Here is a 72,089-nt window from a genome sequence, read left to right as displayed (position 1 = left end):
CGTTGAACGCTACCAGGTGGGTGACTGCTTTCGGATCTCGATCAAAGCATATGTATGGTTGTTACCATATTCTGCCACCATGCTACCCTAATATGCCGCCACTAGCCATTATGAAAGGTGGTTGTGTGCGTGTTTTGGTGCGTTTGTGTGAATTTCTGTAGTGAATGGGTGTTGTGTGTGGGTTGTTTAGCTGGAAATCGCGAGAAAGGCCACCACCACCGTGAGGTGGTGGCCGCCACCATATACGACCGTCGGCCACCACAAGGGTGGTTGTGTGTGTATGTTTATCTTATTGTGTGTGTGTTATTTAGGATTTTGCATTGTAAATTGTAATCAGTGTCAGAATAATAAAAAGAAAACTCTTAACCACCACCGTGAGGTGGTGGCTGCCGCCTTCTGCCACCACCAGCCACCGTGTTGGGTGGCGGTGTGTTCTTGCTTGTGTTTAGATTTCGTTTGGGATGCTTAGACAAAAATGGACTAGAACCATAACCACCATCGTGAGGTTGTGGTCGTCGTCGCGAGCCGCCGTGAGCCGCCATTAACCACCACTACCCGAGGTGGTAGTGGGTGGTGCCCGACTTATGAAACCCTAGTGGGCCTAATGAAACCCTAATTGATCTAAAGACTTAGCTTTTTGGCCTATTGGGTTTTGATTGGGTTGGAAACCCTAATTAGGGTTTAGAAAACCCTAATTTTGGATGTATGGATTATAGATTGTCGGGACTCACATTTTGGATGACCGGATTGGGATTATGTATTAAGCCTGACCATACTACATGATTAACCTAGTAGATTGATGGACTTAATGAATCAAGTCCTTAATGGGTTAAGTAAGAAACACTTAACCTTAATCGTCATTTTATGTGAAAACCCAAATTTCACCTGGGCTTTGAGTTGGGCCTTTCTATTGGGCTTTGGTGGTTGGGATATTGATGGGCCATCCAAGAACAATCATATGGATTAAGGATTTATGGATAGGATTTAGGGTAAGGCCCATGTGATGGTTTGGGCCCAATTTGGAAAATTAGGCCATAGATGGGCCATAGCTAGGCCTTGGGGATTATGAGAGGTTGGACCATTGGAATGCCAAATGTTTGGACTGGACTAAATGGTTGGGCCTTAGGGTAAGACCATGTAGAGGTTTGGGCCCAATTTTCCAAATTGGGCCATATGTTGGACCTTGATTCATAATTGACTTTTGGACCTTTAGATTGGGAGTTGGGCTTGAATCAAGCTAAGTTAGGGGTAGAGTAGTCTTTTATCCCAAGCATGGACTTATGGATATGTGTTGGAACCCAATGATTAATTGGGTATTGTTTTAATGTTGACGGTTCGAGAATCTGTTATCCAACAGCCAGGTTTTGTCTGCGAGACTCCAGCAGTGCGAGGTGATTTACCTTCTAGTATAAGTGGGGCTAAGGCCACAATGCCGACCCACTAGTAGGAGATATTTGTTAGATGATTGTCTTTGTGATAATTGTCTGGTTTGCCACTATCTTATATGCTTTATATGCTAAGATGCTTTGTTATATATGTTAGTAGTAGTAGGGGTGAAATACTCCCCAGATACCGGTTGAAAGATACGGAAGGGGTAGTCAGAACCCATGCATGCCTAGCAATACGTTATGTTATGTTATTATTGTTGGAATAGTGTCTAAGCCCGTAACTATATTTGGTATGTGTTTGAACCGGTTGTGCATGGTCCTTTTGGGTTGCCTTCTCCAAAGCAACTTGACAAGGTAATTTCAGGAGAAAAAGAGAATATTATGATTTATTAATATTTTATAAGAATAATATATTAAAGGAGAAATCATATTTATTTAATTAATATTGGTCATAAATTAATTAGGAATTAATTTGGTGACCAAAAGAGATTAATTGAATAAAGGGGGTATAAACTGTCAAATGTATGATAGTTGAGTTTTGGGTTAAGGAAACCTAATGGACTTAATGGAGAACGAAATTATGATGGGTATCTATCATATTTTCGTCCAAGGCCTTATTCTAGAAGGTTCCTTTGGCTGCTTGGTGGCTAAGCTGTCCATTAGGGTTTAAACTGAAACCCTAGTAACCTGTAAGTATAAATAAGACCCCTAGGGCTTTGAAATTGGCAACCACTTGATTCTAAGAGAACCCTAGGCTGATTTCTAGCTTCTCTCACCCTCTCTCATATTGCCTTCTTGCTTGTGGGGTTTGTGAACCATTAGCGGAGTTGCATTTGTGACTCTAAGCTCAAGATCAAGAAGACTACAAGGATTCAAGCTACTTGGAAGAGGTAAACCACTTAGATCTATTTTTCTTTATGGTAATTTCGAATTATATATGTTAGATCTAGGTTTGTAAGTCTTGGAATCAAAGCATGTACAATAGAGAAACCTAGATCCAAGCATTAGGGTTTGTATAAGCACATAGGAATGTTTCTTATGCATAAAACCCATTAGTGGTATCAGAGCCTTGATTGGTTTCAATTGTATGTGATGCTTAACTGTTTTGGTTGCTGAAAATCGAGTTCTTTGCCTCTGCCCGACACAACTCGGCGAGTCAATATCTGGACTCGGCGAGTTGGCCCTACTCGGCGAGTCCAGGTCTGACTCGGCGAGTTTGTGCGTTAGACAGAGGGTATTTCGAGATTTAGTTGCTGTTTTGACTTGGATTTAATGCTTAAATTGTTTTATGAAGTTAAAATCCAAATTTTATCTTAATTAAGTGATTATCCTTGCCAAAACAATAGATAATTTCAAATCTTTTAAATATTGGTTGTTTATATGATAAATATGGATTATTTAAAGTTATTTTGTAATTATCTAATGACTAAAATAAGATTAGGTCAAATATAGATAATTATGAAATTAATTGTTTAATTTGAATTATTTGTTATTTGATCCCTTGTGTTTTGAAAAGTTCAATACTTGCCCTCAAGTTTTGAAACTTGAATTTGTGATTAAAAGTTTAATTTTGAGTAATTTAAATTTCAAACCCTTAGAATTTTACAAGTTTAAAATTCAACCCTATACTATTATATATAATTACAAGTTTAATTAATATATGTATAACTTAAAATGCTAGTCTTACCGTTAGTAGGCCTAATTCACGAAGTCAGTCTATAAGGTGGGTATAAGGTTGCTGCCTATAAAATGGCGCTTAATGGGTGTACACTCACACCCACCGCTTGCTTGACTAGTGGAGGGTCGGTAGCCGAACGGGTAGGATAGGGCAACCCTATCCTCATTAAAAGTATAATGTTAGATACAAAGTAACTACACATATTTCCAAATTCCCAAGCTTAGTTACTTTAGGGTAAAATGTGAAAATGATGCTAATCCATGGAATTAGACTTCGTACCCTTGTCAAACGTTGATGGAGCGCGTGTGGTTAACCGGCACATCAATTTGGGGATGACATTGGTAGCGAAGGGTGACTCGATGTTTGTCATAGATCAATGGAGCGTATGTGGTTTACCGGCACATTGATTGGGTGATAGAGACATTAAGTGCAACATGTTGATTCGCTTGGTTATTCACAAATTTGTTTGCGATCCTCGGTATCCGAGTCGCAAATTTGAAATGCATATCGAGATTCAAACATGCCATTGAAAAGTTCAATGAATCTCAAAGATCTAGGAGTTTTCAATACATTTAAAACCTAAATTGCCTTTTCATTTTTCATGGTGAGAATTAGTGAATCGTCATTCACTTACCTTCAAATTATTTACTTTTAGAGTACGACATCCCTTTCTAAGTTGTAAATAATGTTGTTGGATCCTAGCCCTAATTTCTCATTTGGGTGTTTAATTAGGGATTCATTTCTAATCAAACTTTGTTCCTTTCTTTTTCAGATGTCTGCAAACAACAACAACAACAACGCTTCCGGGACATTCTCGTTGATGAACCTATGTCAGAAAGTGACATTTGATGGTTCAAACTTCAATGAGTGGATGAGGTATATTCGAATGATCACACGCTATAAGGACAAAGAATATGTCCTCGATGAAAAGCTCGAAAAGATCATCCCGGATGTTGCTACTCCTGAAGAACAGGCCGCCTTTGAGGCCCGCGAGCGTGATGCCACGAAAGTTCACTGCATCATGTTGGCCACCATGAACCTCGAACTCCAAAAGTCCTATGAGGACATGTATCCGTATGAAATGCATCAGGATTTGCTGGAAAGGTATCACCAGAGCGTGAGGCAAGAGCGCTATGAGATCATTACTAACATGATCACTGCTAAGATGGGGAGTGGAGAATCCCTAACCTCTCATTTGCATAAAATGCAGAGGTATGTTGATCATCTTCTCAAACTTAATGTTAAGTTTGATGAGGATTTGGCTATCGACATAATCCTCCACTCCTTGCCCTCCTGCTACAATCAGTTTAGGATGACCTACCACATGAACAAAGAGGAGGTCTCCTTCAGCAAGCTCCAAGGACTCTTGAGGACTGCTGAGAGCAACCTCAAAGACAAATCGGTTGCACCGTCCCCTGCTGTGGACGCTCCTGTAATGGAAATAGGTCAAGGAAAGGGTAAAAAGAGGAAGGCTCCATGTAAGAGCCACCATAAGGGAAAGCCCCGAGATGGTTCGTCCTCAAGTGGGACCAAAGCTGGCCCTGCTAAACCCTCTTCCGATCCCAAAGAAGCAGAGTGCATCTATTGCCATCAAAAGGGCCACTGGAAGCGAAGCTGCCCACAATATCTGCAAGACATAAGAGATAGGAAGATTAAGCCCACCTTTGCATGTATGTATTCTATTACTTCATGGGTTCTTGATACAGGGTGTGGTTACCACATTTGTTCTGATATGCAGGGCCTAAAAAGAAGTAGGGAGGTGGAACATGGAAAGATGAACCTGATTATGGGAAACAGAAGATCGTCGCCTATGACCAAAGTCGGTGTTTATTCTTTGGTGTTGAGTAATGGGTTAGGGATAGATTTAGACAATTGCTGTTATTCGCCAGATATGGCAAGAAACATTATTTCATTTCATGGGTTGTTTAGACAAGGTTTTAGATATTCTTTTGATAATAATAATGGTTCTATTAACGTTTATTTGAATGGTGTCTTTTATTTCAATGCATTACCTTGTAATGGGATTTATGAATCTGTGATGATTGTTGATAATTTAGGAAATAATGTTTTGAATATTGATTCGTCTACTAGTCTAGACAAAGCATGCCTGTGGCATTGTCGCCTTGGCCATGTCAACAAGAAACGCATAGCCCAACTCCAAAAGGATGTTGGAGTCATTCGACCTTAGGGACGATGACACGTGTGAATCTTGTTTACTTGGGAAGATGACCAAGTCACCCTTTACTGGCACTTGTGAAAGGGGTGAGGGTTTATTGGATCTCATACACACCGATGTGTGTGGGCCCTTTAGATCCACCACAAGGGATGCTTGCCGCTTCTACGTGACTTTTACAGATGACTATAGCAGATATGGATATATCTACTTAATCAAGCAAAATTCGGAAACCTTTGAAAAGTTCAAAGAGTTTAAGAATGAAGTGGAGAATCAGCTGGGCAGGAAAATTAAGATGCTTCGGTCAGACCGAGGAGGAGAGTATCTAAGTCTTGAGTTTTACGACTATCTAAAAGAATGCGGAATCGTTTCGCAATTGACGCCTCCGAGGACGCCGCAACTGAATGGTGTGGCTGAGAGACGTAATCGGACCTTGTTGGACATGGTTCGTTCTATGATGAGTCGGACCTCGTTACCAATAGCTTTCTGGGGGTATGCCTTAGAGACTGCCGCCCATATCCTTAACTTAGTTCCCACCAAAAAGGTTTCCTAGACTCCTCATGAGATGTGGACAGGGAAGGCTCCCTCGTTGGCACATATCAAGGTTTGGGGTTGCGAGGCTTTCGCAAGACGAGAGACTCACGACAAGCTAGAACCTCATAGTGAGAAGTGTTATTTCATCGGCTATCCGCAGAAGTCTTTTGGCTACCTTTTCTATAGACCGAGTGACAATGTTGTTTTCGTTGCTAGAAGAGGAGTATTCCGAGAAAGGGAATTGATAAGCCAAGAAGACAGTGGGAGGCAAATTGAACTTGAAGAGATTCAAGATCAAAACGATGAAGGAACCTTTGACACTGGCACTCAACTTGAGGAGGAAACTCCTGTTGAACCTGTTGACGAGTCCTTACCTCTTCAACGTTCCACTAGGGCTAGTGTTCCACCCCAGTTTTATGGTTTTCATATTACTACTAAAGGGGATACATTTATTAGTGATAGTACACTAGTAAATTTGGATGAACCTAGCAGCTATAAGGAAGCCATGGCAGGCCCGGAGTCTACGAAATGGAAAGAGGCGATGGATAGCGAGATTCAGCATGTACGACAACCAAGTTTGGAATTTGGTTGATAATGTACCGGGTCGTAAGACAGTCGGGTGCAAGTGGATCTTCAAGAAGAAGACGGACATGGATGGGAAAGTGCATACTTATAAAGCGCGATTGGTTGCGAAGGGCTTTACTCAAACTCCCAGAGTTGACTATGATGAGAACTTCTCACCAGTTGCGAAGATAAAGTCTATTAGGGTGATGCTTGCAATAGTTGCATTTCATGATTATGAAATATGGCAGATGGACGTGAAAACCGCTTTCCTTAATGGAAAGTTGGCTGAGGATGTTTACAAGAATCAGCCAGAGGGTTTTGTCGATGCGAAGCATCCAAATAGAGTATGCAAGCTTGAGAAATCCATTTATGGATTGAAATAAGCGTCTCGCAGATGGAATCTTTGTTTTGACGAAAAGGTAAAAGAGTTTGGCTTTCTGCGAAGCGAAGATGAAACTTGTGTGTATGTCAAAGCCAGTGGGAGTATAGTGAGCTTCCTCGTATTGTATGTCGACGACATACTGCTCATAGGAAACGATGTCCCAACCTTGCAGGAGGTCAAGTCCTGGCTTGGGAAATGTTTCGCTATGAAGGACCTCGGAGAGGCTGCTTATATTCTGGGAATAAGAATAGTAAGAAACTGGGAAAAGAGACTGATAGGACTAAGTCAGGATACATACTTGGATAAGCTACTAAAGCGTTTTAGTATGGAAAATTCCAAGAAAGGGGAGTTGCCAATCCAAAGCAATACCAAGCTGAGTAAGACTCAGAGCCCGAGTACAGAGACAGAGATAGTTGATATGAGTCGAGTACCTTACGCTTCCGCAGTAGGCTCTATCATGTACGCTATGACTTGTACTCGCCCTGATGTGGCCTTCGCTTTGAGCATGGTCATCAGATATCAGGGGAACCCTGGTAGAGCCCATTAGATTGCAGTTAAGAATATTCTTAAGTACCTGCGAAGGACGAAGGAATGGTTTCTAGTCCTCGGTGGGAGTGATGACTTAAGGGTACGAGGGTATAGTGACGCTAGTTTTCAGACGGATCGGGATAATTTTCGATCGTAGTCAGGCTGGGTCTTTACCCTAAATGGAGGAGCAGTGACTTGGAAAAGTTCCAAGCAGGAAACCGTAGCTGATTCAACGTGCGAATCAGAGTACATTGCGGCGAGCGAAGCGTTAAAGGAGGCTATATGGTTGAAGAACTTCATTGGAGACCTTAGAGTTATGCCATCCATAAAGGAGCCGATGGAAATTTTCTGTGATAATGAAGGAGCGGTTGCCTTGACCAAGGAACCGAGAGATCATGGTAGATCTCGACATATCGACAGAAAATACCATTTTATCAGACATCGGGTAGAAGAGGGACTCCTTGTTGTGAAGAGGGTATCATCAGAAGAAAACCCAGCAGATCCCCTTACGAAGGGACTGATGTGACATCCCCAAAATCTCGGCCAGAAAAGACCGATTTTCATTTATGCTTTTAAATATTTTCAAAGTAAATCCTTTTGATTTGAAAGAGTTGCGGAATTTGTTCCCAAAAACAAAACATGATAAAACATTGTTTACCGAAGCATTTCATAAAAGAAATGTATTTTCATTATAATCAAAACTCGGGGTGTCATGCTCCGATACAGACCAATAAGCATAAACGAATACATTACAAGTCATATAACAAATATAAACATATGCAGACTTGTAAACAAAACAACTTGATGGTTCATCCATCTCATGCCCTTCCGCCACTACCGGTAATACAATTTAAAACTGAGTGGGTCAGGCTTGGGAGCCTGGTGAGCATATAGGGTTTTCAACCCACAATAAATATCATATTTAATTTTCACCAACCAACAATAACCCAATTACCCATTCCCGTTATTCTCACTTTAATGTCCCTAAAACAACTAACATAAGGGACCTAGTCTAAGAATATTTCATCGGGGCGACAACACATGCTTCGGGGGTACCTCAGCAATATAAGTCAAATAAGGCAACCATGAGGGGGATGGAGTACAGCGAATGAACACCCAAGTTCATTAACACCTACAGGTGGCGAACCTGCTAATGTTTCCACAAGACTGTCTAGAATAGCCAGTGGTCGTCATCTAAACTCCGCTAGATGACTCAATCAAACAACAACGAGGCCTCTCATCTGTTTATTACACACCAACTATCTACCCATGTTCTACCCAACATATTAGTAGATAAAAATATACATTTGTATACATAGTTTAAAGAAAACCTGCATAGCATACTTTAATCAACACATATATCACATAACAGATGAGGCACACACACACATAACACATATCTCATAAAGAAATAAGCAGATCTATAAGATAGAAGAGAGTGAATACACATTCACACATAACACAACCAAATATATACACATAGCACGTATTTTTATATAAAATACTTCGTATTATTGTATTAGAAGAAAATAACTACACACTCACTTGATCAGAAGATGATCGGACATCACTACGGCTTATAGAAGTAGTATTCCAAAGCAGATCTGGAAGATCTCCTCGAAAATCGAACTTCTCGCGGGCAGAGCTTCGACTCGGGAACCGCACTTCTCGGGATCTTCGGGATCTCGGGACTTGCCTCGGGGCTAGAGTATGATACCGGGACTTCGGGATAGCTTCGGGGGTTTTTGCGCAGAGCTTCGACACGAAAATGAGAGGAAATTGGCAAAAGAACCCGGAACCCTCGCATCCTATTTATAGGAGGCTGGAAGCCTCAATTACGCGGGCGTACAACAGTACGCAGCGCATACTGCTTCAAGTTCGTAAGCGCATGCGTCATCCGAAGCCACTTGCTGCGATGTCGACACCCTCGGAGTACACGGGGCGTACTCGAGTACGTGGCGCGTACCTCGGATCAGATCAATGACTCCTTTGGATAATGTTTCCGAATTTCCAATTAAATTTAAATACAAAATATTAAATAAACTTCGGAAATTCATATCTTCCTCATACGAACTCCGTTTTCGACGTTCTTTATATCCACGCGAAGGTGAGACTATGCTCTACAACTTTCGTTTAGACTCCATCGGCTAATTTTGACTTTATTTTTATTAATTATTTTTAATAGGCCGGGACAGAAACTTTCGTTATAAATTCATAACTTCTTCGTTTGACGTCCGTTCTCGCCTAACTTTTTCTCGTTTCGATACCAACAATGAGATCTTCGATTCTCATTTAGATTGCTTCGGCTAAAAACCGCTCGATCTCAAATCGAGTATTTCAGGCTGTATACCGCTAAGCCGGAACTTCGATAAATCATAACTTCCTCATACGAAGTCAGATTTGGGCGTTCTATATATATTCGGAAACCTCGTTTCAATTACTACAACATTAACCAAAGATATTAAGTTTATTTTACACTTAAATTTTGACGCTTATTTTTATTCTTAATTAATCAAACCACATAATTAAGCAATTAAGCACAAAACACATAATACTCAAATAATACATTATTATTATTTCAAAACGGGTTACAAAGGTTAACCTAGACTATTACATTGCTAAAAGTGGCAAGCCCGGAAACACAGGCGTTACAACTGAGTAGGGTCAAACATTTGCAGCACGCTAGGAGCATTGGGCTGAAGGATGATATAAGTTTGGATTAGATTGGAAACGTGTAATAGATAGTTTGTACTTGACATTTGATGAGTAAATAAGATTGTGTTATTTATGAGTAAAGCTACTATCTTGTATTGGTTATTTATCTATTGTTTCAATTTTGCATGTTTTGACTTCCTGACTGATAGGTTTATTCAAACAGCCCACAGTCAGTCATATTTTGGAAGTAGATATGAATGAAGACTGTCATGAATTGTTTGTAGATTGTCTAAAAGGTTTTGGGCATAGCAAAGGTTTGCTGCAAAGTTCATGAGTGCTTATGAATATGATTTGAGCATTGGAATAAACCCGAGTTTTGCTGTATCAATTCGTGGTGTTTTACCTTAAGTGATCGCAAAGTGATAACATCATATAGTCTTAAAACTTAGAGATATGGTTGTTGTTTGCTGGTTGGTTATGCATTGATAATGTGTAAACGCATCAGTAACTTGATGTTATAAAATGCATTATTGTGTGTGATTTAATTAGTGAATAATGGATGCATATGAGTCGAAGTTGATTTGTTCCTTTTATTCTATAAGAATAAAAGTGATATCTTGGCCACTTGATGATTTGGTTTGACTTATGTGTCGGGCCCGGTCAGAATGAAGTTGATGTGTTCAACTAAATTCTATGTCAAAACAAATCGGAAAATCAAGGAACAAATGCTGGACAATAGGCATTGTCAGCGTGATATCCAAAACAGAGGATTATACGATCTCTTATCTAAAGGACAAGTTGGTCAGAGTTGACAGCAGAGTATAAGAGCTACGATTGCTAATCGGATTCTGAAGTCATATGTGAAATATAGTTACTAGACTTATCCAAGTGGGAGACTGTTGGAATAGTGTCTAACCCGTAACTATATTTGGTATGTGCTTGACCCGGTTGTGCATGGTCCTTTTGGGTTGCCTTCTCCAAAGCAACTTGACAAGGTAATTTAAGGAGAAAGAGAGAATATTATGATTTATTAATATATTATAAGAATAATATATTAAAGGAGAAATCATATTTATTGAATAAAGGGGTATAAACTGTCAAATGTATGATAGTTGAGTTTTGGGTTAAGGAAACCTAATGGACTTAAGGGGGAACGAAATTATGATGGGTATCCATCATATTTTCGTCCAAGGCCTTATTCCAGAAGGTTCCTTGGGCTGCTTGGTGGCTAAGATGTCCATTAGGGTTTAAACTGAAACCCTAGTAACCTGTAAGTATAAATAAGACCCCTAGGGCTTTGAAATCGGCAAGCACTTGATTCTAAGAGAACCCTAGGCCGATTTCTAGCTTCTCTCACCCTCTCTCATATTGCCTTCTTGCTTGTGGGGTTTGTGAACCATTAGAGGAGTTGCATTTGTGACTCTAAGCTCAAGATCAAGAAGACTACAAGGATTCAAGCTACTTGGAAGAGGTAAACCACTTAGATCTGTTTTTCTTTATGGTAATTTCGAATTATATATGTTAGATCTAGGTTTGTAAGTCTTGGAATCAAATCATGTACATTAGAGAAACCTAGATCCAAGCATTAGGGTTTGTATGAGCACATAGGAATGTTTCTTATGCATAAAACCCATCAATTATGTGGTAGTAGTAGGGGTGAAATAGTCTCCGGTTACCGATTGAAAGATACCGAAGGGGATGCTAGCTCCCTGTTACCGGTTGAAAGATACCAAAGGGTAGGCCAACTCCCAGTTATCGGTTGAAAGATACCGAAGGGGTAGGTCGGGCACCCAGATATGCCTGCCAGTATATTTAGGTATTTTATTCTATGTTATTATGTGGTAGTGATAGGGGTGAAACAATCCCCGGATAACAGTTGAAAGATACCGAAGGGGTAGGCCAGCACCCGGATATGCTTGGCAGTATGTGTGTTGTATGGTATGTGGTATGATGGGGGAACTCACTAAGCTTCGTGCTTATAGTTTTCAGTTTTGGTTTCAGGTACTTCATTTTCAAAGAAAATGAGTCGACTCGATCGCAGCGCATCACACCACGATTTCCGCACATGAGATCTTTGGGATTACACTCTAATATTATTTTACAATAACTTGTCTTGATTATTGACATTTTGGTTTTGACATGGGATATTATTACGGATGTTTTTATACTGTTGGTTTATGAATTGTTAAACTAAAAACGAAATTTTTGGCCTTGAATTTTGGGATGTTACAAGTTGGCATCAGAGCCCTGGTTTGACGGATTCGGACACACTCTCAGGTGTGTCTGGACTCAAATCTGGGGTTTGAAAGATTTTTACAAGAAATTAATTTTCTAAAAACTAAAATAAAGAGTATTGATAAAGAACAAGGAGTGTGATGTGTGCAATCAGCCGAGCTCAAGTAAGTTTTCCCCAAGATACCCATACATGTTATGTTATGTTATGTTATGTTATGTTATGTTATGTTATGTTATGTTATGTTATGTTATGTTATGTTATGTTATGTTATGTTATGTTATGTTATGTTACTAGATTATAACCCACGTAGAACGCTAGGAAACATATAAAAATGTACATATAAAGGTTTTAAAAAGTTGGCACTATAAAAAAAGATAGAGTAATAGAAACAGACTTAGCATTATTGGTAACATTGAAATGTCTGAAAAAACAATGAAACACCTGAATAACTATAACCGTTGAAGGACCTCTTTGTAGACATAACTTTTTGTTTTATCAGTTGGATAACTTTCCTCATCATATATGAGTACCTTCAAGCCTTTTTCACTTGTGACGCAAGAAAAAAAAACATGTAACTGACAATGAGTGAAGACATGCCTACACAGGTATAATCTAACATTTAGTAATTATTGTCATTCACTTTTGTTAATGGCCATAACAAAGTAAACAACTATGGGGAATTGGTTTCGCTGAAAATAGAATGAGATTCTTTTATTAGACAGAGTTAACTTCATGCAAGGTATATAAGTAGTCTTGTTGAAGAATCTAGCATATATGATTCAGGCTTCAATGACATGTCTTCCAAGTCTAACAATCTGTAATCTAGTACCATTGCATAGTCCTTTGGTTTGGTCGATATTACGAAGTAACATGACTGGAACACCTATTTTTAGTGTAAGTTTATGGTTGAAAATTCTAGATGTCTTAAAACCATTCAAAACTATTGAAGAGTAGATTGCTTCCTCAAAAAAAATGGGTACCTCGGTCTCACATAAAGAATTTGAACTCATATATGTTTTCCCTTTATCTTTCATCAATCCTAAAATGTTTTCAAAGGATGGATAAATGGTGGATACAATTGAATGAATATGGTCACATGTAGAGTGAATGACAACGTCTTCTGGAAATTCAACTTCAGCTTCACCATCATTAGAAAAAAGAAGAACATTGTAAATCATAGGACTCAATCTAAAATCGTAAGAAGAACAACTTCAATGTAATTGTATATATAGGTTGTTTTTCAATAAGGAAATCATTATCTTCCAAACAAATGAGATCCTAAAATATTATCTTGGAGATTTTCGGTTATTCATCTGTAAAAAATAATATCATTTATATTGAATCAAAATTTCAAGTTAATTGACTTGCTTAATTAATGAGTTTTAAAATCAAAATCATTATCTCAAATTGATTTATTTTACGTGGGATATATCGGAAGATAAATTATAAATAATATTGACTTTATTTTTGACTCTTAAATATTTTGCTAATTTAATAGGATTAGATTAGATTTTATAGATTAATGACCAAATTATTGATATGCTTATTTAATGAGTTTTTAAAAAAATAAATAAATAAAAACTAAACGGGTTTGAATTTTGAAGCCAAAATCTATAAATAAGAAGTTAAATTAAGAACAATATTAATTAGAGAAACTGATATCTCGTATATAAATAGAATGATATGTTGTAACTGATAATGTAATTATTGAATTTAAAAATTCTATAATTATTAAAGATTCTATAATTAAATGTAATTGTGTTTGAATTTTATTCGAGAAGATGATGTCAGGAATTTAATCTAATGGTGGAAAACATAGGATTGAAATGCAATCAAAGGACCAGATTGTTTCATTGGTGAATTAAAGGTTCTCTATTAATAATTTAGAGATGTTATGTTATGTTATGTTATGTTATGTTATGTTATGTTATGTTATGTTATGTTATGTTATGTTATGTTATGTTATGTTATGTTATGTTATGTTATGTTATGTTATGTTTGATGGGTTTTAGCCATAAGAACTTTCCTATGTGCGCATGCAAAACCCTATTATTTGGATCTAGGCTTTCTAATAAACATGCTTTGAATCCAAGACTTCTAATGACTAATTAGGTTAAATAACAACATTGAAACAGATCTAGAATCATACCTTTGAGTTCCTTGTTGATCTTGAGGTCTTGGAGCTTCTAGAGTCACAAATGTCACTCCTCTAATGGCTTACAAACACCAATAGCAAGGAAGATGATTTAGGAGAGAGGAGAGGGAAGGAATTCGGCCAGGGTTCTCTTACTTTAGGAGAGGTGTCGAATTCCCTATGCCATGGGGTCTATTTATACTTGTAGACTCCTTAAGGGTTACAACCTAAACCCTAATTGGATAATCTTCTCTTAAGGCTATCCAAATCCATTCCTTAGATATCTATATGGACGATTTTAGCTATCCTAAAACTCTTAGAATTCGTCCATACCATATCCTAATGGATTTACAGTCTAAAGCTTAACTATCAAACAATTGACAGTTTATACCCCTTTATTTAATTAATCTCTTTAAGTCACCAAATTAATTCTAATTAATTCTATGACTTATATTAATCAAATAACAAATATATTATTCATTATATTATTCTCATAATATATTAATAATATTTACTCTCTCTTAATAAATCATCCTATCAAGTTGCTATGGTGAAGGCAACCCAAAAGGACCATGCACAATCGGATCAAATACTTGCCTAATATAGTTGCAGCCTTAGACACTATTCCAATAGTCTCCCACTTGGATAATTCTAGTAACTATATTTACAAGTACAATTCGGTTTGCAATCGTAGCTCTCAAAGACGCTATCAACTCTGATCTAATCAATCTTGTCCTTTAGATAAGGGAACGTACAGTCCTCTGTTAGATATCATGCTAACAATCCTATGGAATGGTTAGTCAAGCATTTAAGTTTCTCAATCTCTGATTTATTTGACATAGAACTTAATCGAACACATCAATTCAGTTCTGACCGGGCCCGGCACATAAGTCAAATCAAATCATTGAGCGGCCGAGATATCGCTTTTACCTTCTTAGATAAAAGTTACAGATAAACTTCGACTTATATGCATTTACTTATTCATTAACCAACTATACACAACAATACGTTTTATAACACCGAGTTACTGATGTGTTTTCGTATTATCAATGTACAATCAATTAACAAATAACAAATCATATATCTAGGTTTTAAGACCATATGATATTATCGTCTTGCGATCACCTTTTATATCGTATTCCATAAGGTGATTCCAGCAAACGCGGGTTTATTCCAATGCTCAAAACTAGTTCATAAGCACTCATGAACGTTGCAGCAATCCTTTGCTATGTCTAACACCATTTAGACATTCTACACACCAATTCATGACAATCTTCATTCATATCTACTCCCAACATATGAACGATTGTGGACCATTTGAACAATTCGATTATTCCTAATAAACTCAATTATTCTGGAAGTCAAAACATGCAAAGTGAAACAATAGTTAAACAATTAACATAAGATAGTAACATTACTCATAAATAAAACTCCTTTATTTAATCATCAAATGTCAATTACATTTATCTATTACACGTTTCTAATACTATCTAATATATGCTAATATCATCCTTCAGCCCAATACTCCTAGCATGCTGCAAGTGCTTAACCCTACTCAGTCCCTTCGTAAGCGGATCTGCTGGGTTATCATCTGATGATATCCTCTTCACTACGAGTTGTCCTTCTTCTACACGATGTCTAATGAAGTGATACTTTCTGTCGATATGTCTTGATCTACCATGATCCCTCGGTTCCTTAGTCAAGGCAACCGCGCCTTCGTTATCACAGAAAATCTCCATTGGCTCCTTTATGGCAGGTACAACTCCAAGATCACCGATGAAGTTCTTTAGCCATATTGCCTCCTTTGACGCTTCGCTCGCTGCAATGTACTCTGATTCGCACGTTGAATCAACTACGGTTTCCTGCTTGGAACTCTTCCATGTCACTGCTCCTCCATTTAGGGTAAAGACCCAGCCCGACTGCGAACGGTAGTTGTCCCTGTCGGTCTGAAAGCTGGCGTCACTATACCCTCGCACCTTCAAGTCATCACTCCCTCCGAGGACTAAGAACCATTCCTTCGTCCTCCGAAGGTACTTAAGGATGTTTTTCACTGCAATCCAATGTGCTTTGCCAGGATTCCCTTGATATCTGCTAACCATGCTCAAAGCGAAGGCTACATCAGGGCGAGTACAAGTCATAGTGTACATGATTGAGCCAACTGCGGAAGCGTATGGTACTCGGCTCATTTCTGCTATCTCAGCTTCGGTACTCGGACTTTGAGTCTTACTCAATTTGGCATTACTTTGTATCGGTAGTTCTCCCTTCTTTGAGTTTTCCATACTAAAACGTTTTAGTACCTTCTCTAAGTAAGTATTCTGACTAAGTCCAATTAGTCTCTTACTTTTTTCTCTTACTATCCTTATTCCCAAAATGTAAGAAGCCTCTCCGAGGTCCTTCATAGCGAAGCACTTCCCGAGCCAGGACTTAACCTCCTGCAGAGTCGGGATGTCGTTTCCTATGAGTAATATGTCATCGACATATAGAACGAGGAAGCTTACTATACTCCCACTGGCTTTGATATATACACAAGATTCGTCTTCGCTTCGTACAAATCCAACTTTCCGTTAAGGAAGGCGGTCTTGACATCCATTTGGCAAATCTCATAATCATGAAATGCGACAATTGCTAGCATCACTCTAATAGATTTAATCTTCGCAACTGGTGAGAAGGTCTCATCATAGTCAACTCCGGGAGTTTGAGTAAAGGCCTTCGCGACCAATCGCGCTTTATATGTGTGTATGTTTCCATCCACGTCGGTCTTCTTCTTGAAGATCCATTTGCACCCAACGGTCTTACGTCCGGGCACGTAATCAACCAAATTCCAAACTTGGTTATCATACATGGATTGGATCTCGCTATCCATTGCCTCTTTCCATTTTGCAGACTCCGAGCCTGCCATGGCTTCCTTATAGCTATTAGGTTCATCAAGGTTTACTAGTGTACCATTACTAATATACGTGTCCCTTTCGGTAGTAATATGAAAGCCATAAAACTGGGGATGAACTCTAACTCTATCGGAACGTCTAAGAGGTAGGGATTCGTCAATCAGTTCAACCGGAGTTTCCTCCTCGGGTTGAATGCCAGCGGTAGAGGTTCCTTCATCTATCGACTCTTGAATCTCTTCAAGTTCGATTTGCCTCCCACTGTCTCCTTGGCTCATGAGTTCTCGCTCTCAGAAAACTCCTCTCCTCGCAATGAAGACAACATTGTCCTTCGGTCTATAGAAGAGATATCCAAAGGATGTCTGCGGGTAGCCGATGAAAATACATCACTCACTTCGAGGTTCAAGCTTGTCGTGAGTATCTCGTCTTACGAAAGCTTCGCAACCCCAAACCTTGATATGTGCCAACGAGGGAGCTTTCCCTATCCACATCTTGTGAGGTGTTTTGGCAACCTTCTTAGTAGGGACTCGGTTAAGGATATGGGCGGCAGTCTCTAAGGCATACCCCCAAAAAGAGATAGGTAGTGAAGCACGACTCATCATAGAGCGAACCATATCCAATAAGGTTCGATTACGCCTTTCTGCCACACCATTTAACTGCGGTGTCCTAGGAGGCGTCAATTGTGAAACTATTCCACACTCCTTGAGATAATCGTGGAATTCAAGACTTAGGTACTCTCCTCCTCGATCGGATCGAAGCATCTTGATTTTCCTGCCCAATTGATTCTCCACTTCATTCTTGAACTCTTTGAACTTTTCAAAGGTGTCTGACTTTTGCTTGATTAAGTAGATATACCCATATCTACTATAGTCATCGGTAAAAGTCACATAGAAGCGGTTCCCATCCTTCGTGGTTGATCTAAACGGTCCACATACATCGGTATGTATTAGGTCCAATAGACCCTCGCCCCTTTCACATGTACTCGTGAAGGGTGACTTAGTCATCTTTCCAAGCAAACAAGACTCGCATGTGTCATCTTCCCTAAGGTCGAATGACCCCAACACTCCATCCTTTTGGAGTTGGGATATGCGTTTCTTGTTGACATGTCCAAGACGACAATGCCACAAGGATGCTTTATCCATACTAGTGGAAGAATCAATATTCAAAACATCATTTCCTAAGTTATCAACAATCATAACGGTTTCATATATTCCATTACATGGTATAGCTTCAAAGTAAAAGACACCATTTAGATAAGCCAAAATAGAACCATTCTCATTATTAAAAGAAAATCTAAATCCTTGTCTATATAAACCATGAAATGAAATGATGTTTCTAGCCATTTCTGGCGAATAGCAACAATTGTTCAAATCCAAAACCAAACTATTCCTAAGCACTAAAGAATACACTCCAATCTTGGTCACAGGCGACGATCTTCTGTTCCCCATGATTAGATTGATCCTTCCTTGCTCTACATCCCTACTTCTTCTTAGTCCCTGCACATTAGAACAAATGTGATAACCACAGCCGGTATCAAGAACCCAAGAAATAGCATGATTAGAATCGTTAGATTTGATTGTGTATATACCTGCGAAAGATGGCTTGATCTTTCCCTCTTTGATTGCTTGCAGGTAATCCGGGCAGCTTCTCTTCCAATGTCCTATCTTGTGGCAGTGGTGGCACTCTGCCTCCTTTGGGTTAGAGTAGGGCTTACCGGGATCAACTTTGGTCCCACTAGAAGAGGCACCATCTCGGGCTTTCACCTTGCGATAGTTCTTCGATGAAGCTTTCCTCTTCTTTCCCTTTCCTTGTCCAATAGCCAAGACAGGAGCAGCGGGCGGATTGGGAGTAGGTGCAACAGACTTGTCCTTGAAGTTGCTCTCAGCGACCCTCAAGAGACCTTGGAGTTTGCTTAGGGTGACCTCTTCTTTGTTCCTGTGGTAGGTCATCCTAAATTGGTTGTACATCGGAGGCAAAGAGTGAAGCACCATGTCGATCGCCAAGTCCTCACCGAAGTCAACATTTAACTTGCGAAGGCGGTCGACATACCTTTGCATCTTTTGCAGGAGCACGGTAAGAGATTCTCCATGACCCATCTTAGCGGAAATCATGTTGGTGAAAATCTCATAACGCTCTTGTCTCGCGTTTTGGTGGTATCTCTCCAATAAGTCTTGGTGCATCTCGTACGGGTACATGTCCTCGTAGGACTTTTGGAATTCGGAGTTCATGGTAGCAATCATGATGCAATGTACCTTCATTGCATCTCGCTCATGAGTTTCAAAGGCGGTGATTTCGGCGGGAGTAGCAACTTCGGGGTTGATTTTCTCGAGCTTCTCATCGAGGACATACTCCTTATCCTCATAGCGAGCAATCGTGCGAATGTATCTTATCCATTCGCTAAAGTTCGTTCCATCGAAGGTGACCTTTTGGCAAAGGCTCATCAACGTGAAAGAACTAGCAGCAGCGTTGTTTGCGTTCGACATCTACAATTAGAAAGGACAAAGATAGATTAGAATAAGAATCCCTAATTATCACCCAATAAGAAAAATTAGGGCTAGGATCCAACAATAACATTTACATACTAGAAAAAGGATGCCGTAATCTAACATGCAAATAAATTGAAGGTAAGTGAATGACGATTCACTAATTCTCCATCACAAAACTTAAACTATTAGTCCTAAGTGTTTTGAGAATTCCTAGGTTCGGATGAGATTCATTGAAACTATTCAATGGCATGTTGAAATCTCGATATGCCCCTCTTGTTTGTGACTGGGATGCCGAGGATCACAAAGCGGGTGTGAAATACCATGCAAATTCACTTGGTGCCTTCATTGTAACGATCACCTATTCGATGTGCCGGTAAACCACACACGCTCCATCGAACTATGATAAACAATGAATCACCCTTTGCCACCTTCGCTTAGAACCAATTAGTGTGCCGGTAAACCACACACGCTCCACTAACTTCTTAGCAAGGTGCAAAGTGTAATTTCATGGGATTGCATCAATTCACTTTTCCTAAAGTAACTAGGATTGGGAAATTTTAAAAATATGTGTAGTTACTTTATATTTCTTATTATACTTTTAATGAGAGGATGAGGTTGCCCTATCCTACCCGTTCGGCTAACGACCCTCCACCAATCAAGCAAGCAGTGGGTGTGAGTGTACACCCATTAAGCGCCATTTTATAGGCCGCAACCTTATACCCACCTTATAGATCGGCTTCGTGAATGAGGCCTACTAACGGTAAGACTAGCATTTAGTTATACATATATATATTATTCTAGTAATATCATGTTACTATAGGGTTGTATTTTAAAACTTTTAAAATCTAGGGTTTGAAATTTAAGTTGTCTAAATTAAAACTTTTAATCACAAAATAAATTTCAAAACTTGAGGGTAAGTTTTAAACATTTAAAACATGGAGGATCAAATAACAAATAATTCCAATTAACAATTAATATCCTAATTATCTATATTTGATTTTATTCAAGATTTCTTTGAAAGATAATTACCAAAATAATTAATTAATTATCATATAAGGAAATTAAATATTTTATTAGTTGATAAATACCTTTAACTAGATCAAGATAATAGTCATATATATCAAAAAATCGGATTTAGATTGATCTATTATGATTAAGGTAAGTTTCCATAAGATAATTATGAAAAAATCCCGAATCTCGCCATTCCTGACGCCTGGACTCGCCGAGTGCACAAGGGGACTCGCCGAGTCAGGCCTACTCGTCGAGTCCACCTTGGGACTCGCCGAGTCAGTGACTCAGAAACCTAAAAATCGAATTTTGTAGGTTTGTTTCGGTTAATCAAGCAACAATTTAAAGAAAACCAAACCAGTCTCTGATACCACTGATGAGTTTTAGCCATAAGAACTTTCCTATGTGCGCATGCAAAACCCTATTGCTTGGATCTAGGCTTTCTAATAAACATGCTTTGAATCCAAGACTTCTAATGACTAATTAGGTTAAATAACAACATTGAAACAGATCTAGAATCATACCTTTGAGTTCCTTGTTGATCTTGAGGTCTTGGAGCTTCTAGAGTCACAAATGTCACTCCTCTAATGGCTTACAAACACCAATAGCAAGGAAGATGATTTAGGAGAGAGGAGAGGGAAGGAATTCGGCCAGGGTTCTCTTACTTTAGGAGAGGTGTCGAATTCCCTATGCCATGGGGTCTATTTATACTTGTAGACTCCTTAAGGGTTACAACCTAAACCCTAATTGGATAATCTTCTCTTAAGGCTATCCAAATCCATTCCTTAGATATCTATATGGACGATTTTAGCTATCCTAAAACTCTTAGAATTCGTCCATACCATATCCTAATGGATTTACAGTCTAAAGCTTAACTATCAAACAATTGACAGTTTATACCCCTTTATTTAATTAATCTCTTTAAGTCACCAAATTAATTCTAATTAATTCTATGACTTATATTAATCAAATAACAAATATATTATTCATTATATTATTCTCATAATATATTAATAATATTTACTCTCTCTTAATAAATCATCCTATCAAGTTGCTATGGTGAAGGCAACCCAAAAGGACCATGCACAACCGGATCAAATACTTGCCTAATATAGTTGCAGCCTTAGACACTATTCCAACAATGTTATGTTATGTTATGTTATGTTATGTTATGTTATGTTATGTTATGTTATGTTATGTTATGTTATGTTATGTTATGTTATGTTATGTTATGTTATGTTATGTTATGCTATGAATTGAGAATATGTGAACTTCATGCTAGGTTAGGGCTAAGAATCTAGGAAGGATGCCTTATATGCCTACTATATGTGCTTATAGATCTGCATGTTAGTACTGATCAGTCAGTGATAGGGTAGCTTGTTTAGGTTATGCATGATTGTATAAGCCTTTGAATTGCATGTACAGATCCCTAATTAGGGGATAGCATGGTTTGATTGGAGTATGATGGTTAGATTTTCATTGTCTAAATGTTGTTTGCTTTGTGATTTGTGGGACTCTTAGTGATGTGAGTTAGCTACTAAGTGAATATGCTAAGTCACATAGGACACAGGCCGGATAATCTCAGAGTGATGGACTTGACCCTATTGCGCAACTCTTGTCTGAGTCCAACCGTTTTAGGGATGGGTCTTTTACTCGAAGGATTATCTAATCTCTGTTGCATGTGGCTATATTCATGAGGTAGCTAGTTGACGTTATTGGGAATCTTTCAACAGCTGAGGACTGGGTGGGTTCGGGAACCTAGGAAAGCCTAAGATATGTTTCAGTGGGTTAGTAGTGAGGTTTAGTAAGACTTGGATGTATTAGTTTGAGGAAGTGACTTGGAGGATTCGATAGGATCGTTGAGGAAAGTATGGATAGGTGTGGAAGGTAGTATTGGGCCCATACTACTGAAAGCACATGATCCATACTCGAATCGGTGAGAGTCTTGGAGAATCTGAGAAGCTTCGGGGAGGAGTTTGTGACCCGGTTTGAGGGCATAGTATGTTTCAGCTATTGCAGCTCAGTCATTAGCAAGTGAGCCAGTGAGCGTGACAGGGTGTCAGGCCCTGGAGGATATGACTTCCAAAGTCTGAGGATGCAAGATCGATTTGGAGCACTTTGAGAAGAGAGGGTCACTATTCCAGGATTGTACTCTTAATGATAAGGTATGCTACGAATGCAGAGACAAGGGGAATATGTCAAAAATTTCCCAAAGAAAAATGAAGTAGCAAGAATGAATGCGCCGAAGCCAAAAGCTAGAGCATTCCAGATGATCCTTATGAAGCAGGAGACAATGCAAGGGATTAGGATTAAGGATCTATAAATTAGTCATATAGATAGTATCATGTGGGGTAGCCCAATATAAGAGGCATAGTTTAGGGTGAACTTGATTATCTATGTAATCGTTTCAAGAAGTAATATAAGCCTTAGTTATGTTATTCGATATGTTAAATGACTATGTGAAATTCTTGTATGGTGACTTAGAGAACTGCAAGACAATACTTGGGACGAGTATGAGTAGGTGTGAAAGGTAGTAGAGGCCTATACTACTGGAAGCACATGACTCGCACTTAGATCAGGGAAAGTCACAAGGTTACCAAGGTGCTAGTAATTGATTCTGTTTTGTTCATGTCTATTGTTACCATCGTTTTGATAATGACTTATAAGATGATTGTTATTCTGACCCTAGTAGTCATATCAAATCGAGTCTGACTAAGATTAGTATGTTACGTAGTTCAGAGAACCAAGTTCGATGTAGCATCTGACTTAAGCTAGAAGATTGAAGTGAAAGATAATCGAAGCGATCAATAGAAGTATTGCGGTTGTTGTTAAAGTAAGAAGCTTGTAGCAATAAGTGCTCTATGCTAGAATGTGATTATACCACATTAGAATATGAAGGAAGGTACCGTCCATTCTGGAATCTGACACAAAAAGACTTGAGTCTAAGCGTTGTATCATACGATGAGAGGTCATTAGAACATGAACCATCAGTCTGTTACGATGATCGAAGTAAAGACCTTATACTAAGTTAAGTCTGTTTAAGTAGAAGCAGCAGTATTCGATAAGGACTGAGTTTGTAACTCGAAGGTTACGATTGAAAGTCCAACATAGTACAAAGAGCGGGTGCAAGATCGAGCACCGCCTGTAGTAGAGAAGTCCAAAAGTTAGATACTCATTTGAAGGAACATAAGAGTTACGATTATTACCTAGGATAAAGAGATAATGCATGGAGTCATTATACAAGCCCTGTTTCGTTGATGATTCTGGGACGTAATCATCAAGATAGTTGTAACGCCTGCAGATTCGGGCTAGTCAATTTAGAGATAATAAGCATTAAAAATTACTTTTCAATAGAAGAATATTTAGCATAAATAATCTTAATAAAAGTTATAGTATATATGTCACAAGGATTCCGTACATATAAAGAACGCTAAAATCCAACTTATAACGAAGAAGTTATGACTCGTCAAAGTTTTGTGACAAAACCGACACGGCTCCGCGTAACGTAAAAAGTAAATTTTTGAAAAAATACCTTTTAGCCTTAGCAATCTAAATGAAAGTTGTATTATATGTTAAACCAAGAGCGTGCATATAGAGAACGTCCAAATCTGACTTCATTTGAGGAAATTTTGATTTTTCTAAGATTAAGTGTAGCAGTACATAACCCGGAAATCGAATTTTATACCGATCGATTTTTAGCCGACACAACCTAAATGAGAATCGAAGATCTCGTTAATGAGAGATCAACGATATAAAGACAATCGAAAACGAACGTCGGATGAAAACGTTTTGAATTTTTAACGTACTTTAACCATCTAAGTCTGTTAAAATATAACTTTAAAAATAAAGTCAAAATTAGCCGACGGGGTCTAGACGAAATTTGTAGATCCCGTTGATACCTACGCGTGGATATAAAGAACATCAAAAATGGAGATCCGATGTGAATGTTAAGGAATTTAGAAGATAATTAATTTTTGGGTTAAATTCTGGAATTGACACGTGGGGAGATCTCAGCCCCACCTTCCTCCCCACAGCTTCGCATGCGATGCGGACATGTGGCCTTGTATGCCCCGCGTAAGGCTTGGTACGCCCAGCGTATGTCGGAGTTACGCCCCGCGTTCGACCCCCGCCTAGCCTATAAATATGAGGCATTTTCCCTCATTTTTCTTCATACCTTTCCAATTCTCTTCTCCCAATTACTCACAAACCTTCTAAGTTTTTCCCTAGCACTTACTAAGTGTTAGATGCGAGTCCCGGAGCGCCAGAAGGCTCCAAGAAGAAAAGGTTTCGGCTCAGAAGTTTTGCCCGCGCAGAGCCCGGTTCCTCGTTAAACTCCCTTGTAAGTGAGTTATGCTTACCCTACTTTAAGTATAACTTATCTTTAAGTTCATTATCGTTATTATGAACCTATAAACAAGATTAATCAGTGATTCCAAGTCATTATACTGATTGATCTACTTACGTGGATGATGTCTAGGCTTTGATTTAGTGAGGTGTTTAAAGTGGGATTTCCAAACAGTATACTTCTTATACCAAATGGACCCTACCTCCGAACTATTCTAGCAAAGTATAGAAGGAAACCACAGACTATTCTAGATAGTCCAGTGGAATGCTAGCAGGCTCGCAGCCTGAAGGTATTTTTGAACAACGTGTTCACCAGATGTACTCTAAAAACCTGGTAGCTATGGACTTAATGTCTTATAAATGAACGTTGGTAGCTATGGATTTAGTGCCCTCTAGATAAACATTGGCAGCTATGGACTTGGTGCCTAACAGATAACATTGACATCTATTGACTTAGTGCATGTTAAATAAACCCTAGCAGCGATGTACATCGTGCTTATTCCTTAGGACAATCCTTAGGAATGAATGAATGAAAAATAGATGATTCATTGGGAAGATCCTTAAGATAAAGAAGATAATGGAAATGAGAAATTGGGTTAATTGTTTGATGATTAAAAATAATAATTATATTATTGTGGGTTGAAAACCCTATGTACTCACCAGGTTTCCCAACCTAACCCACTCAGTTTATTTGTATCACAGGTATCGATGTTAAGATACATTACACTGAGAGATTAAAGGAAATGTAATTCATTAGTGTAAATGAATGTAAGGTATGTTTATACTTATGTTTCTGTATTACAATGACATCTTAATGTTTTAATATAAATATAATACATTTCTTCGAAAATGATTTGATAATATTTTATCATACTTTTGGGGACAAATTCCACAATAATATTCTTCGAAAAGGATACTCTGATTTTAAAATAAGTATAAATAAAATTTTTAAAATGACCGTGAATTTGAGGATGTCACACATGCCACGACGTGGTACTCCATTCGGCACGTCGTGTCACAAGGTCTTTTCCAAAAACCTTACCTTTAATCCTTTCAGGCCTTCAATCAATCTATTCTGGGAAACAAGTGTTACAGAATGTGTATGTATCAGACCAAGAACACAAAACCAACTACTGATATAAGAGTTCTTTGTAACGTTGATTTCCGTGTTTTTTGAAGCTTAATTTCTAAATTTTTAAAGCTCAATTTTGGAGTTTTTAACGTTGATTTCTAAGTTTTTGAAACTTGAACTCTGCGGACATGAAGCTCGATTTATGGATTTAAGAAGATGACTAGAGTCTCATCGGAGATGCCAAAATCATTGGAAGCCGACAAAACTTAAATATCATGTCATAATAATGTTTGTTTAACATGGTAAACAAGTTTGATGGTAAAATATATAGAAAAAAATATAGAGATGACTAATTGTGTATACTAGATAAAGTTCATGCCTTATAAGTCATTAACCCATTAATAAACCATGCAATTGAAAAGGTCCATTAAATCATATTCCCTACCATCAAATTATGATATAATGGATAGGAAAATATAAATAAAAAAACCAATAATGTGTTTATAGCTTTTGCACTTGATACTTTTGGTTTTCTCGGACAAGAGGCGGTGGAGCTCCTCAACAGAGTCTAACGGGACATACATACTAATGTAATATCCGCTAGATCAATGGACGTTATCTTCAAAAAAATTAGTTTTGTCATCCAAAAGTTCTTACGGCTCAACTTGTTGTCTGTTTGTCTTCTGTAGCTATGTACGGAATATCAAGAAAATCTAGCTCTTTTGGCCTTGTGTGATGGTAGGAAGCTACGTGAGGGGCTATTCCCGTTTGGCATCGATAGGCCGCCTTTGGGGGTGAAACTTCTTGGGGGAGCTGTTAGTTTCATTAGTAGCTTAGCCATAAACAGAGCTGAAAACGTTGTGAATTTGATGTGTGACAACTGTCAATTATGGGTCAAACAAAGTCAACAAAATTCAACCAGGTCAAATCAACTTGTATAAGAATTTTAGGTGAATTGTGATATTCCCTAATGCGTCCAATGTATGGTTGACAAGTTATAATACAAGCACCACTCTTATTGGAAATTATAGAACATAAACCCTAAATAAGGTTAGTATTGTAACAATTCGATAATTCAATTTTATATTGTTTTAGTATAAACAAAATTCATAACACGATGTAGTGGAATTCATAATCCTTACACTACATGGAAAATTCATAACAAAGGCTACAAATACAAATTTTTGGTGAATTCGTCACCAAATACGACAAATTCCATACCCGGCCTAAAACGCCAAACTTTTAACGAAAAGAATTTAGGGATCAACCTAATTTTCGTGTAACATATTATTATTTTTGATAATAATGATTTTATTAACAATTTGAATTTTTATAATTCAAATTAAATATTTATACATCATTTATACCATATTTTCTTTATAAAAATACCACACTTTTTATAAAGAATATCACCTTTTTATAAAAATTACCCTACTTTTATAAATTACCTAGATTTTTATAAAAATAAGAAGAGTTAACTTAGTGACATGATTGTTACATCTTTTCCCAACATAAAACATTAACCAGCAATCCAACATGTATCAAGACAATTACCCAACATATAACAATGCAAACATCACCTCACCCCACCCCTTACCCCCTACCCACCCTACCTCCCCTATAAAACTTTGTTCACCTTTCCCCCTCTCTCTCTTCATCTTCATCTATCACTTCATCTTCTTCATTCTTCCATAGTACTCTCAAGAACAAGTTCAAGTCTTCCAAAGATCCATCCCTCCAAGTTGGTTCCTAGGATTTTTGGTAAGCATTCCTTGTTAATCTAGTGTTTTTATACACATTTATACTAGTTTTGTTACATTTACACACATTTATATGTGTTATTCTCCATAGGGTAATACCATCTTCAAGTGTTCTTTAACCATCTTCAATTGTTCTAAGCTTGAGGATATTCATCTTCATCTCTTTATCCATTAAGAAATCCAATCAAGGTGAGTTCATACCCCTTCCTTTTCAAGTTTTTCCAAGTTTTAGGGGGGATACAAGTAAAAAAATCCTATTTGTATGATCTAAAGGATTTGTAAACTAAAAATACAAGTTAGGTCACTAAACATATCGAAGCTTAAAAATCAGCTTCTTACAGAAAAGTTGTGATCTGTTCACGGACTATTTTACCCTGCTTAAACTTAATATATATTTCAAAACTGCTCAATATGCAAATAATTAAGGTCTATACCTTTTTAAGGACTACTCGCACGCGTTCATACAATTTTTCTACAATTTATGGTGATTTTTACAAAACTGTCTATCATTTCAAAACATTTTCGGACTAGTATGTAAATATGAACATTTTCACTCTGGTTAGGAACCACTTAAGACCAGGGAAAAATATTATGGACAAAATAGACTCATTTTCTAACCCCTGAGAGTTTATGGATCCAAATTTCGACTTACGATGATTTTTCTATAATTTTAATAAAAACATGGACAGAAAAGTCAAAAAGTAGAAATTGTTTTTGTCGTACTAAATGTTTTTATACTTGTGTTAGATGTAAGTTTTAAGGACAAATTCATTTAAAAACATCTAGACAAGATATTTACTATGTATTTATATAAATGATTATATAATTATTTTCAACAAACAAACAAGATAAACTATAATATGTATAGTTTGGGGAAACATTCACGTAATCACGTTATTTTACTCTGTTGGGTCAAAGGAATAATTATATAAAAATATGATTATTTTATACATTGTGAATACTATAAAAGGATAATACAAACGACAACAAGGAAAAGATAACTTCAACACACTTTATGTAAACTAGTTAATATGAGATTGTGAGTCACTCCTTCATTGTACCAAACATGGTACCCATTAAAATCTTGAATTATAACAGAGCCTCCTGGAGGGAGAGCATGAGTTTGTGTATAGATCTATACGGGATTGACAACTCCGTACCTCAGTTGTTCGATACAGTTAGACCCGCAAGTCTAGGGTGACATACTTCATAACTTTCCGACGTCTGAAGAACGTCGTGCAGGCCATTAGTCATATTAGCATGATTATAATGAACACTCACAATAAGCATTAACTAAATATTTACGTAATGATATATTTTCAAACAGACTTAAAGGGGTATTCACTATGTGGCTACTTAGTGTATACGTCAGGGTTATATAAAAATTTATGTCCGGTAGACAGTGGAATGTGTGATTTCCGCCTTACTTCTTGTTCCTTGTTTGGTTGTGGGCTTAGGGCAGATTCACCAATTCAACTGCTTGTTCAACCTCGATTTTATATAACTCGTATGGACAAAGTGATCATAAAAGGGTATCAACATCATATCTGGTTACAGTACAAACACGTCTTCAACTAGTTTTACTTATTAATAAAACTACGTATCATTAAACTAAGTATGACAGTTATACTTATACTTTTCGGTCTTGGAACGTTTAAGACTACAATTCGGTTTTATGGAAAATACAGGATTTTCCACGAATAAACATCATTATTTTACTAGTAAACAGTTTACAATTCAATTTTCTGGAAATAAATACGATTACTTACTCTTAGGTTAGGAACCATAGTAGGAACCAATATGGGGCACATTTCTTTTATGAAATCAAAGCATTACATTATATTCTTTAAGAATAAGAAACATATATATTTTGGTCTTAAGGCCTAAGACTACATTCCATTTTATTGAGAAAGTATAGGATTTTCTGAATGAACACACAAACATTTTCAAGGAACAGAACTTATTTTCTAAAACAAAATGCTTATGAACTCACCAACATTCAATGTTGATGTTTTTCAAAATCATTTGTATTCTCAGGAAACTAGTAGACAGGTACACGTACAGGTTTCGAGAAGACGGAGCATAGTAGCTTCAAGTATTTGTTTTGCTTTTTTGCTTTTGGAGTCAAACATTATGTAAATCAAGTACAATGTAAAGTCTATATTATTAATACAATGATTGTTGTTGCTGCTTTGATTACTATTATACAATTGTTGTGATACTGTACATGACGTCCTCTGCCCTCGAACGTTTTCGCCGTTCCAGTTTGGGGGTGTGACATGATGCGCCTTCTTCCACAATTATCTGACCCTCAGAGTGAGCTTCTTCTGCTTCGGTCTTGTATGGGTATTGTTAAGCTTTTCTTTGGGCTGAGGACGTGTCAACACGTTCACATGGAGGAGGCGACAATATTCTTTGATAATGGGTTGCGCGGGACGGTTGAGGACATTGTGGTTTGTGGTGACCCTTTCTTTGGCGACATACAGTGGCAAATTGCTTCCTTACCCATTAGGTTTGGAGGTTTGGGTTTATACTCGACAGTAGAGGCTACCTCATATGCTTTTGTTGCCTCAAGGGCCCAATCTTGGGTATTGCAAGACCACATCTTACGAGATAGTGATATATATGGTATGGATTCTAATTATGATTGTGCATTGGTTTCTCTTCGTAACAAGCTTCTAGATTTTGACGATAACAATTTTACTACTAAAGACACTGCCCCCTAAATCCCATAATACACTGGTGACTACTCTTTTTCGTAAAATTGTCCAAGATATGGAAGTGCATCTCGACATGACGGCTCGATAGAAAGCGGTTTTCCAGTGCTTACGTGCACCACATGCTCAAGATTTTCTTCTAGCTATCCCTATAGATATGCTTGGCCAACATTTGTCTCCTGTGGAGTATCGTACTATCCTCAAATATCGACTCATAATTCAAATATTCTCAGCTGACGAGATATGTCTGGTGTGTCGCAAGACATGTTTGGACTCTTTTGGAGAGTATGCAGTTCACTATAAAGAACTCTCAGGGTTCAAATGCATGCACAATACGGTTAGGGATGTCTTGTTTGACATATTTAAGCATGTCGGGGTTTCCGCTAAGAAAGAGGCACCTGTTAATTTCTTGACTGACTCGACAGAAGAAAAGTCAACCCTCAAACCGATTGACATTTTGATTTTTGGATGGATCGGAGGAAAACACGCATATGTGGACCTTACAGGGGTATCCCCTCTCGTGGGCTTGAGGGCTGGGGGTTTCACGGCGAGACAGACTGCTTTAAAAGCTGCTACATGCAAAGTCACAAAACATGATAAATCATGCATAAAAAATCAACAAATTTTCATATCATTTGCATTTGATACGTTTGGTTTCCTCACATCGGATGCAGTAGAGCTTCTTAATAGAATACAACGGATCATGCATAACAATGTTATATCGCCGAGATTCATGTATGTAATATTTGAAAGAATTAGGTTTACCATACAAAAAAGGCTTAGCGGCGTAGCTTGTTGCTCGTTTGTCATCTCACTCATTGTACGATGATAATTAAATTAAAAATATTGATAGTTAAAAAATTTTAAAAAAAAAGGTTAAAAAACTACACTTTTGGTTCTCAACCTATTACCAAGGACATACCGTTATACTACAAATCGTTGGTTCAAATATTAAATGTGAACTCCAGAAAATACTACACCAAGTCACAAAAGTAACAAAACTATGGTAAAATTTATTTTTATATTGGATAAATCAATTTGTACAGTACTTGAATTCAAAATCAAGTGAAGGTGGAGTCCAATTCAAAGTCCACGATCTTACGCGCTTGTCCTCTCTTCCATGCTATATCCTCTTTGAAGTTTGATCTCTTCAATTCTTCCAGACATCGATCACGATCTTACTCCCATCCAATTTTCAACGACACCCATCGTAGACTTTTCATTGAACTATTCTTTAGTATTCAATTTTCCCCATTTGCCAAATTGCTTTAAATTCCGTTTCTCCCCCTTTCAGTTTCAATTCATTTAGATATTATCTCTTTAGCAGCCACAATACCTTCTCTCGCATCTCCCGAATTGAAGGTTGTCTCTTCTTGTTCAAGAATCTCAGGTACTACTCCGCAAATTCACCAGTTTCATATATTTCTTGTGTTTGTTAGTTTATATTTTTTACTTTTTCAACACACCCATCTCGCATACGATCCATATAATCAGTTTCTGTGAAACTATTTTTTGCAGTATATGCTCTTAATTCATGTTGGTTTTGTCTCCTTCCTTGATTTCTCTAATGGGTGTATCCACCCTTGTTTTTCATGTCGTTTAGGTTTAACGTTCGACTTCTAGAACATACCAAATCATAAAGAATTACTATGATCAGTTTCTGCTAAGTGTTCTTGCTATTTTGTTATTAATTCATATGGGCTTCGTTTCTTTTGTTGATTTTTATTTTGCTCTGATTTACTTGATGCACTTGAATGACCTAAAAATTTGGGAATTTTTGGTTTTCTTTTTTCTTTTACCTCCACGGATTTGTTGTTCTCTTGTTATATTTGGCTAACTGATGTCTGATAAATCAGAGCAATTCAGAGTTCGGTGCACTTAATTTGAAAATGTAAGGGTGTTTGTATTAACTTTTAAAATGACTTTTACTTTTATCTTTTATAAAAAGTTAAAAAGATGTTTGTTTAAGGGAAAAGAACTTTTACAATAGAGTAAATTGAGCCTTTTTGAAAAGTCACGATTATGTGACTTTTCTCGACTTTTCAACAGTGAAAATATTAAATTACCAATATACCCCCATCTATCCTAATCAATTCTTCATTCACAGCATATGATTCCCTATTCTCTCCTGAAAATCAACCCAAACACTTTAATTTTGACTTTTTATCTTCAAAAGCTAATCCAAACGCATTATAAAAAACAACTTTTATAAAAAGTCCTTTTACAAACAAAAGCTAAGCCAAACAAGAGTGCACAATATATCAACAGTATTATAAAATTTGAAAAAAAATTCACTATTTTCTGCTCTTTGTGATAGAATAATTGCACAAAAATATCATGATTCTTGTTGATATTTTCAAAAAGTTTCACTTCAAAACTACCATCTAATTTCTAATTTGATTTTTGTTTTTCCAGGAATATCGTGTGATTCTTTCCTAATTGAACCCTGCAAAATCTATATAACAAGATCCACCATGTTTGGGATCAAGAAACCTCATTTCCATAGACCTACCAAACACAACTCAGTTGACCCTGGATTCCCTGGTCAACATGCTTCAAACCCATTCGATTCCGATGATGAGATTGACAAAAAGTCAACACCAAATCCTGCAAGGAGAACTTCATCTGAACCTTCTGTACTAACCCAAGATTCCCGAGCTGCTCTTTTTGATGATGATGATGAAGTTAAAGGATCAGGATACAAACTCAGTTATGCATCAAGAAACAAGTATAAGAATGATTTTGTTGATTCTGGTGGAATTGAGAACCAAGATGTACAAGAACTAGAACAATATGCTGCATATAAGGCTGAAGAGACTACAAAAACTGTGAATAGTGCCTTAAAGATTGCAGAAAACATAAGAGAAGATGCTACTAAAACTATGATCACTTTGCATCAACAGGGTGAGCAGATCACACGCACTCACATGACTGCAGCTGATATAGAACAAGATCTTAGCAGGGTATCACTCTTTTCTCACTGTTACTGTTATTGTTATTGTTATTGTTTATGCAAAAGACGTGAATGCCCTCCTCATCTTCATCACCAAAAATCGTAGATGGATTTTGAAGTTATACTTTGTGATGCAGGGTGAGAAGCTGTTAGGAAGTCTTGGGGGCATTTTCTCTAGGACATGGAAACCGAAGAAGGGTCATGCAATAAAAGGGCCTGTGATTACAAGAGGTGATAATCATAGAACAATTTATGTGTTGATGCGTTTTTTTAAAGATTGGACATTTTGTTTTGTGATCTTTTTGTACAGTTTTTTTATTAAAGTTTTTTGTGATTTTTAGATGATCCTGCCCTTCGAAAAGGTGCCCATTTGGAACAAAGAGAAAAGCTTGGACTTTCAACCACCCAAACTAAAGGACAATCACATTCAAGAACACCACCCTCTGAACCTACAAATGCATTGCAGAAAGTTGAGGTATGTAAAGATCTTGTTTCTTTCTTTTTCTAATTAAGTGTTGTCTTGATAAATCTTGTTTAAAAATTATTTGAGAAAAAGAAGACACACTTGAGGAATTTGAAGAAAAAACTAAATAAGGGTAAATTTGTAAAAAGTTAGGATTTTTTTCCTTACTTTCTGTATTAAGTCATTCTTTTTGCATTATGCCAAAAAAGAAACACTCATATATGGCTTACCGGACTAACTTGTTGTTTCTTTTTGGCTTAATGGAGTTATGTGAAAACAACTTAATCTGGACAAATATATAGTGGCGTTTCTTTTTGAGTTAATATAAACAGATGGACTTAATGGGTGTCTTTATCCATTAAGACAGCATTTTCTACGTTGCTACCCTTTCAGCAGACTCTCCTTTTTTATATCGTTAATATTTATTATCTACCTTGTTTTTTAAAGATAATTAATAAAAAAAAAGTTATAAGGATTTAGAATTATTGTTGAGAACACTTATGTAGTATGAAATAGCAATGAAAAATGAAAACAAAAGGTAGTTATTAATCTACCAAAACAAACCTTTGACATATATTCAAATAGTATTAAAAAAAATATCATGCAATTGTAAAAAAAAAATCAAAAAGATTGCAAGTAGGCATTTGTTGTCAAAATCAGAAAAATATGAAAATATCATGTAAGTTCTAGACAGAAGGGTAAAATGATCATTTTTCCATATTCATTCGGCCCCAAAAGAAAAGTCTTTGTTTATACAGCACTTATTCCAGACAAACATTGATTAAGTAAAAAGAAAAAGATCAAAAACTTGTTTATGAGGTTCTGAATTCTAATAATTAATTTTGTGATTTAAACAGTATGAGAAAACAAAGCAAGATGATGCCCTCTCGGACTTAAGTAACATACTTGGGGAACTTAAGGAAATGGCTGTTGACATGGGTTCAGAGATCGAAAGGTTTGTTTCTTTTTTTTCTTTTAAATTTAATTTCAGGTCTATATAGATTTTAAAAGTTTGTGTTAATTTTTGTTACTTGATTTCCTGAAAATAAAATTTAATTTTTTGCAGGCAAAACAAAGCTCTTGATCCTCTTCAAGATGATGTGGATGAACTTAATTTCAGAGTTAAAGGTGCTAATCAACGTACTCGACGTTTGCTTGGAAAATAAATTGCTGTTATTTTGTTACCTTTTTGTATGATGTGTTTCGTGTTACAAGATTTACATATGTATGCACATGATTATTATGCCATTGGAATTCTTTTAGTACCCATATATTGTTTATTACATATCTCATTTAAAGCGTTTGACATGTTCTAATTGCTCAAGGAAAAATAAACAAATAAAATAAGAGTGAGATAAGGTTATATGATGAGTCGGTTGATTAAAACTGAGTATTTTTTTTAACCTTTAATAAACAAGGCAGAATGGTGGTGCATAATTAGATAATCATAACTAGGAATAAGGAATTATGGAAGCAACGTCTTTACCTTTGTGTGAATATAATTAAGAGTCTCTTTCTACATCGAACATCCTTTTACACATATGACGTTATGGAAATTGAGTATTGACGGGTGTGTTGTTTGTAAAGATTGAAAGACTGATTGTTATGTGGATTTGAAATTGTAATAATCATATAATAATTGAAAAAGTGTCGCATCTTTTGTTATTAGAAAAGTGGTGGCCTTGTGTCCAACTTTAGAAGACAGAGAGAGAGAGAGCAATGCATGCCTTAACCTAACCCAGTCCCACACCCGTCTTTAGGGCCTGTTGCTATGCAGAGAGTAGCTTTAAATGCTTCGCTTGCAATAGCGAATTAGCTATTGACACTATCAACTGTCATCCTCATCACTCATCATACCTGCACCATATCAATGACTAAACCTGTGTTTTTTTTTCCTTAAATATCGTTTCAATAAATAATGTTTTAAAATATCTAACAAAATGACAGATATGAGGCCAAGATTGTAAAAAAAAAATTACGACTCGGGAAGAACCTCAATTCTTCAACTCTCTGTTATGACGTTTTTTTTTACATTAAGTAAACAAGAAACAAACATATTATCTTAAAAGATTACATTTTTCCCACTAAGGTATTGTCTTTTTTACTTAACGAGCTTAATATGGGTAGCTATACACATGGCTTTCTTTTTTACTTAATCCCAATATAGCGACTTAATGGGTTAAGCCATAAAAAACACGAGTTAATGTATTAATTAAGAGAGTGACCATTTCCCTGTTTTCCCATCTACTAATTTTTTTTTCCTTTCAACCATTAAGTGAATAAAGAAATGAGAGGTGGGTCTCTTTTCCCAAAAAGTCAAAAAAGAAACATTAATAGTATTTGAGTTTGTATATCCAGTTGTGAAGCTTGGGTAGTTGTACATTGTTTAAAAGGAGTTGTAGAGTTGATGAGTCTTATTTGTCATGTAACATCATGAATGAGTTCTAGTTTGAGCAACCCAGGAAAGGTACTGCTGACTGCTGAGATTACAATAAAATTCTTTATACAGAATTGAAATGAGAATTCCATCTCCCAACCCAACCCCGGCCGGGGCCTTCTGCCTAGAATTCAATATGCTGCAGAAATTACCATTTTGAAACAAACATACGAATTAAGTATTTCTGTAAGCTTTGGACCATAGCCTCTTTGGTCGTATTATTGTATACAAACCACCTCAGCCTGACAAATTCCATGGATCCCGAAATGTCACACATACTAAATACCTTTGATTCATTCATTAAATGCGTAACAACCCAAAACAACTTATTTATGGATACCTTGTATATACATATATATATATATATATATATATATATATATATATATATATATATATATATATATATATATATATATATATATATATATATATATATATATATATATATATATATATATATATATATTAGTCACAGACACCATCACCACCACCACCACCATGAAGACCTCATTTTCCGGCCATCAGGTTCTAGCAGCTGCCTATCTATGCTGCCTCATTGCAACCACGTTACAAGCTCCGGTGAACCACCGTGAAGGCAACCACAACCACCATCCTCAAGGTTCAAGAACATCTACCATGTCTAATTGCTATTGCCTACGATGTCGACTGCTGTTCAAGAATCTATCTGAAGAGAAGGATACAAGATTTGGCACAGAGAAGAGACTAGTTCCTGGAGGACCCAACCCTCTCCATAACTAAACCTCACGTAAATATTCTTCACCTTATGTTTCCCGACTTTTTGAACCATTGTTCGATCTTGCTAAAAATTACCTGAAACATTACACTTTGCATGAATGAACGACTTTGGACAAAAGATACCAACTTTAATGGTTTTCTTTTTCGTTACATTTAGTTTGTACAAAGCCACTCATTCTTGTAAACTATAATTAAGTGTTCTTTCTCAAGAACAGTGGTTAGGTTATGACTAAAAGATAAGTATGATGGTTCAAGAAGTCTATCACCCGGAACATAAGTCATGTAATATGTAGGAAAATGAAGTTTAATTAATAGTATATACAAATTAAGCAAGTTTTCCAATCGTAAAACTCCTAAAAATGCTGCGTGGTTTTTCATTTCTTTATGCTTTATAACACATTTGTACTACGAGTGTATATCTGAAACCAAAGTGTCATCAAACTATTTAATTAGTGTGTGATGGAGAGTAATTTGAGACATGGTGAACTTAGTCTATATGCTATATTGTGAGTTTGGGAGGTGTGGAGTGCACGTTTTTGTTCCCAAAAGGCACAACTTTTCCCGCCATTAACTGTCGGATATCTATATTATATATACAGGTTTTTTGGTTTTTGGCAGAGGTTAACTCTTCATCTACATTTTCTCTACAAATTATTAATGGTCTCGAAAACACAAAACAACTTCTATGTTTTGTATCGCTATTTTTACTATAAATCGGGGGTTATCCCAAACATGGTTTCATGCATGTAACTCAAGCAGTAGAGTCGAAGTTATAGATTTAAGAAAATATATGTACACAATTGGCTTTTTTAGGGATTTGGTTAATGAAACTATAGTAAAACTTCGGTTTTTTCAATCGGTTACAGTAATGCTTTTTTTGATACAGACGGTTAATCGAAAATTCAACTGTTAATTGTTGTTTTACAGCACTAATATTTAGATTTTAGCACGTGGTTGATGATGTTAAACTAAGTCTTTATTAATTAACTTACCTCATACTAAACCATCCCAATTTTATTTGAGGGTTTTAGATTTTACGTTTGCTAGTTTTATGAGATGATGCATTGTTGAGTTGTCACAATGGTTGTTGAGGTAGTATTGAATATATGAAGGACAGATTTTTTTACATTTCATAGGAGTTTTGTAGCTTAGAGATATGATCCATATTATCAATAAAGAAAATTTTATCAAAATACTTAAAAACTATATCTATTATTTTAATAAAATTTGGTTGGTTGTTAGACAAAATCATCCAGATCAACGGCAATGATTTTAGCCTATTTTGCTTTTTAGGTATCATACACTTCAAATTAGGCTAATTCTATACTATTTTCTCAATTGCTTCCTATACCCCTTTATGTGAATGAATGAGTATGTATACCCCTCATGATTTGACTATTTATAAGAAGTGATTGGAACATATACTAACATGCTAAAATTATTATGTATTTTACTTATGTAATTGTGATAGAGTTTAATTAACATAATGTTTGAAAAGTTTTTTTTGGAGTTGCAGAATTGAAGATTTAAATAAATTCTAAAATTCAAAAGGTAAATTAGTATGATGACGTAGACAATTTATTAATTAAAATTTAGACATTTGAATAGATTGAGAATGAGCTTATTTCTAGAATTAGTTATGGTCTTATGGACTTAGTTAATTTTTAAAGTATTTATTAACCAGGTGTGAAACCCGTGTACTACACGGGTTTATTAAAAATAAAAATTTAATATCAATAATTAAACATTAAATATTTTATAAAATAATATTTTTACATAACATAATATAATCTTTAGGAACATCTATAAAAGAAATCAAATATTATTTAAAACATTTATGAGACTTTATTATCAAATTAATAGAATGATTATCTTTCCTTGTAAAACTCATTAGAATTTTATGGAAATTTATTTTTACAAAATGGAAATTCCCAAAAAATGACAAGTGGAAAATAATAATTTTAAAACTCTCACAAAATTACATGTGTCAAAACTCTTGAGAATTTGACAAGTGGCAAAAAAACCTTCATTTATTAAAGAGGATTAAAAACAGATTAACAATGATTTTTGTTTAGGTTCATGTTCTATAAATAAACAAGCCAATATTTTAGGTTAATCTTTTAAATGTGATCTTGGTTTTATTAACCATCCATCAATGCCTAATATATACGGTGTATGGTGTTTCTCATCAGTAACAAACTATTAAAAATGTTACGATTAATCTGAAAGATCAATATGTAACTTATCTTTTTATCTATTTAGGATAAGAATACTATTTAGTGTATTGATCCAAAAAAGTCGATATAACTTTTATCTAACCATTCAAGAGTATATTAATGCAAAACATTTGAAACGATAAAACCACAGCCATATATGATCTTTCGAATCGTATTTTGAATTCATATTGAAACTCTGAACCATGTATCAACGGTTGTGATGATAGATGCCTCGTAACCTAGCAAATTGGGGATGCAGAGATGACTTTTTCTAGGTTGATCACCAACTCTCAAAATAATTTTATTTGTATATCATTACATGAAAGAATTGAAATAAATTGATGTAGATACCAATTTGTAAGGTAATAAATCATAGTGTGTCAAATGAAATCATGGAAAACATGCAATTATAGTGTACTTATAAGATTTGTTACGAGGATGAGGGTATCAACAAGCTTCGGTGTCCAGAAAATATATATTCATAATTGAAAAGATTATTTTAGGCTTCACTGTGATTCTTTGGATAAATACACTCTTAAATGAACTTCCACACCTTTTTGTTATTTCAAGATAAAGATTTGAAAAATCAAAAGAATTTGAAACGATATAGTTTTCTAACCATATGGATATGAAAATATGATCATTCAGGACGTATTCAAATGATATCGTTCCCTAACGATATCAATATTTTTATTCTTTATTCATTTTCGAGCTGAAAATAATAATAATAATAATAATAAATTATTGAAAACGAAATTTTGTCCAACTAATTTGGTCTTATTTGGTGTTGTAGATAATAATCACATATACATCATTTAACTTACCAAAATGACAAGGCCAAGTTGAATGTAGAAAAAATAAAATATATATATTTTATCAAGTCTTAATTTTGAAGTAGTCGTTTTAGGTTCCTAGGTTCCTGGGTGGTTTTACGTTTCAAGTTTGAAAAACTTAAACCTATTAAATTTAGGGTTGTAAACGAACTGAACGTTCGTCATGAATCGTTCGATAGAAAGTTCGTTTATGTTTGTTTATTTATTAATAAATGAACATGAATACAAATTCGTGCTCGTTTAGTTAAAATAACGCGCATGAACAATAGTCTTGCTCATTCATTTATGTTCATTCGCTTAAATTTATTTATGTTTATATATGTTCAATTATTTTTTATTATATTACTATATTATATGTTTGTTTATGTTCACATATATTAGTTGTGTTCGTTTATCTTTGTTCATTTAGTTTTGTTTATGTTCATATATGTTTGTTTACTATCTTATATGTTTGTTTATGTATGTTCACGGACATAAACGAACAAACATGAACAAGATAATTTGTTAAATGAACGAATATTAATAAGAAAACTTGTTTGTTTTTTTTAATCGGCAAATATAGATATATAATCTACTCTTAAGCTAACATTTAATTCACTAATGTTCACGACGAGATTTGAACCTTCGACCTCAAAGAGGAAAGGCACTTGTTTGTTTATCCGTTTGTTTGTTCGACTAACTTAAATGAACATATTCGTTCGGTTCATTTACGTTTCTAATTATTACATGAAATTGTTTTTTGAAATTTGCAAATAGTTTGTTAATTTTTTATTACTTTTTTAATTTGCGGATTTTTTTTAACATAGGTAACTAATTATGACGGTGTAATTCCACTGTAGCCGACCATCCTTTGATATTTCATAAAGTCGTCAAAGTTTCAATGACGGTATACATCCAAATCAAAGTTTACCGAGTTGTCGTGATACCATTTCATATAAAAATAGTTTTTTGCCCAACTCATAAAATGGTTAGATAACAAATAGAGTCGAATTTTATGTTTTAAAAATCATCAAAACAAACAAAATAATTAAATGAAGAAATCATTAAGCACATGTAGTTAATTCATGCAGGAAAAAAAACCTGCGGAACCACAAATCCCCTGGTCTCGATGGATTACTTTTTTAGACAAAATTACATAAATGGTCCTCATGGTTGACAAAATCGATCAATTATGGTTCTTATGACGAATTCTTTATACAGATGATCCCTGTGGTTTCAAAATCTTGCAAAGACGGTCCTTTTGACTAACGGCGTTATCTTTTTTAGTTAAGTCCTATGTGAAATGACATATTTGCCCTTCATGCATAAGGACGCTTTATGTAATATGTTTCTACCACAGGGACCATTTATGTAATTTTCTCTATTATTTATTATTTTTTATTTATTTTAATTATATATTTAAGGATTTAGATTTGTTTAAATTTATTGTTATATATATATATATATATATATATATATATATATATATATATATATATATATATGCTAACATTTTTTAACGTTTTGCTCAAATTATTTTTTCTAATCTTTTTGATATTTTCTTCAAGTAAATTTATTAATGTTTTTTATTTTGACGTTTTATTCGAATATTATTTATTTATTAATTTATTTTTTTGACGTTATGTTCGAATACATTTTTCAACTCAAGATGGTGACTACAAGGTAAATGCTATGAGGAATAGACTCGACAAATCTGCCCCGATTGACATTAAGAGGTTCAAATGGCCAAAAGAAGTACCCATCAAAGTCACAACATTCGTATGGAGAGCTAAACAGGGACGTATACCAGCATCGGTGGCCATCTCCAACAGGGGTATAACAGTAAACTCAACAATTTGTTCTCAGTGCGGCGAAAAGGAGGAGACGGCGGATCATGTATTGGTTGAATGCACATTTGCTAAATTTGTCAAGAAATGGATCTTAATATGGTGTCAGGTACCCTTTACAAACCTTACGACACTACATAATGTTATAGATTATGCGTCAAACGGGGGCAATTGCATGAAAAAAAAAAATGCGAAGATTATTGGGGATTTGTTATGGATACTTATGGAGTATTTGGAAGGCAAGAAATGACAGATTATTCAACAACAACAGATTATTCAACAACAAGATGATGCAACCAACAAAAGTGGCAGATATAATCATATCTACAATGTATACGTCGGTCAAATACAGAAGGAAGACAAGGCGATTAGTTGAGCGGATTGGTGTAATTGGTGTACTAATCCTTTTATAGGGTCTTTTTCCGTTTGTTTCTTTTGCTTTGTATCTCCTAGCTCCTTGCTAGGTTGTTTAACATGTTTTTCTTTAATATATATCTCCTATTTGCCGGTTAAAAAAAAATGTAGAAACGAAAGGGAAAACATAAATTTCCTGGGGGAATTGAACATCATATATCCAAGATTTATAAGCAACTTCTTGCCATAAAATAAAGCTTCAGAAACTATGGATTAGCCATTATTGAATTCAGTTATAACTCTATGTAACGTAAAATGGTTTTGAAACCCTAACAACACATATAAATACCATTCAAATCGATCAATGCTTGATGTCCATGATGCTTTTGAGTTTGGGAGAGTAGAATGAGTACACAAGAGCTTGTCTTTTGGCAACCTGTAGCTGATAATTTCCGTCGGCGAAAGCAGCGGCGACCGAGGAAGGGTTAGACAGAGTTTTGTTGCTGTGAAAAGCGTCGATGGTACGGCGCTTGGTGTACTCCCTGATGTTGTAGTCAGGGAACTGACGGGCTGATCGCAGAAATGACCGGAAAAGGGACAGAACTGTCGTTCGAGTCGGCGGTGGCACGGCCGTTGCCATTTTTTTCCTGAGAGAAAGAGCGTCTATTGCCTTGCCTGTGTTTATTTGCCATTTATGCTAGAGAAACTAATTTCTTTTCCTCGCTGTATTTTAATTTGATACTAATTATATTTTCGATTTCTACTACAAAGTAGATTTTTTTGAGCATTTCCAATCTATTTTATTTTTGTCATCATAAAGGGTAAAATAAAATTAATGTTTGAATCCAATTTTATTTTACACCCTAAAAATAAAGAAACAAATATTTACTCTCGAAATTTGAAGTATAAATTACACCATCTTGGCATCTTCCATGCAATTTATTTTTACGCTTTTTTTAAGATGTAAAACAGACTTTAGAGTGGGTTTAAAAATTGTTACTATAAACTTTATTTTATACGTAGTATTTTAAAAATAAAGTATAAAATTGAAGATGCTTTTACTAACTTATAGATAAATTGATAGAACTTTTAGGGCTAATTACACAATTGGGTAGTGTATAACAAAATATCCTTGTTTATTTAATTTATGTCAAAATAACCAACAGCTTTTTGGTTATTTTGTGTTAAATACAACATTTAGCCAAAAATATGATATACATTTCATATCTTAACTAAATATTTATTTATAAAAATAGAAAACATCTACACAATTTCATCACATGGAATTTCAAGCTAACCATAATGTTGTATATTGTAACGTACTATTAATTATGAAATTTTCATAGTTGAGGGTGGTCAAGTGTCATTTTTTTAACCCAAAGGGGACACTTGGACCACAACAGTTTAAACAAAGTAAAGTGGTTCAAAGTGGAACTTTATCAACTTCACAATGCTCTTTCGCAATTGCAAAGCTCTTCTACACTTGGAACAATTTTTTTCATTATACATATACAGGATGAGGATACATCATTACAAACATCACAATCACATCACCAACCGTGTCAAGGTACAACCCTTAATGCGTCATTTACAACCTGACGCCTGGAAGTTGGGAAACTGAATGAACTTGATGTTCAAAGGAGCAATGGAAACCGGAGAATTCACATTCACAAAAGCAGGTTTCATTTGTGGGATTTCTCCGGTTTTTGTGACCATTAATGGAATCCCATTCAAAAGCATTGTTTTACTTTTAATATCACCTCCTTGTGGTGTCAATCGGTATTCCTCTCGTGTAAGTTTTGCATCGGTTGACTTTGACCCGATCCATGAAAAGGTTGACTTTAGTTTATGAAAGAAAGACACTTTTGTGACTTTTGGTGTAACCAAATTCGTGTTCAAGATGTTGTGGATAGAGAGTCTGAATTCTGTTTGGTTGCTTAGGTTAATCAAAAGCAATGTTATGCCCGCCTACAACAACAACAACAACAACAAAATATGATATCAGGATGAGAAAGGGTATTTCTGTCTTTTGCACACCATTTTTACAAGATCATAGCGAATAAAATAAATAAATAACTTACTTTCCCTTTAGAACAATGGGCATAAGTGCGCAAATGTGGCCCAACACTTCTCCTTTCTACAGAAAGAACCCCTGTCCCCATAAGCCGATTCCATAGAAGTGCACTGCATGTTTTAATAAAACATGTATAACCAAGTTTTATAACATAAACATGTTTAAAAAAAATAAAATTAAACTAAAATCACCTGTAATAATCAGGATTAGGTGCAAATGTTGTTTTACTAAGAAGACCATAATTTCCACCAATTAAACTTTGCCGACAATATACTTGTGTGTGGAACTTAGCTGCCATTGCAAGCTGATCCAAGTACCTATAAAATATTTTAGTAATTTTTGATCTGGGATTTTACAAATATGCCCTCATTTATATATATATATATTTACCAGAAGCTATTTACAAAGGTGTCTGAAACATGAAGACCACCACTGTTGTATGCTCCACCGGATTCCCCGATCCAAGAAGAAGCCCACGGGCCATTCGTTTTAATGATTTGATGGAGATCACTGAAAGTGATAGATGCCCTACTCAAAAAATGGGGATCCAAAATCTTTTTCACTAGATTCGGATCAATTCCTGGATATAATCATATAAATGAAACTCATTGGCATTATAAGTCTGTCATATCATGCATGACAAAGGGGTAAAGATGTAAATTGAAATTACCTGGCCCAAGGTTATACATATGGAGTGTCATGACATTGACAATTTGTGAACCTGTTTCCTTAAGAAGCTTTGCAAACCATTCTTTATCAAAGAACCCTCCAGGGGCTACAAGTAGTGGTTTTGGTTGGATTCGTCTGTATAGATTGTCAATTATACCCCTGAGTTCAATTAAATCGTTCCCATACTGTTCAGCATGGACCATGGCGCCAACACCATTACCACTCAACTCATTTCCTACACCAATAAAGGATATGAATGTGTCATATAATAATATAAGTAAAAACAAATCTAAGGATTTGAGATGAATCAAGTACCAAATTCCCATGAATGTATTTGATACCCCTTGGAAACAGTATACTTTATAAAATCATGGGCATTACTGGAATTCCAACTTCCTCCCCAAACCCCCTTCCTAATCTGGTGTCTTCCTCGAAGTGCATTTAAGCCAAAGGTGACAAGTGATCTACAAATACAATCAACAAGTTCAGTTTCTATCAAATTAATGAAGCACACGTTTTTTTTTTTCTTATAAATAAAAGAAAATATAACCTTGTCTTGACAAAAAATTGATTCAATTCATCCCATCTATCCATACGAAGACAGCCTTTAGAGAATCCGAATAATCCCCATTTCAATTTTATAAAGGGATGACAAGGACCCGAGATACCCCCCACATCATACACCACTTGATCTTGTAACGAACCTCCTACTCGAATTCTTAGATGTTCAAATGCTGTTTAAGTCATATCAATAAAACAAGTGAGCAAAAATCAAGAACAAGTTCTTGCGATTGGACTAAAAAAAAAACAAACCTTGGACTGCTTTTGTAAGAATCGGATTAGATAAATCCTGAAAATACGATACCATGGAAAAAAGAAATTATTTTCTATCTTTTTTTTTTGTTACGTATATGGAAAAGTATGTGATGTGTTTACCAGATTTAGAGCAGATGACGACCCCCATGGGCAATGATTATAGTTACACTTGTCATCAGGCCACCAATCGATAGTAGCACAAATGTAATTTGCATCCGTATGTGATATTGGTAAAGTTCCATTAATTACAAGTTCCGATTCTTGAACATATTGTGCCGAAATTGCAGAAATCGATGCCAGAAATAGAAACAATGATACGAAAAACTCCATTAATGGTTAAAGAACTTGACTTCTAGCTCAGCCTGGTTACAATTTAGAGCAAAAAAGAAACTGTTAGGATGAATACAGAAGAGCAACAGTGTATACTGCTTGAATGGCCCTTGTTGATACCTTTTTAAGGAATTATACTTGCCTTTTCTTAGAAACAAATCATAGTGTTCTTGTAAAAGTGTAAAAAAGAAAAGAAAAAAAAAAAAAAAAGTGTACATCTTACAAAAATGAATTGTTCTTTTCCTTTTCATATCCGTAATTTGTGCAAATTTGTTCTTTCCAGAGAGCAATTTTCTTGATGTGTTTAACATTTCGAGCAAAAATCACAAAAGTAAAAGCTAAGCAACCGACACCATTATTGTTTAAACGAAACCTGCTTTGTTTGAATTTCAAAAATCAGATCCCAATGTATAGATTAATAATATTCTAGAACGACAAACGTCAAAATGAGATTCTCCGAGACTTAAAAAATTCAATTCTTACATTCTCGTGAAGATATGAGGCGAAATTGAAGGAACTAAAAAGTAAAAAACCCCAGATGGATGTGGTTGAACTAACCTGAAAGCGATTATAGCTTCAAGCACCGAAGAAGTAGTTCAACAGCTCAACTACAACTACACTCCTAGGGAAGCAGCTTTTGCTCCGGATTCCATAGGCGGTTGTTGTGAATGAACACCCGTTTGCAACTTTTGAGCTACTTTCTTTTGAATTGGGGATGAGATGAGCTGTTTGTCAGTTCATTTCACATGTTATCAGAGTTGGGTAATGAATCTTTAATGTGTGTACTAGTGTGATTTAATGGAAAACTTATTAGTAGAAAAGAAACATTTTTTTTACTGTGATTCCTTTTTCATGCAATAAGAGCACTTTAATCAGAATTGTCGCCATTATTATATTGAAAGAATGTAATGATTTCCATAAAACTAAAAAACACATAGGTAGTGGGTATAACCCTAAAATGACATCAAATCAAGAAAAAGAGGTAATTGATGATCCAGTCTTCTGTTTCTACATTTGGAAAAATCAATTTCACAAATTATTTCTTTATTAACTTTATCATTTAACAAATGGTTTTTTTTGTTCTCATAAAACTATTGTTAGAAATGTAGAGGGATTAATATTTCCAAGGAATAATTAATGAATGGACTATCTTACTCTTAATCAATTTAATTTAATTTTAATTTAGAAATTAAAATAATGAAGACAAAGAAAGATCTTTCCAAACTTTACATCCTTTTTTTACGATGATCAATGCCAAATATATTTTTTCCAACAATTTAAAAAGTTATCTTGCCTCACAATTATATACTATTTTTCTTGAAAATATTTAACCAATATAATATATTACATTTTATTTTATTTTTATTTATTTCTTACACCAACTGTGGTGAATATGGATTTCAGTAAATTTTAAAGTCGCTTTGTTGTTATACACCGACAAGGTTTAAAAATAAAAATATTCTACAATGTCAATAAATCAATTAAGTTTTAATATTGTTTATTGGAATAAGAGTAGTTTAATGATTCTACGACGGCAATAATTTAGTTAACTATTAATATTGTTTAATGGAATAAGAGAAGTTTTGGAACTAAAAGTTGTTTGGGTACTCCTATTCAAAATTTATACTTATCAGTGAAGGTTAACGCATGCATTTTGTTTTTGATTAATAGATGTTATAAACATGTTAATTAGATAAAACTATTATACTATATAGTAAACTATTTAACAAAAAGAACAAATTACACGACTGGTCCTTAAGGTTTTGTTTTTTTTCCCTAAAGTAATCCTTATCAAACTTTTTTCCCTCAAATGGTACCTACGGAGTAAACCTTACACATAAATGATCCATATGACTAACTTTGTTAACAGATTCTGTTAAGTGTGTGTGAAAAAACGAAAATACCCTTTGTTTTTATTTATTTATTTTTAATATTTTATTAATTTGATATTAAAACTCTCTCTCTCTCTCTCTCTCTCTCTCTCTCTCTCTCTCTCTCTCTCTCTCTCTCTCTCTCTCTCTCCAGCCATCACCACCGTATCCTAACCTCCTCCGTCCTCTTACGTATTAAAACCCAGAACCGTCGTCGTCTGCTACCCTCCCTCTCCCTTCACTGCCTAGGACAAACACCACTAAGGGTGGTGTTATTGTGGTGACCACCGAGAAGCACCGTCACCTCCATTCTCCATCTTTTCTGTTGAATAGAGAAAGTACAAATGCCCTTGAGTAAATTGTTGTTGTTGTTATGCTCCTTTCCTTCTAGTCAGCCTAACTAGACGCTAAAAACGGAGCAGCTTTGCTCACTGCCACGCACCGCCGACGACGAACCACCCAACACCCACCATTTTGTTGTTGTACTCTTCCACCACTCCGACTACACGTCACCGCCCATCGTCCCCTCCTTTTTTGTTCTCCCCTTCTAAAAAGCAAGCAAAAGCAACAGCAGTCGCCAGAGCCGCCCGCCATTGATGACGGAGAGATTTTTTCAGATGAAGAGGGGTTTGTTTCGTTGGTTTTGTTGGTTCCTTGGTGTTTGTTTGACCTTGTCATTTTTTCACTTACATTAACAATTCAACAGTGGGGAAAACCCCTTGTTTGTTTTTTCACTTGCATTAAGTTTTGAATTGATGCTGGTAATATTTTTGTTGACCCTATTCACCCAGATTCAACAATGGGGAAAACTCTCTGTTCGTATTTAGGGTTCTAAGATCTAACCATTTCCAGATTGCAATCAAAAGGACAAGAGGAAATATTGTTAGTCGATTCTCGAAGGTTGTGACGATGGGTTTCATCTGAGCAAATTGGAATTTTGTTGATCTAATTCGTATCTTGGCTGGGCAATCCAGAGGGCATGTGCTTGTTTCTTGAAATCTCTTTTCCAAACATCACCTGCAACTATGATTGCAACCATGGCGGATTTTGACCATTAAATTCCTTAAATTACAGCAGACTGAGCCTTCGTTGGTTTGTTTATTATAGCATTTTATTTTCATTTCTTCCTATGCAACAACATTGTACTCTGAAAGATCTATCCAATTGGTAGTGGCAGTAATTTAATGGAAATCTTGTTAGAGATGGCTATGATGATCGGTGTATTATGAGAAAAAGGAAAAACGACATGGATGATCGGATTTGTATCTTGGCGTGGCAACATCATGGATGGCATAGTGAAGAGGAAATTGATACTCTCTCACTTTGCAATTGTATTTGGTTGTAGACATGATGAATCCACCATATTCTTTGTCTGCATTCCCTAATTGCATATCTGAGCAGGTGGTGGTAGAGATCTTTCTGGTGCAGGTTTGAACCGTTGATGGATTAAGGTTGTGCATGTGCTGGAAAAGAGGCGGACACAACTGTTCTGGTGGTGTTGCTCAATCAGAAAATGGTACTCTGGTGGTGGTGTTGGGAAGATGTCGTCTAGAGAGAGCGAGAGACCACTTTTTTAATTTCAAATTAATAAAATATTAAAAATAAATGAATAAAAACAAAGGGCATTTTTGTTTTTTCACACACACTTAATAGAATATGTTAACAAAGTTAGTCATAAGGATCATTTATGTGCAAGGTTTGCTCCGTAGCTACCATTTAAGGTAAAAAAGTTTCGTAACGACTACTTTAAGGAAAAAAACAAAACCTTAAGGACCATTCGTGTAATTTGTTCTAACAAAAAATACAACTTCAACCCAATACAAATCAAATAACAATAAAATGTTATCCAACAAAATTATTCAAACTAATGCATATCAAATCACAATAAAATATTGTCCAACAAAAATATTTAAACTAATATATATATATATATATATATATATATATATATATATATATATATATATATATATATATATATATATATCAAATAATCAAACTATTCATATGGTATATCATCACTTGAAAAAGTGGGATATGAATTAAATCAAGTAAATTGTTTTCACGACGTACATGACCAACATTATCATATACTTCATTGATGTAACGTTCGTAGATTAGGGCTAGTCAATTTAAAGACGATAAGAGTCAAAAATGAATTTTTGATGAAAGACTATTTAGAATGAATAATCTTAACTAAGTTATAATATATGTTACAAGGATTCCGTACATATGAAGAACACTGAAATCCGAGTTATAACGAAGAAGTTATGATCTGTCGAAGTTTCACGACAGAACCGGCACGACGCCGAATGATGTAAAAAGTGAATTTACTTTAGAGCGATATTTAGCGTTAGCGGTCTAAACGAAAGTCATAGAGTTCGTTAAACTATGAGCGTGCATAAAAAGAATGTCTAAATCTGACTTCGTATGAGGAAGTTATGATTTTTCTAAGTTTCGACTTAGCGGTATACAGCCCGAATACTCGATTTGAGACCGAGCGGTTTTTAGCCGAAACAATCTAAACGAGAATCGAAGATCTTGTTGACAGACGAAAACGGACGTCAGATGAAGAAGTTATAAATTTATAACGGAGTTTTCTTGTCCCGGCATACTAAAAATAAATTCAAAATTAGCCGACGGAGTCTAAACGAAAGTTGTAAAGCATAGTCTCACATACGTGTGGATATAAAGAACGTCGAAAACGGAGTTCGTATGAGGAAGATATGAATTTTTGAAGTTTATTAAATAATTAAAATATTAAATTTAATTATAAATTTCAATATTATCCGAAGGGGGGGGGGAGTCAGCGGCCTTATCCAAACTACGGCCAGCGTAATTCGGTGGTTCAGCCTCTATAAATAAACGTCGAGTGCAGCCGAGTTCTATTGCTCATTTCTTCCTTTCTCTCTCATTTTTGCATCGTTTTGCGTGCAAGAAATACCCCGAAGCCCCGGTATCATTCCCGAGACCCGAAGAAAGTTCTGAAGCCCCGAAGATCCCGTGAGTGTATGGTTACTTTCTTCTAACACATAAATATGAAGTATTTGCTATGAAATACGCGCTATGTGTTTATATATTGTTGTTTATTTGAGATGTTGGTGGAATGGATGAACTATATAGGTTTTAATGAGTTAAACTGTATATGTATTTTATATCTACAAATATGTTGGGTAGGACATGGGTAGATGAGATCCGTGAGTATGGATCAAATCAAGAGGTTAGTTTTAGATCCGTGAGTATGGATCAGATCAAGAGGTTAGTTTTAGATTGTGAGTATGGATCAGATCAAGAAGTTAGTTTTAGATCCGTAAGTATGGATTAGACCAAGAGGTTAGTTTTAGATCCCGGAGTATGGATTAGGTAAAGAGATAAACTTGCTATTAGTCTGGGAGTATGGATTAAGACTAAGTTAATTGTCCCTAGTTCGGGAGTATGGATTTGGCACATTTATAGATCCGGGAGTATGGATCAAATCAGGATTAAGGTATAGTTAATTGTCCCTAATCCGAGAGTATGGATTGGGCACAGTTTTAGATCCGGGAGTATGGATCAGATCAGGAGGTTAGTTTTTGATTCGTGATTATGGATCTGGTGAAGAGATTAGTTTTAGATTCGTGAGCATGGATCAAGTGAAAATGTTAGTTTTAGATCCGTGAGTAGGGATCAAGTAAAGAGGAAAATTTTAGATACGAGATTTTAGATCGTGTCGTTGTGAGGATCGATGGGGTGGGATAAGAGTTGTCTTTATATGGTGAAATTGTACAGGTTTGAATGTTCTATATTTATAAATATATGATATAACATTGTGGGATGAAAACCCTATATGCTCACCAGGCTCCCAAGCCTGACCCACTCAGTTTTTTTTGTATCACAGATATCGATACGAAGACATATTTCACAGAGAGATTTAAAGGAGATATAAATCATTAGTGTAATTGAATGTGAGTTCTATTTATGCTTATATGTCTGTATCGGAACATGACATCCTGAGGTTTTATTATTAAATGAAAATACATTCTCTTTGAGAAATGTTTTGATAAGTTATTATCATATCTTGTTTTGGGAACAAATTCCGCAACCATTTTCTTTAAAAGATTACTCTGATTTTAAAAACAAAGCATAAACAAATTGGTCTTTTCTGGCCGTGAAATTGGGGATGTCACAATTGATCATTTGCACGACACGGGTAGAACTTGAATCTTTTTGTGTTTGTGATGATTCTACAAGCTCAAATCTTGAAGGGTCTTGTGCGGTAGAATTTATTCCTCTTTTCTTTTTTGATTTTGGAGGTCTACCCTTTGGTTGGCGAATCAAAGGCTCAAATAATATATCAGATTCAGTTAGAAGTTTAGTAATCATAGAATTCATTAGCAAAAATTTTCTTACTTTGAGGCCATATTTGATATCTTGAAGACAACTCACTAAGCAACTCATCAAATTCTTTGGCTCCATCAATGTGTAAATCATCTTCTGAATTCAGACGTATCGTATCAATCCTCCAATGTGGATGAATAAGATCTAATGAAATTGTCATTCCTTCTAAACGTTTTATATTGTGAGCACGAAGACCTATGGTTGCCATAAAATGACCAGTGCAAGGAGTCATTGTACCTAAAAACCAAAAATATATTAAAGGTTATTATAAAAAATAATGTTGTGCAACAATGTAAAACTATAAGCAATGCAAATATTACCATCTTTTATTTTTTCATATTGCATATGTATCTCCTTTAATGCAAAATGAGATATATTGTAACACTCTAAAAATTTAAGCCAATTTAAACTTTTCAAAAACAACCCGGTTTCACAAAGTTATTACAAAAAAGTTTTCAATACAATTATTATCAGAGTCTTCCTAGAAACATATCATAAAACATAATCATGAGGAGCGGTACGATCACACCTTTGCCTTGCCACGGTCTCCTGAAGAACCTGAAAAACAATATACCACAACTGTAAGCCCAAAAGCTTAGTGAGATACCCCCAAAATACCAACCACATATACCATACACGCACAACATGCCATAACATAACAGAACACATAACAGTCATGCACTTCGGGTCTATTGTGTGTCTGGTCCACCGCACCGACCTTCAGTCCACCTGGTCTACCCTCCGAGTCTAACCACATACATCGAGTCTACAGTGTGATTGGTCCGCCCGCACCGGGCCTTCAATCCACCTGGTCCACTCTCTGAGTCTACAGTATGACTGGTCCGCCCGCACTGGGCCTTCAATCGGCCTGGTCCACTCTCCGAGCCTCGGAACGTCTGGTCCGCCCTCTTGGGGCCTACAACCTATCCGGACCGCTCATTGGGCCTTCGGGATAACCGGTTCGCCCTGGGTGTGTTGGCCTACAGCACAAAGCAGGGCCCGCCTCAACCCAACCCCAGTCTAACAACCATGTACACATAAACATTCAATCATATAACAAATCACATCCAATCAAACCGATCTAACAGATCACATAGCATAACATCATCCTAACCAGGATACCGACCTAACCGGTCACTAGCATAACATCATCCTATATACCAGGATTCCGACCTTAACCAGGTCTCTAACATATATCATCCTAACTACCAGGATGCATCATAGCAAAGCAATAACATAACAATGATACCCGGATCACAATCCGATAAAGGGTCGGCCTTGGTGCCGTAAACCCTGTTGATATAGTGAGGATAACTCACTTCGCAACTGCCGAAACTCTGAACTGAAGAAGCAGATTCCCGAATCACCGCCTCACCGAAAATCCCGAACTATCCGAAGCAGCAAAATAACCATTAGACCAAACACAACATCCTTCCAAGGGTAAATTGACCAATTTACCCTTAACTCAATCCAATCCATGACTAAGGCCCAAAACCAAAATATGAAAGGCCCAATCACCCGATAAGCTCTTAAGCCCACCAATGGCCTATTAATGGCCCAATTTGCTACATTGGGCCCATTCTCTTAATTGGGCCTTACTCTAGGCCCAACATACATACTTGGCTCTTATCCCTTACTCTTGATGGCCCACGAAGGCCTAATGATCCAGAATTCGAAGCAAAGCCCAATATTGGCCCAATTTACAAAATTGGGTCCATCTCTCTAAATGGGCCTAGATCCCAGGTCCATACAATTATAGAGTCCAGAACACTACATCCATAATGTCTAGCCACGGCCCAAACTCTAATGGCCCAATAACAGCCCAAACTCTAAAGGCCTAAAACGAAGAACTCAACAGAGGGAGTACGCTGGGCGTACCCCTCTTGGTACGCTGGGCGTAACTCAAAGTTCACGGGTTGGAATCGGGACTCATAATCACTACGCGGGGCGTAATCTCGCTGACTTCAAATCCTCATGGGTTCTTAATGGCTTAATCTCTTAAGTCCAAACTTCAGATCCATAGGCCAAATATACCTAGGATTCATAAAGTCTTAAACTTTATTGCTTGGCACGTCTATAAAGCTCTTAACCCAAGGTCTTAATCCATTAAGACCTACTATCTCACACATGGAACAACCACAACCCTTGGGACCTCATTTTTCTCACTCAAGACCTCTCCTAAGGTCTGAAAGGACAAATAATCTCGACCAACTCGAAACATGCATCAAGATGAGGACTTTTGGGACAAGAATGGTGTCAATACTGTTGGATTAGGTGTCTAAGCCCATAACTATAATTGGTATGTACTTGAATTGATAGCAGCACAGTTCTTTTGGGTTGCCCTCAAACCTAGCAACCGGACAAGGAAATTATGAAAGGAGAGATATTAATTTATTATAAGATTAATAAATTAATATAAATGAATTTATTAATATGTTAAAAGATTAATATATTAATAAGAAATCATTTTGTTTAATTAATTGTTAGCCAGAAATTAATTAGAATTAATTTCGGGGTTAAAAGAATTAATTATAAGGTGCAGGGACTAGTTTGCAATTATCTAATAGTTGAGTGGAAGGCTCTAGAACCCCCTTGGATAAGGGTGGACAAAATCTTTAGGTGAAACCCTAATAATTTCGTCCATAGGGGCTTGGATAAGGCCCTAAGCAAAGGATAACTAGGGTTTCCCCTAAACCCTAGATCCATCAGCTATATAAGGAGCCTCCTGGTTCATGTTTTGGTCACTCTTTTTTTTGAAGAAACCCTAAGGGCCGAAATTTTGCATACTCCCTCTTCCCTCTCTCCTCTACTTTCCTTCTTGCTAGTTTGGGTGTGATTCCATTAGAGGCATTACACTTGTGGTGCTAAGCTTCCAAGAAGATCAAGATCAAGATCAAGGGAATCATCAATTGTTTACTATAACAATTGAAAGGTATGTAATTACTAAACCCTAGTTTGTAAATTTCGATTATAGCCTCTCTCCTCTAGGGTTCTTGTTTTGCAATTCAAAGTTGTATGTTCAATAGATAAAACATAAATCCAAAGTAGGTTGCATGTGAACTTAGGAATTGTTTTCTAGTTTATTTGTTTTACCTAAAACCCATCAGTGGTATCAGAGCCATTGTTTGTTTTAAATTGAATTGTTATAATTGTTGAATTGCAAATTAGGGTTTATAGCTATTAAACCCTAAAGGCCATTTTTTTCGATTTTTAAGGTTGTGGATCAAAGGGTTTTTGAAAACCCTAGCCTCCAAAGAACCTTATTCGAAATTACGGTTAGGGTTTTGAAAACCCTAGCCTCCTCCCTTGAAAATTTCGAAATATGCTATAAAGATTAGGGTTTCTTTGTTTTGGATAATAGTTGCCTTATTGGATAATTAAGAAAAATAAGGAAATTATCCTATCCCCATATTTTCGAAATCTAGAAAGGATATGGATTTGGATTAAATTAATTGTTTAATTTAATTAGATAATCCTTACAAGATTTAATAAATTAATTAAAGGTTAATTAATAGATAAATCTTAAATCTAATTAATTGGTTTATTTAAATTTAAAATTTAATAGTTTAAATTTCGAAAAAATTTATATAAACCCTTGAAGTTTTAAAATGTTATTAAAACACACCTTATATATATATATATATATATATATATATATATATATATATATATATATATATATATATATATATTATAATTAAAAGTTAAATATTATATATGTATAAGAATATGGTCAGTCAAATCGCTAGTATGCCTCATTCACGAAGCTAGTCTATAAGGGGGGTATAAGGAAACTGCCTATAAAATGGTAGTTGAATGGATGTCCACTCTCACCCACCGCTTCCTTGATTAATGGAGGGTTGTTAGCAGAATGGATTTGATAGGACAACTACTTCCCATTAAAAGTATAATGCTATTAAAGAAAGTACTAGAACACTATTTTTCAAAATCCCAACTCTAGTTGCTTTAGGAAAAATATGAAAAGTATGCTAATCCATGAAATTGCACATTATGCTTTATTGGTCGTTAGTGGAGCGTGTGTGGTTAACCGGCACACTAAAAGGCACTAATAAAGAGTAGTAATGGGTATCTTATAATTATCATTTTGATGGAGCATGTGTGGTTTACCGGCACATCAATAGTTAATGATAAAGACAATAAGGTTACCAAGCACATTTGCATGGTTATTCACATCTAGTTTGTGATCCTCGGTATCCCAGTCACAAATAGTAGAGCATAATCTGATATTAAAACATGCCATTAAATAGTTTTAATGTATCTTAAAAGAATTAGGAATTTCACTTCGTTTGTTTTGTCTAATGGTGGAATTGGTGAATCGCCATTCACCTACCTTTATGAGATTTGAACTTGGATCTCGGCATCCCATTTCTAAGTTGTAAATCGTCATAGTTGGGTCCTAACCTTGATATGATATCTTTGGGTTATTATATTGAGGTGTCTTGAAATCTAACTAAAACTATCTTTCTTTTCAGATGTCTACTCCTGGAAACACTTCTGCTTCATCATCCTCCAGCCACAACTTCTCTCTACTAAACATTTGCTCCAAAGTCGTTATGGATGGCTCCAACTATAACGATTGGATGCGTAACATCAAGATGGCGCTTAGATTCGAGGACAAAGAGTTTGTCCTTGAAAAGGAGCTCAAAGAACTTGATGAGTCAAAAGCCACTCCCGAAGAGTATGCTGCCTACAAGAAACACTATGATGATGCTACCAAATTGGCATGCATCATGGTTGCAACCATGTCCCCAGAATTGCAGAGGTATTATGAGGACTACTGGCCTTTTGAGATGAACAAGGACCTTATGGAAAAGTACCATAAGCAAGCTCGTCAAGAAAAGTTTGAGGTAGTCAAGTCACTCATGGCTTGCAAGATGAAAGAGGGGGAATCGGTTGTATCTCATGTGCAAAGAATGCAATGCTACATAGAGCGTTTGGTCAAGCTCAACATTCACTTCGATGAGGAATTGGCCATTGACATGGTCTTGAACTCGTTGCCTGATTGTTACGGTCAATTTATCTTAACTTACCATTTGAACAACACTGAGCAGACTTTGGCCCAATTACACAACTTGTTGCAGACAGCTGAGGCAGGGATGAAGGGTAAAAGTATACCCTCCACACCTGCAAGTGCCCCTGTCTTGGCCATTGGACAGGGAAAGGGGAAGAAGAGGAAAGGTCCTCCCAAGCAAAACTGGAAGAGCAAGGCTCAAGCTGTGTCATCTAGTAATCTCCCGAATGCTAAGCCCAATGGTTCCACTCCCCATGTTTCTGATCCAAAAGAGGCCATTTGTTTTTACTGTAATCAAAAGGGGCATTGGAAGAGATCTTGCCCACAATATCTGCAAGATATCAAGGATGGCAAAGTGAAGCCATCCTCAGCAGGTATTTACACTATTTCTGCTAATAACTCATTATCTTCTCGTTCATGGGTCCTTGATACAGGATGTGGTTTTCATATCTGTTCTGGTTTGCAGGGGCTAAAGGAAAGTGAGGAGATAGAGCATGGGAGGATAAACTTGATCATGGGGAACATAAAGTCTTCACCAGTGACCAAGATCGGAGTTTATCAACTATTGCTTAGTAATGATGTTAGATTAGACTTAATAAATTGTTGCTATTCGTCTGAGATGACGAGAAACATTATTTCATTTCATGCATTGTTCAGACAAGGTTTTAAATATTCTTTTAATTGTTTGAATGGTTCAATTTCTGTTTATAAGAATGGTGTTTTTGTGTTTGAAGCTTTACCTTGTGATGGTGTGTATGAAACAGTGACTTGTGTTGATAGCTTAGGAAATAGTGTACTTAATATTGACTTGTCTAATAGTGTAGACAAGGCATGCTTGTGGCATTGTCGTCTTGGACACATTAACAAGAAACGCATAGCCCAACTCCAAAAGGATGGAGTGTTGGAATCATTTGACCTAAAATAAGATGATATGTGTGAATCTTGTCTTTTGGGAAAGATGACAAAATCACCATTCACATGGTCTTGTGAAAGAGGTGAAGATCTGTTGGATCTCACACACACAGATGTGTGTGGGCCCTTCAGATCAACCACAAGGGATGCTAATCGATTCTATGTGACTTTTACTGACGATTATAGCAGATATGGTTACATCTACTTGATCAAACATAAGTCAGAAACATTTGAAAAGTTCAAAGAGTTTAAGCATGAAGTCGAAAATCAATTGGGCAGAAAGATCAAGATACTTAGATCCGATAGAGGCGGGGAGTATCTTAGTATCGAGTTCAACGACTATTTGAAAGAATGTGGGATAGTCTCACAATTGACTCCTCCTAGGACACCACAGTTAAATGGTGTAGCTGAGAGGCGCAATCGAACCTTGTTATACATGGTTCGTTCTATGATGAGTCGTGCCTCGCTTCTTATTCACTTCTGGGGGTATGCCTTAGAGACAGCCGCCCACATCCTCAATCTTGTCCCTACAAAGAAGGTTGCCAAAACACCTCACGAAATATGGACAGGGAAAGTTCCCTCGTTAGCACATATAAAAGTCTGGGGTTGTGAAGCTTTCGTAAGACGAGAGACTCACGACAAGCTAGCAGCTAGAAGTGAGAAATGTGTTTTCATTGGTTACCTAAAGCAGTCTTTTGGATATTTGTTCTACAGACCTAGTGAAAACGTGGTGTTTGTAGCTCGAAGAGGAGTCTTTCTGGAAAGAGAGCTCATATTCAAGGAGGACAGTGGGAGTACCATTGAGCTTGAAGAGATTCAAGAGTCAACCAATGAAGGAACCTTAGATGACACTAGCACTCAACCAGAGGAAACAGTTCCTGTTGAACCGATTGATAAATCATTACCGCTTCAAAGATCCACTAGGGTGAGTGTGCCACCTGAGTTGTATGGTTTTCATATTACTTCAGATGGTGACACATTCATAAGTGACAGAACACTGGTAAACTTAGATGAACCAGTCACTTATAAGGAAGCAATGGTAGGCCCAGAGGCTTCCAAGTGGAAAGAAGCAATGGACAACGAGATTAAGTCCATGTATGACAACCAAGTTTGGAATTAGGTTGATAATGCACCAGGTTGGAAGACAGTTGGGTGCAAATGGATCTTCAAGAAGAAGATAGACATGGATGGGAATGTGCATACGTTCAAGGCTCGACTGGTTGCAAAAGGTTTCACTCAAACCCCAGGGGTTGACTATGATGAGACTTTTTCGCCGGTGGCTAAGATTAAATCTATTAGGATATTGCTCGCCATAGCTGCCTTTCATGACTATGAAATCTGGCAGATGGATGTCAAGACTGTCTTCCTTAACGGGAAGTTGGCGGAGGATGTTTACATGAGTCAGCCAGAGGGTTTTGTTGATGCAAAGTTTCCCAATAGAGTATGCAAGCTTGAGAAATCCATTTATGGATTGAAACAAGCATCTCGCAGCTGGAATCTTTGCTTCCATGAGAAAGTCAAAGAGTTTGCTTTCTCTAGAAGTGAAGATGAGTTTTGTGTGTATATCAAGGCTAGTGGGAGTATAGTAACTTTTCTGGTGTTATATGTGATGGGTTTTGAGCATTCTAACACTTCCTAAGTGTACATGCAACCCTAATAACCTTGGATCTATGTTTGTCTAATTATCATGCAAAGTTGAATTTCCAAGGTTATATTCCTATCTAGCATACATGGGGAACAATTTTAACTTGAATGAAAGATAGAATAACTTACCTTGTTGTTGCTTATGTTCCTTGAAACCTTGTGAGCCTAGCACCCCAAGTGTGATGCCTCAAATGCTTCACACAACACCAAATGCTCTTGGAAAGACCTTTGAGATAATACACACTTCTTAAAATCGGCCAAGCCCTCTAGTTTCTTATGTCTAGCCGATTTTGGTGGAGAATGGGATCCTTATATAGTGTTGACACATCTAGAGTTACACCATGTAAACCCTAATGTGTCATGACTCTTCATTTCCATGACCCATGGGTTTGTAACTCCCATGGAGCATCCTATGGGTAGAACCCAACTTGATAATCCATGGAGCCTCTTAGCCCACTATACAAGATATGAATGATTTACATAATCAACCCATATATTTAATTAGTTATCCTTTGATCACTTAATTAATTCCAAATTAATTCTTTGATCAAACTAATTAAATAATAATATTATTAATATATTAGAACTTATAATATATTAATAATCTCCAAGTGTTATTTCTCTCATTTAGTCTATCCAATTGCATGGTGCCATGCAACCCAAATGGACCATGCCGGGTCGGGTCAAGTACACACCCGAAATAGTTATGGACTTAGACACCTTATCCAACAATATGTCGATGACATATTACTCATTGGTAACGACGTTCCAACCTTGAATGAAGTTAAGTCTTGGCTTGGAAAGTGTTTTGCCATGAAAGACCTAGGAGAAGCTGCCTATATTCTTGGGATTAGAATATTGAGAGATAGAAAGAAGAGAATAATTGGACTTAGTCAGAGCACATACTTGGATAAGGTAATAAAGAGGTTTAGTATGGAAAATTCCAAGAAGGGAGAGCTACCTATCCAGAGCAATACCAAATTGAGTAAGACTCAATGCCCGAGTACAGATGAGGAAATAGATGACATGAGTCGTGTACCTTATGCTTCCGCTGTCGAATCGATCATGTACGCTATGACATGTACTCGCCCTGATGTGGCATTTGCTTTGAGCATGGTCAGTCGCTATCAGGGAAACCCAGGTAGAGCTTATTGGATAGCCGTGAAGAATATACTCAAGTATTTGCGAAGAATGAAGGACTGGGTCCTTGTACTTGGTGGCAATGATACTTTGAGAGTAGATGGTTATAGTGATGCCAGCTTTCAGACGGATAGAGATAACTTCTGTTCTCAGTCAGGCTGGGTATTCTTATTAAATAGAGGAGCAGTTACTTGGAAGAGTTCCAAGCAAGATACGGTGGCTGATTCTACTTGTGAATCAGAGTACATAGCATCAAGTGAAGCGTCGAAAGAAGCAGCTTGGTTGAGGAACTTCATCGGGGATCTCGGAGTTGTTCCAACCATCCAGGAGCCTATGGAACTGTTCTGCGATAATGAAGGAGCGGTTGCCTTGACAAAGGAACCGAGAGATCATGGTAAAACCAGACATATCGACAGAAAGTACCATTTCATCAGACATAGAGTAGAAGAAGGCCATCTTATAGTGAAGAGGGTGTCATCTGAAGATAACCCAGCAGATCCCCTCACAAAGGGTCTGAGTAGGGCTAAGCATATTCAGCATGCTCGGAGCATAGGACTGAAAGATGATATTAGTTTTAGTAGTTAGATTAGTTTTGTTCTGAAACTTGTAACAAAGTAAATGTAATTGACTTTTGGTGATTAAATAATAAAGTATTATTTATAAGTTTGGGTTCTACCTTTTGTCAATTATTGTGTTTCATTTTTGCATGTTTTACTTCCCGAATAATAAGATTATTCAAACTCCACAGTCGCTCGTACTTTTGGAAGTAAGTAGTGAATCAAGACTGTCATGAACTGGATTGTAGATTGTCTAAGGATAGACATGGCAATAGATTTTGCTGCAACGTTCATGAGTACTTAGAAATTGAGATTTGAGTATTGGATAAACCCTCGCTCACAGTATTACTTCATGGAGTTCATCACGAGTAATACTGAGACGATAATATCTTATAATCTTGAAACAGAGATATATGAGTTGTAATTTGCAAGTCGGCTATGCATTGGTAATACGAAAACGCATCATTAACTTGGTGTTATAAAACGCATTATCATGTATGGTTTGATGAGTAAAAGATACAAGCATATGAGTCAATGTTTATTCGTTCCTTTTTCCTTAATGGGAAAAAGCGATATCTGTGGGCCCCTCGATGATTTGGTGTTGACTTATGTGTTGGGCCCAGCCAGGACTAAATTGATGTGTTCAATTAGAAGTCCTACATCATCACTAATAAGGAATCGGGAAACATAGATTCTGGATAAAGAGGTTGATTGCATTCCATGTCTTTTGTCTAGGGATACCTAGCAGAACGAAGGATTATATGATCACTTATCTTAGGACACGTAACTGACTGGGTCAGAGTTCGGCAGCAGCTTTTTGGAAGCTACAATTTGCTGGTCAAATTTAGAAGGCATACTAGCAATTATAGTTACAGACTTATCCAAGTGGGAGACTGTTGGATTAGGTGTCTAAGCCCATAACTATAATTGGTATGTACTTGAATTGATAGCAGCACAGTCCTTTTGGGTTGCCCTCAAACCTAGCAACCGGACAAGAAAATTATGAAAGGAGAGATATTAATTTATTATAAGATTAATAAATTAATATAAATGAATTTATTAATATGTTAAAAGATTAATATATTAATAAGAAATCATTTTGTTTAATTAATTGTTAGCCATAAATTAATTAGAATTAATTTCGGGGTTAAAAGAATTAATTATAAGGTGCAGGGACTAGTTTGCAATTATCTAATAGTTGAGTGGAAGGCTCTAGAACCCCCTTGGATAAGGGTGGACGAAATCTTTAGGGGAAACCCTAATAATTTCGTCCATAGGGGCTTGGATAAGGCCCTTGGGTTTGCTTAGGCCCTAAGCAAAGGATAACTAGGGTTTCCCCTAAACCCTAGATCCCTCAGCTATATAAGGAGCCTCTTGGTTCATGTTTTGGTCACTCTTTTTTTTTTGAAGAAACCCTAAGGGCCAAAATTTTGCATACTCCCTCTTCCCTCTCTCCTCTACTTTCCTTCTTTCTAGTTTGGGTGTGATTCCGTTAGAGGCATTACACTTGTGGTGCTAAGCTTCCAAGAAGATCAAGATCAAGATCAAGAGAATCATCAATTGTTTACTATAACAATTGAAAGGTATGTAATTACTAAACCCTAGTTTGTAAATTTCGATTATAGCCTCTCTCCTCTAGGGTTCTTGTTTTGCAATTCAAAGTTGTATGTTCAATAGATAAAACATAAATCCAAAGTAGGTTGCATGTGAACTTAGGAATTGTTTTCTAGTTTATTTGTTTTACCTAAAACCCATCAAATACTTCACAACACATAGATCTATTCAATATAAATGTCAAGCAAGAAGCTTTATACCTCAGATAGGCTCCAAAGGATGATGTCTTTCCAGATCTATAAGTTCCAGCCGCTCCACTCCTTCTTTGACAACTTCTCCTTTCTTCCTTTATGCTTTCCTTTGCTAATCCAAGCTTTCCAAGACCAACCACACCCAACAATGGAGGTAAGACGGATATCTAGGGTTTCTGAGGGTAAGAGAGTGTCTATGGAGGCTGAGGAGCGAACCATTATGTTCCTTATATAGTGGTTGCCCTTAAAATAAGGGTTTTAAGACTCTGAGAGTACGCTGGGCGTACCTCTAGTACGCTGGGCATACTCGACCTTGCACCCACGTCCATTTACTCATTACGCTGGGCGTAACCCAGCCTACGCTGGGTGTACCCACGCGTGTCTCATGCATGCATGGCTTACATTGTCAACCTTTTCCATTAAGGGCCATAAATGCCAATATCTTCAAAGTGTCATAACTCCCTCATTCTAGCTCCGTTTTCGATGAACTTTATATCCACGAAGAGGTGGCGAGAAGCCCTACGCTTCTAGATACATACCCTGGTCCGAAACCTTCTTGGATGAAACCCATTTCCCATAAAAGGACCAAAATACCCTTCCACTTAAATCCCCGGGACTCATAAATAAGTACTTTAAGAACGGGGCATTACAATTCTCCCCCACTTAAATTAGGCTTCGCCCTCGAAGCCTGCGGCAACTCGACTCCAGAACTACTCCCGCAATGCACCACATGGCATTAACCAGACCAGGTTCCTTAAGCCCAATTGTGCTATCCAACAATTTTAATACTTTTGTTCTGTTCTAGGGTGATACTGGCTCCTGTGTTTCATAGAGATGTGTATGTATATATATACTTAGTTAAATCTTTTAAATACTTAATAGTATATATTCTTGGTCAGAGTGTTTTAGTCCCGAAGTGTTTATAGTTCGTATATCTTTTATAGGTTGATATACTTGATTCACTATAAACAATGCTCTGATACCAATCTGTCACACCCCAAAACTGATAACGACGAAATACATTTCGAGGTGGAGGACGTCATGTACAATATCATCACTATTGCATAATAGTAAAAACAAGAAACATACAACCATTTCATTTACATAGTGAGTTTAATTACAAGTGTGTTTTGCAATGTTCAAAAAACACCAAAAGTAATACAAAAATAAGAGATGGATCTAGTATGCTCCACCTTTTCCAAAATGCTGCACCTGTACCTGTCTATCTTTGACCTGAGGATACAAGTTATTTTGAAAATGAGTATCAGCATAAAGCTGGTGAGTTCATAAGAGTTTAGTGTGAGTTTTTGTATAAAATGCAATAGAACCGATAGTATGAAGAGCTGCAATTTACGTTCATGAGTAGTAGAAAAACCCTAGAAAATCCTATATTTTCCATGAAATACATCGTAAGTGAAAACCTTTAAGAAGCAATTAATTTTCATCTTTGAAAACCATTTATTGTAGAAGTATATTAGTGAATCTTCAATAAGTAATGTAATAAGATAGGTTATGCCTGCAGTCAGTAATAGAGGTGCAAACTCCCTTTAGTGATAGATACTTGTTTACTTCGGGATGTTAAATTAGACTTTAGTTTAGTATTTTAGTGTGGATATAGTGTATTCCTTGTATGTTACCGATAGTGTGAGCAATAGAGGACCCCATGACCTTCCCGGTCATGCACGGTGTAGTGAAGTAGTGGCATCCCTGGGCCTGCACGGATCGGACTGAAGTTAACAGTCGGGATGTAATAGTGTCTACCCCGTATAGATCTATACATGTAGCGTCGTCTTCCTGTCGGAAAAACTTTGGGCATAGTATGTAGCAAATAGAGTATCTCGTGGTGAGTTAGTGTGTTATCTCCTGATTAGTACTCTTTCTTGTATTATAGTGTAGTAGTCTTTTGTATAGCTTGTAGTGTGTTCTTTTATTAGTGTATCGTCTCGTAATAGTGTGTATTATAGTGTGTAGAGTTGTAGCTATAGTGAGTAGTAGTGGCCTTAACTATACCTAGTATAGTTAACTTAGTGTGTATAGTTCTTACCAATTTAGTGGTTTAAGCCTCGGATGAAATGAAAATACTCGTATCCAACACTAATATACATGATATATAACTAAGAAATCAACGACAGTCGGACGGATAACAACTACCCTAAGCCCACAATCAAACAAGAACAGGAAATAAGGCGAGCTATCGGTCCTAAATCCTTCAAGTCTTACTTATATAAATATATTAGTGTGGTTACTTTTTATAAGAAAATTTATTTAATAAAAATCTTGTCCAAAGGGAACATTTAGAAAGTTGTTTATTTGTCCAAAGTAGTTTCGAAAACGCAAAGTTCTTTTATAAGACAGTGGTAAATCACATGTGATTTGAACTACGGTAGTGAATCACATGTGATCAATATTCATAAACGTGTATATTTGACTTGTATCCCCCCCTAAAACATATAAAAAAATTTGAAAGGTTCATTAAAGGGGTATGAACTCACAGTTTATCGTAGAGTTCGAGTGTCAACGGATGCCCTGAATGCCAATGGTCCCTATAAATCATGTGATGACACATAATTGGGTTAGAATTAGGGTGTTTTCATGCTTAAACATGATAGGAAAACATCCTTAGGGCTCGGCATTACTGAATACAAGTGTCTCATGATCCATACTTAATGATTCATGCAAGTTTAGGGCCAAAAGTGGGCTTTTGAGTGAGTGCATGGCCTTGAAATTGGGTGTGCGGCTGAGGTGTGCGGCCAGAAGGGTGTGTGTGAGGCTGCACAAGTGTGTGCGGCCATTCAGGGTGTGTGTGCGGCCGTACACTCCTCTTGTGAGTCCATATGAAGTGTTTTCTCTTCACACTAAGGAGATTTGGATGTGTGCTGCCCCCCTTCATGAAGGTGTGCGGCCGTACACCTTCAAGGGACTATGAATATGATGAGTTTTAAAGCTTGGGATTCAAGTGTTTACCACTAATAAGCTTGAATATGAACTAGATCACAAATATGAGGCCTTCAAGGTGTTCTTGGTTGAAGATTTTAGAGAGAGGAAGTAGAGAGAGGGTAAGGAGCATCCAAATGAATGAATGAAGAGGGTATCCATCTGTATATATGTTTGGGTGTGAGGCTGGAGGGTGTGCGGCCGCCCACATGGGTGTGTGGCCGTACACACAAGAGTGTGGCCGCACACACCTCTTTTGGTGTGTTTGATCCGATTCCATGATGCAAAACACTTTCCAACTCCTCCTAAGACCCATAACTAGACTATATTATGTCCAAAACACACATTTGGAACCACAAGATTTACAAAGGATGATGAATTCAAGATTTAAAGACAATACGCGGACCAATTACATAGGATGAAAGTTTCGGGTTGTCACACGGAAGACCCCTGTGGTGGCTAGGGATTTTAACCCAGTTTGGAATGAGGTTTTGGAGTTTAATGTCAGAAAAACTGGAAAATATGTTCACTAATATGCTTGAAGTTGATGTTATTCATGACAACACTCTTGGGATAATGAGCTGACATAATTTTCTAGGTAGAGTCCGCTTAAATTCATAGCAGTTTCTAAAGAAAGGGAGGAGGCTATGCTTTATTATCCTTTGGAGAAGAAATTTTACTTTGTTGATGATGATGCTTTGTCACCGGCACCACCATCTCCTCCTCAATTTGATAAGGTGAAGGTTGAGCCAAATTCAATGGAAGATGCTAAATCGAAAGTTAATGCTACCCCAACATCTGATTCACAACCACCACCAGCATCGGAGGTGGCACCTACAGATGTTGCACCATAATCGAAGCATTGAGACACACACAACCAAAAATTAAACCACGGGGACTAAACTTCAGATTTTGGGTAACCACAGGGACCATTTATGATGTTTTTAAACCATCTATGAGGTTTTTAAACCACGGGGACTAAACTTCAGATTTTGGGTAACCACGAGGACCATTTATGATGTTTTTTTCTAAATAAGAGTAATGGTATATTAATATTTTAGACTAAACTGTAAAATTGGTCCTCGTGGATTCGCAAAAACTGTAGATAAGGTCCAAAATGTTTCTGACTTGCATGGAAGGTCCAAAATCAGAAAGTTCCCGTGGTTTTGGTCCCTGGTGGATTTGAAAAGACTATTTTACCCTTATCATTTACTTTTTACATATTCTTTATTTATTTTAATATTTAAATAATTATAAGAAAATAGAAAACAAAATCCCACCACACCCCTCTCCACCGTACCCCACTTTCACTGTCCCTCTCTTTTTGACTCTCTTTCCAATCTTCTTCTTCGTCACTTTTCTGCAAATCAAAACTCATAAATGCATATGAACAAAAAGCCCTTTTAAACAAAAAAAAAAACCCAACTGATCTTAGATAAATCGATTGGATATAAGCCATCAACCTTCATCCTCTTCATCTCACGTCCTTTAACTTGCAAACAGAAGAATGAGATGGGTTTTTAATCCAAAGAAGGAGATGTTTTTCTCATTTAGTCTTCATCCTTCTATCATGAGTTTCAAAGATATGGGATGTTATCTCCAAAAACTAGTAATAGATTTTCTGGGTTTTTTCATCCATTTTTCAAGTTTATGATGAACAAATTGGAGCCCTAATAATCTGTCAAGGATGAACAAAGGGATTGGAACCAAATGCATCGACCTTATATTGAAAAAATTGGATAGTATCCGGAATAACCAAGGTTTAATGTAACGCCCTGTTTATTTAAATAAATTAATAAATGTAAGTACCGGACTGATTTGCGAAGAATTTTCGATGTTGAGGGTTAAAAGTGTAAATTCCATATTAGTTTTGTATGTATTTGTAAAGGCAGGGAGTAAATGGTAATTTATGGGACTTCATTTGAAGAGATTATGGGAGATAGGGGACTGTGTGATAATTTTCGTACCTATGTTGTAATGGATTATGATATTCAGGGTTTAAATTGCAAATATTGGGTTAGATTGGAAAAGATCCCAAGGGGAGGGACCAGAGTTGTAATTATGGGAAAGATGTTACATGGACCGGGTATATATTCATTAAGTCGACTCATTTGTAACCTAACCCTAAAGAAGTGTCGGCCGCCATCCCTCCAACCTTATACCTCCTAGTCGCCGGCCGCTATCACCACTCATCTAGTTCGTGTTTTCGACCAGATTGAGGCAGCCAAGCGAATGTAGAGCCTCCACCATTCTTCTCCTCCTTCTCCTCTGTCAAGGTCATGACCCGTTAGTGCCGAAGAAACCGTTCAATGCTGCTGCTCTGTTGCCAATGACGTCGAGGTCGCCGTCTGCTGCTTTGTTGATGATCGCCATCGTGTCGTGGTTGTCGGAGGCGTAACCAAACCATGAGGGAGCCGCCTCCACCGCCCTCGTTTCCTGTTGCATCGTCGCATCTACCATTCCCAGCGACGTCGGTGGCCTTATGCCGTCAGTGAAGACTAGCGGATGCCCTCCTTCGTGGCTACGCTGCTGATGTTAGTCCTTTCCCGCCGTCCGCAGTTGTTGCTACCATGAGAGTCGCTGCTGTCGCCGGTGGTGTTGCTGTTGCCATCCTCCGCCGCCACCAGCCACCGTGGAAGGTGGTTGTGTGCGTGTCTTTTCTATGTGTAGGTGTGTGTGGCTGTATTTTATTAGTTGTATGTTTGTTAGGTGTTTGGGGTAGCCGGAGTTCACAGAAGAGCCACCGCCACCACGAGCCACCACCGGCCACCATGGTGTGGTTGTGTGTGTGTGTTAGTTAGAGTGTGTTAGTGTGTGTGTGTGTGTTTATTTTTGGATAAAAACCTTGTAATTGTAATTAGCATGAATAATAAAATAATAGTAACCACCACCGTAAGGTGGTGGCCGCCGTCGTATGCTGCCATAGACCACCACTACCCGAGGTGGTAGTGGGTGGTGCCCCACTAGCAAAAACCCTAATGGGCCTATAGATTAGTTTTGGGCTTATTGGGCCATGTTTGAGTGAAAACCCTAATTAGGGTTTAGAAAACCCTAATTGTGAGTAATTGGGCCTTAGACTTATTCGGCTCACTTATGGGCCATTGGGATTGGATTGTGAATTAAGCCCAAATTATTCCATGCTATTTATCTAATAGAGTAAATGAATTAATTGATTAAGTCCTTAATGGGTTAAGTGAGAAAACCCTAAATTTGAGAAGTTATAAGGACACACACACACGAGAATTATTTAATAAGTGAAACATTAAATAATAATCATTGGCAGAAATTAACCTAAGCAATAATGGACTTAATGGATTAAGTCCTTAGTGGATTAAGCCCTTAATGGGTTAAGTGAGAAACACTTAACCCTAGTTATCATTTGATGTGAAACCCTAATTTCACTTGGGCTTTGTGTTGGGCCATCCGAGAATAATCAAATGGGCTAGAGTAATTAGTTGGGCTTTAGGGTAAGGCCCATATGAAGGATTGGGCCCAATTTGGAAAATTGGGCCATAGATGGGCCATAGTTGGGGCCTAGATGGTTGTAAGATATTGGGCCCTAGAATGATACATGTTGGACTGGACTGATCAATTGGGCCTTAAGGGATGTCCATGTAGAGGTTTGGGCCCAATTTGGAAAATTGGGCCATATGTTGGGCTTTGATCCCTAGTTGACTTTGGGCCTATGGATTGGGCCTTGGGCTTGGGTAAGCCAAGCTAGGGGTAATGTAGTAATTATCCAAAGCATGTATTTTTAGTTATGTGTTAGGACCCAAATATTAATTGGGTGTTATTTGGTGTTGACAGTTCGGGAATCTGTCAGCCAGCAGATGGGGTGGAGTCTACGGGACTTCAACAGTGTGGGACTTTGTGTCTACGGGACTTCAGCAGTGTGAGGTGAGTTTCCTTCCAGCAGGAACGAGTCTAAGGCCACAATGCCGGCCCGTTCAGTTAGCAGTAGTTTTTGGGCTTCAGACCAATGCAGTAGTTAGTATGTTTGACGCCTCCGTGGCTCAGACAGGAGTTATGTGCTTATGCTAATTGATATGTGATGCTATGATCAGTCAGCTTCGGATTTCGGTCCGATGTAGGGGACAAGGTCCCAGTCAGTCAGCTTCGGACTTCGGTCCGATGTAGGGGACAAGGTCCCAGTCAGTCAGCTTCGGACTTCGGTCCGATGTAGGGGACAAGGTCCCAGTCAGTCAGCTTCGGACTTCGGTCCGATTTAGGGGACAAGGTCCCAGTCAGTCAGCTTCGGACTTCGGTCCGATGGAGGGGGCAAGGCCCCAGTATGTGCTTTATATGTTATTGCATGGTATGTGGTAGTTTGGGGGAGCTCACTAAGCTTCGTGCTTACGGTTTTCAGTTTTGGTTTCAGGTACTCAGTTTTCAAAAGAGGAGCTCGGAAAGATTGCAGTGCACACACCGTTTGTTCAGCCTGGGATGTTTATACTCTGATATATTTGACAGTTGTTAAGATATTTTGAGATGAATTCTTTATGACTCTTATATGACATTTGATGAATATGGTTTTATTACTTATTTTAAAACGAAATTTTCAGACTGTGTTTTTGGGATGTTACATTTAAGAACCCTTCTGTAGTCGTCCTTCTTGTGTATCGATCTAATAGGAGAGGATAGAGATAGACTGGTTTCAGTATCTCAACTCACACACCGAGGAAAGTATTCTTCTTGGCCCGATTTCTCAGTCACATCATTTGTAGTTACAACAACCAAGTGATGGCTTTCTCTAACCCTTGTGACTCTTTCACCATTGATAAGTCAAACCAATGGCTTTTTCTAACTGTTTGATTCTTTATGTTCCTTTCATGGTTGAGATGTTTGGTGTCTTTCCACCGGGTTTCAAAGACTGGCTTTCGTGGTATGCATTTCAGCACTTGTCATCATTTTTCATGAACTACGTAAGCTCCTTGCAAGGACTACAAAATAATTTCCGGTGATTTTGAAACTTTTTTAGGGTTTCAGAACCACCATTGATTTCACTCCCCGTCCTCAACAATTGCAAATGGTCTCGTCTTGTGACATGTATTCTTTGCTTCTGAGCCTGCAACTGCATTCTCGCGTCTTTCTTCACAAATCCTCGCACCAGGTAGGAGGCATTATTCTAACGAGCATTGTTGATTTTTATGTGGGTCTGTGGTGGAGATGGAATGTGGTGAAATTAAGATAAGGGGATGTAAATTTAGGTGGATCTGGTTTTTTTGGGGATGAGAGAGAGAGAAGGGGAAGAAGGAAGAGGGTAACTGAGGGGTGGGGGGATAACTTTTTTTATTATTAATTTTCAAATAAAAAAGAATTAAAACAAATATAAAAAATGTAAAAAAGAAACTAAAAGGGTAAAAAAGACATTTCAAATTGTTCAGGAACTAAATCCACGGAAAGTTTGTGATTTTGGACCAATGGTGCAAATTGCAAACTTTTTGGACTTTATCCATATTTTTTTTTGCTAACCACAAGTACCAACTTTGTAGTTTAGTCAATATTTTACATCTATTTAACCATTGGTAGGTGTCAAAAGGACCCAC

The 72,089-nt window shown here is 36.7% G+C and overlaps 3 protein-coding genes across 4 annotated transcripts; 1 reads left to right on the top strand and 2 right to left on the bottom strand.

Annotated features, from left to right (window-relative positions):
- Positions 1-31,619: 31,619 nt before the first annotated feature.
- On the top strand, positions 31,620-35,226 carry LOC111910486 (SNAP25 homologous protein SNAP33). The gene is made up of 6 exons (XM_023906323.3): positions 31,620-31,931; positions 32,957-33,504; positions 33,632-33,725; positions 33,836-33,969; positions 34,815-34,912; positions 35,024-35,226. The coding sequence occupies exons 2-6, from the start codon at positions 33,016-33,018 to the stop codon at positions 35,121-35,123; spliced, it is 915 nt and encodes a 304-aa protein (XP_023762091.1). The 5' UTR covers positions 31,620-31,931; positions 32,957-33,015; the 3' UTR covers positions 35,124-35,226.
- A 7,324-nt stretch (positions 35,227-42,550) lies between these two features.
- Positions 42,551-43,093, bottom strand: LOC111910478 (uncharacterized). The gene has a single exon (XM_023906312.3). The coding sequence runs from the start codon at positions 43,020-43,022 to the stop codon at positions 42,744-42,746; it is 279 nt and encodes a 92-aa protein (XP_023762080.1). The 5' UTR covers positions 43,023-43,093; the 3' UTR covers positions 42,551-42,743.
- A 575-nt stretch (positions 43,094-43,668) lies between these two features.
- LOC111910485 (heparanase-like protein 1) lies at positions 43,669-47,111 on the bottom strand. 2 transcript variants are annotated; one of them, XM_023906322.3, is made up of 11 exons: positions 46,830-47,111; positions 46,495-46,644; positions 46,062-46,303; positions 45,939-45,975; positions 45,676-45,859; positions 45,441-45,589; positions 45,127-45,360; positions 44,847-45,036; positions 44,648-44,773; positions 44,464-44,566; positions 43,669-44,350 (listed from the first exon to the last, which is right to left on the bottom strand). In XM_023906322.3, the coding sequence occupies exons 3-11, from the start codon at positions 46,269-46,271 to the stop codon at positions 43,967-43,969; spliced, it is 1,617 nt and encodes a 538-aa protein (XP_023762090.1). In that variant the 5' UTR covers positions 46,272-46,303; positions 46,495-46,644; positions 46,830-47,111; the 3' UTR covers positions 43,669-43,966. The 2 variants fall into 2 exon arrangements, with proteins under 2 accessions (XP_023762090.1, XP_023762089.1); XM_023906321.3 differs by lacking the exon at positions 46,495-46,644 and having other exon boundaries at positions 46,830-47,108.
- Positions 47,112-72,089: the final 24,978 nt, after the last annotated feature.

This window comes from Lactuca sativa, chromosome 1 (genome assembly GCF_002870075.4).
Source record: "Lactuca sativa cultivar Salinas chromosome 1, Lsat_Salinas_v11, whole genome shotgun sequence".
NCBI classification, from domain to species: Eukaryota; Viridiplantae; Streptophyta; class Magnoliopsida; order Asterales; family Asteraceae; genus Lactuca; species Lactuca sativa.
The sequence above is the reverse complement of the archived record's forward strand: the minus strand, read 5'-3'. Positions and strand labels throughout refer to the sequence as shown.

What these genes read in the sequence shown, in the direction of transcription:
- LOC111910486 (XM_023906323.3), top strand. Translation starts at nt 33,016, where the DNA reads ATGTTTGGGATCAAGAAACCTCATTTCCATAGACCTACCAAACACAAC. An exon ending in ATGCATTGCAGAAAGTTGAG is followed by an intron (nt 33,970 to 34,814) that starts GTATGTAAAGAT and finishes TGATTTAAACAG; the next exon opens with TATGAGAAAACAAAGCAAGA. An exon ending in ATGGGTTCAGAGATCGAAAG is followed by an intron (nt 34,913 to 35,023) that starts GTTTGTTTCTTT and finishes AATTTTTTGCAG; the next exon opens with GCAAAACAAAGCTCTTGATC.
- LOC111910478 (XM_023906312.3), bottom strand. Translation starts at nt 43,022, where the DNA reads ATGGCAACGGCCGTGCCACCGCCGACTCGAACGACAGTTCTGTCCCTT.
- LOC111910485 (XM_023906322.3), bottom strand. Translation starts at nt 46,271, where the DNA reads ATGGAGTTTTTCGTATCATTGTTTCTATTTCTGGCATCGATTTCTGCA. An exon ending in CGTCATCTGCTCTAAATCTG is followed by an intron (nt 45,976 to 46,061) that starts GTAAACACATCA and finishes TCGTATTTTCAG; the next exon opens with GATTTATCTAATCCGATTCT. An exon ending in AATACATTCATGGGAATTTG is followed by an intron (nt 45,361 to 45,440) that starts GTACTTGATTCA and finishes TTATTGGTGTAG; the next exon opens with GAAATGAGTTGAGTGGTAAT.